At 32.1% G+C, this 72,089-nt stretch overlaps 2 protein-coding genes, 1 long non-coding RNA gene and 1 other non-coding gene across 4 annotated transcripts; 2 read left to right on the forward strand and 2 right to left on the reverse strand.

The window, feature by feature from the left end:
- Positions 1-13,499: 13,499 nt before the first annotated feature.
- LOC111983081 (probable protein S-acyltransferase 19) lies at positions 13,500-16,500 on the reverse strand (the record flags this gene model as incomplete). The annotated part of the gene is given in 6 exon segments (XM_065765525.1): positions 13,500-13,729; positions 13,838-13,966; positions 14,060-14,131; positions 14,248-14,316; positions 16,070-16,257; positions 16,260-16,500. Coding segments are annotated over 6 exon segments (840 nt in total), but the record flags the coding sequence as incomplete, so codon positions are not given.
- Positions 16,501-16,866: 366 nt separating this feature from the next.
- LOC112032509 (uncharacterized) lies at positions 16,867-19,653 on the forward strand. Its single transcript, XR_010625822.1, has 2 exons — positions 16,867-16,899; positions 19,366-19,653. It is a non-coding gene; the product is annotated as an uncharacterized LOC112032509 (transcript).
- A 443-nt stretch (positions 19,654-20,096) lies between these two features.
- Positions 20,097-29,446, forward strand: LOC136064148 (uncharacterized). Its single transcript, XR_010625817.1, has 3 exons — positions 20,097-21,074; positions 22,427-22,577; positions 29,076-29,446. It is a non-coding gene; the product is annotated as an uncharacterized LOC136064148 (long non-coding RNA).
- A 2,816-nt stretch (positions 29,447-32,262) lies between these two features.
- LOC112032519 (protein LIGHT-DEPENDENT SHORT HYPOCOTYLS 10) lies at positions 32,263-37,235 on the reverse strand. Its single transcript, XM_024065283.2, has 2 exons — positions 36,494-37,235; positions 32,263-32,559 (listed from the first exon to the last, which is right to left on the reverse strand). The coding sequence occupies exon 1, from the start codon at positions 37,067-37,069 to the stop codon at positions 36,521-36,523; it is 549 nt and encodes a 182-aa protein (XP_023921051.1). The 5' UTR covers positions 37,070-37,235; the 3' UTR covers positions 32,263-32,559; positions 36,494-36,520.
- Between the last annotated feature and the right edge of the window lie 34,854 nt (positions 37,236-72,089).

A 72,089-nucleotide genomic window follows, 5' to 3' on the forward strand; every position in this document is an offset into this window, starting at 1 on the left:
ACCCCACCCTCTTGGAAATTCATGAAGAAAAATCCTAAAATTCCCTATCTCTCCCATTTTCTCTTGGTTTCTCTCTAGATCTATTTTCTCTCCCTTCTTGCCTAGAATAACTCTCTAAGCCAGAAATTTCAGCTCATCTCATCCTCCATTTTCACCCTCCAAAACCCATAGGTAAGCCACAAAAAACCTTCATAAAGCAAGGGTAGTGTAACTTTTACCATAGCTTCACTCCCCTTTCTCTTTAATGTTGTAAATACCTTCTCCATTTATATGAATCTTTACTTTTCATTTTCTTTTACTTTTTTATGCACCTTTAATTTGTGTTCTTTACTTCATGCCATTTACATTTATGTCTTTTATTTTTAAGCTCTTTACTTTGTGTCATTTATTTTTCCTTGCACCTTTTATTTTATGTCATTTAAATTTATGTAATGTCTTTAAATTCCTTTTGCTTTAAATTCCAAATTAAGAGAAATTAATTTCTCAAGAAAAGTGCTACAGAAAATTTTACATTGCTGCACCTCCCTTTCGAGTGCGATATCATGACAACTGTAGCTCCAAATTGCATGAGATTAAAGCCTATGGAAACTAGACATCCAGAATTTTCAAAGAACACAAAGTTTGACATAAAGTAGCTCAAATACAAGGTTGAAAAAGAGGAAAAAAGGGAAAATCAAAAAATATGAAAAAGAATGGATAAGGATCGAACTGGGTGAAGTGGCAAGGACCCTAAAGGGTAGTTACACACCCCCCCCCCCACGGCGGCAACCCCCTATGATTCTCTCTCCTCTCCAAGTTTTTGTATATATACCCCCCTCCTCTTGGAAATTCATGAAGAAAAATCCTAAAATTCCCTATCTCTCCCATTTTCTCTGAGTTTCTCTCTCTTCCTCTCTAGAATAACTCTCTAAACTAGAAATTTCAGCCCCTCTCTTCTTCCATTTTCACCCTCCAAAACCTATAGGGAAGCCACAATAAACCTTCATAAAGCAAGTGTTGGTGCAAATACAATAATAATGGAAATAACACAAAGAAAAACTGAATAATAATTCTGAATATTATTTATTTGAGATTATAAAATAAACAACACCATTTGGACTAAAGCGTGACACTCGCTCACTTTAAAGAGATTCAAGCCCTTGGCTAAACTTTATAACTGGTGCAGACCTTCTCTAATTTGTCTCTTCCAAGATACAACAGCCCAATAAATGTCGTATAGCTAAAACAACTTCTGTACAAAGAGTTTAGGCCCAAAGCACCGCCAGAAAAAGCACCCTCATTTGCCAAGAGCCTCTCTTTTTTTTTTTTTTTTTACTATATAAGAATGCTTGTAATTGCTGGATTTTTTTTGGTGTGTAACGTTATTATATTGCAGTTACTTGGATGGGTCTGAATGAGTCTATTTATAGGCTCAATGGGTCTCACGAAATTATTACCTAAATTAATCTAATTAATTAGGTTCATTATTCTGATGTAAAGTATTAAAAGATTAATTGTTGGATATAAATCTAATGGGCTGGAGTTACCCAATTAAATGAATTAGATAAGAAGTTTCTAAAGAATAAATAGGCCCAACAGCTAATCCATTAAGTGGATGAATGGCTCTTCATTTTCTATAATAAAAAAGGGCCATACTCACCAATGAATATAGAAAATATTCTGAATATATCTAGCCCACAAATTGCTACAATACATATCGGTCTATTAATCACCACAATTAAAAGGAATAAAAGAGTCTCTCTTCTTTTCAATGTGGAATTAAACATTTTCATTAACATCTCATTTTCCATATTGACTCCCACATCTTTACAATTGTATTTTCATATTAATACTTTTTAATTAATTAATATTAAAATACTCCAACAATAAGGGTAGTGTAACTTCTACCATAACTTCACTCTCCTTTCTCTTTTATGTTGTAAATACCTTTTCCATTTATAAAAATCTTTACCTTTTATACACCTTTAATTTGTGTTCTTTACTTCATGCCATTTACATTTATGTCTTATATTTTTAAGCTCTTTACTTTATGTCATTTATTTTTCTTTGTGTAGACAACGTATTTTGTACCCCTTACGACTCCAACCCCCGTTCCCCAATGACGCTCGAACTCTAAGGCCCAAGGCCAATTTAGAGCCCAATTAGAATTAAATAACTTGAGGAGTGTTAAAATGGAAATTATAACATTTTAAATGAGCAAAAGTCTATTTTTGGAAATAAAATTACCAAAGTAGCCCTCAGCCTGCATACGCAAGCTAAAGCATGCGCCTGCAGGTATATTTCTGCATATGCAGCTGAGGTTTAGAATGAATCTCACATTGCCTGGGAGCTGTTCCAAACCTCATTTTATTTCCATTATATAAAGTTTTACATGGTACATTTTCAAAACATACAGAAATCCTAGGGGAAAAACCTAAAATTCACTAGAAAATAGTGAATCAAAAGGGAGTTTTTCACAAAACACCCTCAAATCATTTTTATTTGGTTGGGACCTTTTTTGGCCCCAATCCTTTGAGTTTAACATTGCTAACACTATTTTATTGAATTATGATAAATTTGACTAAAGGGAACGGTAAAAAATCAAGTCTAAGAACTTTTTGCTTTAAGGTATTCTTTCTAGCTTTTCTTTTTATTTTTTGTCTTTCTTTTCTTGTTTTAATCTCGTTTTTGGTAAGGTTTATGTTTGTACATGTTTGCTTAGATTAGCCTTTTAGTTCTCTTCATATTTTTGTATGTTAGCTTGCTAGTTTGTTATTTTAAAGTTCTGCTTTGTTTTTGTGTTTTTAGATTTTTTGGATAAAGATCTATGTACACATGATCTGGCCTGCGTACACAGGCTTGATTTTGTGTATGCAAACCTGTTCTAGCATGCCTGATGTTATTGCCCAAAAACCCTAATTTTTTGTTTGTTTTGTTTCTATATTCATATGTTTGTTCTGTGTAGCCTCTTTTTCATATGTTTTAAACCCCATAGTTGCTTGTTCACCTTTTGACATGTTTGTTTGTTATCACATGTTTAGATTAGGGTTTCTTTGTTTTAATATTATTCATTCACATGCTCATGCATTGATGCCATAGGTGTTGTACTGCTGAGAGGTAAGTAAAGGGTAAGCCATGCATTAGCAATGTCCATGCACTTGTGTTAGGGTTTCACTTTGATGATATGATGGAACATGCTTAGATGTACGATTAGGGTTTGTAATATGTTAATATACCTTGCTACCATGTTTAAATTGCTACCTTGTTTTAGATGTATGATAGAGTTTTCATATGTTAGATGAATGTTAGAATTTTTGTGTGTTTGGCTCTCTTGCTTTAGGATGATAAGTATGTTGTTTTGGGATAAAGATGCCATGTTATGTGCTTAGATGTATGTTAGTGTGTGTGTGAGTATAGATGCATGTGTTGAAAATGCTTTTAATAAGGTTAAGATGTAAGACAGAATGATGGGAGGTCAATCTTAGGATTGGGCGATCTTGGGTGCCTAACATCTTCCCAAGAGCGTACTTAAACTCCAAACCCATACTCTGGTTGTAAGATCAAAGGTCCTTTCTCGAAAGGATGCCATATTCATGATTCCTAGACCATATAACTAGGTGGCGACTTCGACACTTTCCCTTGTGTCCACACCTTGCACCTTTTATCTTACGTCATTTAAATTTATGTAATTTCTTTAAATTCCTTTATTTACATTTCCTTGTCCTTAAATTATGCCTTTACACTAAGCTTTTTTATTTTCCTTGTTACCTTATCATGGGTGCAAAGGTTCAAATGTGCTAGCTCTCCAACTAGCACCATGAACCCTAAATCACCAAACAATGAGAAGCTTGATTAAATGGGTCTTAAATATGATAAAAATGGCTCCAAAGGCCATCCCTTTTCTTAAAATGGGTCTTTCAAATAAATAAAAATGGCTGTTTCTTTTAAGTTTATCTTTAAACAAAAAAAGCCTTCTAATGGGGCATCTTTTGAACCATCAATCAATGTCATTTTCAAAATCCTTTTTAAAAGAAGTTAAGATTGGACTTTTTTTTTTTTTTTTTATAAAAAAACTTTAAAAGATGAAAAAAAAAAATCATGAATTTCAATTTCTAAATCATCTTTCAAGAAAACTATGGAAACCATTTTTCTTAAAACAAACTCTTTTTTCTTAAATTGATTAAATTTTAATCTTGGGTATGGTTTTCTAAAAGGTATGAGAACCCTTTTCCCAAAAAATAAGTTTTCAAAAATGGTTTTAAATCTTAAACTTTGTTTTCTTAAGATGATAAAAATCTATTTTTCTAATTGCTTTCTCAAAACCCTTCTTCCTATAAATTGATCTCTCTTTATGTTTTCTCATTAAAAATAAAAAAATAAAATAAAAAACCAAAAGAAGCTTTTTTAAAAGCTCATTTCCCAAAAAGTTTAACCTTTGTTTCAAAATAAGCATTTTTCCCAAAAATTCATGAGGTTTACTTAAAGGAAATACTCATTTTTTTCAAATGTAAATAAATTGTGTTCTTTTCTACTTTGTTTTCCACTTAATAGGATAATTTTAATGAGATTTGTTACAAGTCTATGATTCACTTCCATTGAATCAATAGATTACAATCAAGCTAATATATTCCTCCCTTCCCCTATACTAATTTTTTTGGTTTGTTGTGTTTGTGCATGAGAATGTGATGTCTCGGAAGCCTGAAGTGTTAGGATTAGTACCCTAAAATCCTATTGTATACTATGTATGACATTATGTATGACATTAGTTTCTATGTAATAAACTTGTTTTATTATTATCTAAAATAATGGTAGCATGAGTGTTTGGACATCATCATATAGTCTTTGAGATATATAATATGTGATCTATGTGATTTAGTCACAGAAGATATAAATTACAAGTTCTTTATAATTTCAAAATCTTAGTTTGTAGTCAGTGATGAAATTGGACATTTTATCTGCAAAGACTATAACATGTCAATTAGGATGATTTGTCTTGATCATGGGAGTTGAGACTTTTAGTTAATATGTTAATATGCTTTAAGTGTATAAAATATATTGAACTAGACCGCTGTGAAATTTTATTATTCTATTAACGAATGTCAAATGAATAATAAATCTCACAACTTTTATTTACTTAAACTCTCAATCCTTAGGTAATAGTGAACCTGATTATGAAATGTAGGTTGCTTTAATATATCACGAGTGAGATCTAAACAAATAGTCAAAACTTTAATATGTTGGGCAACCACACGTAATGTTGAAGAAACACATATTCTCAAGATGAAATTCATTATCTCTTTATAGAGATATAAAATATTTTCTTGAGATAAGTTTAATAAGTTTGGTTATTCAGAGTGTTAGACCTAACTACTCTAGTAAAGAATTACTAAAGTTTGTATTTTATGAAATTAAATTTCATAAAATATATATGAATAACTTAAAGGATTAAACCGGGTACTCAAAGATCAAGAAGTAGTAATATTTAAAGTGACAATTATATATTATGACTTTATATTACTACGAATATTTCATGAAGGGATTAAATGTTTAATAAAGTCTTAGGATATAATTTATTAATAAGGTCTAGAGTGCAATTATATTTATATAGTGGTAGTAAATATAATTAATACTACGAATATTTTCATGAAGGGATTAAATGTTTAATAAAGTCTTAGGATATAATTTATTAATAAGGTCTAGAGTGCAATTATATTTATATAGTGGTAGTAAATATAATTAATAGCAACCTTGGGCTTGTCAAGAGATGACAAATAAGTTCAAAACCCATTGGAGCTAGAGCTTTATTTTTCCCTTTTGGTCACACTCTAAGCCTCACACAAAGGTCCAATTGAGCTGGTCTAAAAAGCTAACCCAATTAGATAATTAGTTATTTATTTAATAAGAGTTATTAAATATAGGAACTACTAAGTGTAGAAATAGATGTATGATTAAAAGGAGAAAGATTTTGAGTTTATCTTAAGAGAGACACTTGGTTATTCTCTTAAATAAGTACATATAGAACTGATTGAGAGACCATACATCTTGGGCACATTGTGAAATTGGAGTGAAAATTGAAAGGTTTCCCAAGTTCAATCTTCATTTGTTTTGAATTTCGCTGCATCAAGGTACGTTTTTTCAGTCTTTGTTTCTAAAATTCAAATGTTCTATGTTATCTCACATGAATGAAGTAGATCCGTATATATTCTACTACATATTTTTGTATGAGATACAAAACTGTATTTTTCATGTGTTTTCCCAACATAAAGAAAGTACACACGATACTTTATTTGATGGAAATGAAACTAAATTGTTAGTTTTTGGTAGTAAACCTTGAATCTACGAGGGGTTCCTTAAATTTACAAGGTGATAGGTTTGAAATCCACTAGAGAAAACAATAGACAAAGTCTATAATTTATTAATTTGAAAACTCTCAAAGACGTTTACAAACTTAGAGGTCTATTTAAAGGCTCCGTAAAACTTGACAAATAAGAAAATATATTCTAAAAAAGATTCTAATTGATATGTAACCTAAACCTAAAATAAAGAAATTACATAAAAAATATCAAAATTAAATAATTACAAAAATTAAATAGTAGATTCCATCCTACATTAGACCCCTCCACTTGAAACAAACTTGTCCTTGAGTTGATGGTTGAGATTTGAAATCTTCTATGCCAAGAGAACAAATAATTTGAATACTTCATCTTCTTTCTCTTTTTGCCAAACTTGAAAGTCATCAATTGGACAACTTGAACTTCTTGTCCCTTCATCTTCATGCAATTGACAATATTCACCAAATAAGAGTCAATGATCAAATCAAATATTTCCACCCAATAAAATTAATGAACTTTGTTTCGGTGTCTCCCACCAAAATAATAGGAGCTTGAACATTGCAATGATCTAACTTGATTTCATCAAGATTGTTGACAACTTCCTCTATAATTTCTTCTTTAATTGTCTCTACCATCTTGACTTCAAGAATTTATGTATACTAGGATCTTCATTAATCTCCTCCACATTAATCTTGATTTCATGATATTCTTCTATAATAAGGCCTTATGAAATTCCTCAGAAATCTCTATAATTTCTTCTTTGACTTCTACGTATTCTTCAACATGCAATCTCTTAAAGTCAAATAAATCCTCTAGATCAAGTAACCAATCAAGAAAATCTTCTTTATAAAAATAACTAATAAAATATGCAATTCTTTTATAAGGTCTATATGAAATTTGTTTACTAATAGGTTGCCCGTAAGTTACATCTCCACTGCAGTTATCCTTACTGTTTCCATGCTTCAACAATGCCATCCTCGAAGATATTTGTAAGTGTTTGTTGTATGTCATGTAATACTTGCGAAGTTATTTGTTATTGTCATTGTGGTGGTTATCGTTTCTCTAGTTAGCCATTAAACTAGGGTAAGTTTAAGTTCTGATACCAACTGATGTAACGAAAGTCTGAATAAAGCACATATGATAATATGATAACCTCTTTAATGGAACAGAAACTAAACTGTTAGTTTCTGATAGTAAACCTTGAATCCATGAGGGGTTCTTTAAATCCACAAGGTGATAGGTTTGGAATCCACTAAAAAAAACCAATAGAAAAGTCTGTATTTTATTAATCCGAAAACTCTCAAAAAAATTTACAAACTTAGAGGCCTATTTAAAGCTTCTATAAAACTTGACAGACAAATTTTTTTTTTTTTTTTATATAAAAAAGATCCTAATTAATATCTTACCATAATAGGAACCAAATTTAATCTAAAAAGCACCTAAAAATAAGGAAATAAATAACCTAAACCTAAGATAATGAAAATTACATAAAAATATCAAAATTAAATAATTACAAAAATTAAATAGTAGATTTTGTTTTACGTCACAATGAAACTTTGGAGAATAAAATTGGCTTAAATGCTTAAGGCAACATCTTTCCTCTCTTTTTCTTTTTTTTTATTTGTTATTATTATTTCACATTGTAAAGTAATGTATTCACATGCTGAATACACAGTAGATATAATAATAAAATGCATCACACGCTATTTACATATATATACATTCGTGCAATATAATTTTCACATGATATGTATATATAATATCCATATGCTCTTTGTATACATTCATTGTAAATAATATTCATACGCTACTTTAATATGTAAATAGATATTCACATGTTAAGTATATGTATACTGTGTATACAAAACTTTTTCAAAACCGAAATGCCAAGTATTTAATTTGCTTTTCTAAAATGTGAACGTTGTGATTAAATTAAAATGATGTACTATCTTTTGGATAAGCGGGGCTGGATGCCGAACACCTTCCTCACCTGTAATCAAACTTTCGTGTCCAAAAATCTTTGGTTCGAGACTTTGGTTTACTTTAATTAATTTTTAAAGACCCTTGAATTGTTTTTTTTTTAGTTAATTAGGTAAGATGAATTAGAAAAATATGTGACTAATCGCACCTAAAATAAAACCAATGATTAGTGGCAACTCCTAAAAAAAGGGGGCTCGCGCACACACACACACACACACACACATCACCATAGTAACACATGCACACATAAACACGTCGCCAAGCATCCAATGTGGAAAAACTCTAGGGGAGAACACACACCACTTTCATGTGCCCTCTCTCTCCTCCCGAAGAGCATTGGTCTCTTAATAAGTTATTCATATGTTCTCTTTCTTTTGTTATCAAAAAAGTTTGTTGAAGAGGTTACAAAGATTTTTTTTTTTCTCCCCTTTTAATCATACATACTTCTAACTGCCTAGACCTTCTCAAAAAAAAAAAAAAAAAACTACCTGGACAATTATTTCATTTAATAACTCTTATTAAATAATCAATTGATTATCTAATTGAGCTTATCAGATTAACCCATTTGGGCTTTAGTATGTGGCTTGAAATGAGACCCAAGAGACAAACAAAGCTCTAGCTCCAATGGGTTTCAAACTTTCTATCAACTCTTGACTAAACCAAAATTATTATTAATTACATAACAAGTATTACTATGAAAATATAATTGTATTATAGGCTTTATTAATAAATCATATCCAAAGACTCTAATATAATATCATTTGACCCTTCCATAAAACTTATATAGTAAATAAAGTCATAATTAACTGCTACTTTCTAAATCACTATTTTATTCCTTGAGTCCTCAGTTTAATTTTTTTTGTTCTTTGCGTTCTTTGAATGTTTTTTGTCTTCTTCGAATGTCCTTTGAAGGTTCTTTGAATTTAAAGGCTTTTGGGTGAAAGTTCTTTGAGATTTTAGACGCTTGAATTCATAGAGTTTCGATTATTTGGGGGTTTTTAATGTTTTTAGAGGCTTTTGGAACTTAATTCTAGTGAAACTTCAAGTCTTGGAAGAAAGATTCGAATGAGTCCTCTTCAGATGTTCTTGAGGTGGAGTTTCGACACTTTAAAAAAGAAAAAGAAAAATATATTAAATGAGTTATGCGTGCTTTTAGTTAAAGTGGCCTCTTAGGACGAGTCCTACTTTAAATTGATGTCCTTCAAAATAAGTAGTGAATTATAATTGGCTCAAAATTAGAGAGCTTTACTAAGACTTGATGTTTGTTTATATTAACTTTTTATTTCTTTTAATAAAGATAATTATCAACTACTTTGATTAGAAAATTTTTCTTTGTGTTGTGGACCCAAGTGAAATGTGAAAATTTTTTATTTGTTAATATGTTATCAACTTGGATGACATATGGTATCATTAGAATTATTTTCTTTAATTAATTTAGTGACAAATAGTTTGGTGTTTATAACTATATTTTGTGTATCAAAAAAAAAAAAAAAAACTATATTTTGACGTGATAATTTGTAATTGGTTAAATGTAATAAATTTTCTCCTCTTACAATAATATTATTCTCATACCGGACATGTCCCACACACTTGTAGGATCTAAATCCATTTTGAGAGAAGCTGTGTATGCAATATCACATAAGATTATAGATCACAAACTCGCATGGATGGTGAGTACAAAATTGAAACTATAAAAAGCGACATGTATGAAAATGACCCAAACCGTTCGTGACTTTGTGGGTTTGGTTTTTATAACAAATCCTTAATTAATTTATTATGTTCTATATTTTTAAGTACAGAGGGAAGCAGACCAATTACAAATCATTAAATATATATATATATATACACACACACATTAGACAAATAAATTTTTATAGCAGATACATTAGACAAATTATTAACAAGTAAAAAACAATATTATCAAATGGATCGTCATGAATGACAAAATCCTCTCAGGGATGCATCAGCACATGTGTTTGACTTGGCACTGTTTGCTAATATTTGCTTGTGGTGCGGTACAGCCTTAAAAAGGCTTCCTCTTATACTAACTAACAAATATTTATAGATAGGAAGCCCTTAGCATGGGGTCCCCTATCTTTTTCCATGCAACTGGACACAGACGGCAAATTATATGGAATGTTCATACAGCGTACCAGTCTAAAAAGAAGAAAAAAAAAAGGACCACAACCATAGAGAAAATGAAATGACCAAACAAAATAAATTCATTAAATTGTGAAATGAATGAAAGAAAGAAAAAAAAGGGAGGAGGAAAAAGACCATGAAACAAGAAAAAGAAAAACAAGGAGGAGGAGACAAAGACCATGTTATTAAAAAGAAATTCCCTTGGTCTTTTTCTTTTGTATAAAAAAAAATAACTATTATTGATATATAAATAAATTGTTATTGGTCCCATAAAAAAAAAAAATTGTTATTGGTGGGTCATATCCTCAAAAACCGAAAAAAATAAAATAATAAAAGCAGTGGGGACCATTAGGAAAAAAAAAGGAAAACAATAATACAATACATACATGGCCAATGCTTTGCAGCAAAGGCATACCTTTTTTTTTTTTTTTTTTGGGTAAACTCAGAGAGACACATCTAACAAAATATATTACATCATAGTAGCAACCAATATGATCACAAACAACAATACAATAGCCTGTCAAAGCGCAAAGCAAATTCTGTACTAGTGTCAACGCTTTTACCGCTTTTTGTGTTTGTTGTGTTTGTCTTTTTATTTTGGTCACTGTGAGTTTGCTTTTGTCATATCTCACATTCATTCTCTTTCACCGTTTCAACTCAGCTTCTCTCTCTCTCTCTCTCTCTCTCTTTAGACTCATTGAAGTTTCTTTCTGAACTGGGTTTCTATTTTTATTTTTTATTTATTTTTTATCATCATTTATTTGTCTCTTATATAGTATTTATTTTCCACCATAAATTTTCTTTAAAAAAAAAAGAAGAAGAAAAAAAAAAAAAAAAAACCTTTTTTGAAGTGAGTATTGGGTAGGAACATCATTTATTTGTCTCTTATATAGTATTTATTTTCCACCATAAATTTTCTTTAAAAAAAAAAGAAGAAGAAAAAAAAAAAAAAAAAACCTTTTTTGAAGTGAGTATTGGGTAGGAGTGAGAGCTAGCAAAATAAACAAAAAATTTAAAAAAATTGTAACTTTCTTTTTGTTGGGTTCTTTTTAAAAGGAACTAATTTTGTTTACACATATAGTTTGGTTACAGAGAAGGAAACCTCTTTTTTGCTTTTTCTCTCTTCAAAACTTCATCTTTCTCTCTGGTTTGTGTTTCTGTCTCTAAGAGGGTGTGTGTGTGAGTATTAGGGCTTTGGATTCTTTGTAGGGTGTGGGGTTTTTGGGGTCTGAATTGAGGTAGTTATGGTGAGAAAACATGGATGGCAACTACCTGCTCACACCTTTCAGGTATGTGTACATATCAACTCTGTTTAACTCACTTCCTGTGCTCACTTTTTCATTTTTTTTTTCCCATTAGGGTTTTGTTAAAGCACTGATTTTTTCATGTGGGGTTTTCTCTGAAATGCTATATGTTTAGAATATGATCCATTTTTGGTATGCAAATTTTATTTTTTGTCTGTATTTTGATGCTCAATTCATGTGTATGGTGGTGCTTTCTTTTGCCAGCATTGTTCTGTGATTTTCTTTAGTATGCACTTGTTTCTGAGTAATTTTTTTTACTCATGTGAGGAGAAACTTTTAAGATCAATCAGGAGCTATATTAGTTTTGGGAGTCAAGGAAAAAAAGTATAATTTTGAGTTCCTGAGTGCATGTTTTATATTTTTAAAGTAATCTATCAAAAAAAAAAATGTTTTATATTTTTAAAGTAATTGGTTAGACCTGGGTAGACTTGGTCCTTTGTTATCTTTTACTATTTGTTTTTCATTTTTGGATTGTGTAGTGTGGCCTTACCCTCCAGTCCGTTTTTAAGAGGAGAGGAAGTGTCATTTTATTTTATTTTTTGATGAGTAAGAATGTTATATATACGAAAGGCTACTCTATGCATGAAGAACATAGAGCAAACCCAGAAAATACAAGAAGGAGAAAATAGAGAAAAAACAAAAAAGAAAACCAATCAACAGATTAATTACAAAGAGAAAGAGAGGAAGTGTCATTGTTCTAACATTATTTGTGTGTTCAGAATTTGTTATTTGTCAATTTCTATTTTCTGTTCTCTGAGTGGCAATTCACTTTTAGAAAAGTACTTCTATGGTTTACAGTTTAGTTGTTTCTTTATCACGCTAGTTCTTGTTCTTTTGATAAGATTGAAGTTAACTTGTTCTCTTTTTAGTTCTCGAGGAAAACAAATTAAAGAATAATTTTAAAAAGTTATTTATTTATATATTTTAATCAGTATTGTTAAATATGCTACAGCCTACAGTATCAGGTAAAGGAAGCAAAAAAGAAAAAAGAAAAAAAAGCATCAGAGTTGTTCTTGTTTACTAACTGGGCAGTGTTGAATTAGGACTGTAGACTTCATTTTTTTGGCGGGAAGGACTGTCGTATTGAGTCCTCAATCAACCTTGATAGTATTAAACTGCTCCTGTTTCAATAGTTTGTGGGTTTTCTGGTGTTAAATGGTTAAAACAAAGGTCTGTGTTTTGTGGGACATTTATTTGTATTAACAACAGAAGCTGGAAATGGTCAATATGCTGGTGGTTGGTATGTTTTATCATTTATTCTATTACCATTACTTATAAAAAGAATGTGCTGTTGCTATCAATGAATCATCAGTTTTATTATATCGCACGACTGGTTATAAAATTTTGTGGACTTTTTGGTTTATGGTTTACTGTTGAGTGTTGAATAATTGCTTAATGCTTTGCAGTTATGCATTAATAGCATCTATAAAGGTGGAATTTCTTATATCCATTTTTTGGACAGTAGATTTTCTTTTTATTCTTGTTTTGTTATAAATACCCATGTTTATAATTTCATGTATTCTAAAATATTTTCAAATTTCTTACTTGGATAGGTTGTTGCAATCACTGTATTCTGCTTGTTAGTGGTTGCATTCTATGCTTTCTTTGCTCCTTTCCTTGGAGGACGTACCTGGGAGTACATTCTGGTTGGCACTTACTCCCCAGTGGTATGTGAGTTCATTTGATTTCTATGCAATTATGTTCCCCCCCCCCCCACCCTTCTCTTTTCTCTGGGTTTAATTTCTAGTTTCTACACTTGGTTAATTGCCAAAATGGATTACACTGTACAACTAGCATTCCGAACCCAATTATAGTTATCTCCAAATATTAAGATCTCTCCCTCCAACTTCTCTATGACAAACCTAAACACCATAGAAGGCAAAATATACACAAAATTTCCCGGACACTGACCTTTCTAATTAGTATCATGTGGAAAAAGAATAGTTCACCCAAAGGTATACATGCCAGCATGGAAACTACCGTACATAGAGCCTACATAAAATCAGATCAAGCATTAGCACAAGATTCTTATTAATTAGTATATTTAAACAAATTAATTATATGTCAACATTGGGTAAAGCATTTTGGATAAGAGTGTACCACAACTGTTGCAAAGGGGGGACGAGTGAAACCATTTCCAAGCGTATCAAAAATTTCAGCTTCCATGCCTTTCTTATTAACAAAGCAACGCACTAGAACAGCAATTCCAACTCCAGCTTCAATAACAAGCTGAACCAAAGAAGTAAAAGGAGGGGAGAGGGGGGATATTAGCGCCCAAGAAAATATTTTCTTTAGAAATAGTTATCAGATGGCAATACATACCCAAACAAGACTTATGGCCATGAGAGAAATAAAAGTCACATAATTTTTGTGCCCTACACAATTGTTAAGCCACTGCAGCCATATAATATATAGAGGTTAGTCCCTAAAGAAAACCAAGTATTTTACAATTACACAATACTTCATGACGTGTTCGTAAGGAACACTTTTGGAGCAATATGAAGATATACCCGGCAGTGGTGATCAAAACCATCAACACATTTATCACAACTTCTACAGTGTTTGCTGAATTTGCGAACCTGCAAAATGAAAAGCATCCATGGTTACCATACAAAACCAAATTGTAGTAATGTTTTACTGCACAGATAATTTTTGGCCATGTGCTTTTCTTGCACCAGAGTGTGCCATGACATGAGTCTACCGTGGCCAGAAACCAAGAGAGATTAAATTTAAGATGACCCTATCATCCCAACTGAATTTTCCTAGATGTAGGGTCCTTGGTAGCTTAAAAGAAGTGAATAAAGATTGGCACATATCTAATATATTACTAAACAAACATGACTTCAGAATCCAGGAGAAGTTAAAGAGATATAAGCACCATTTTTTATATCAAGAAGCACGGTGACCTAAAATATGCAGAGAAATTAAATCACCCCATCAATCTAATAAGGAAAGCTCAAGTACTGGCAACATCAGCATTAGAATCATGGAGCATATTGTAAGTCCGTCCAAAAATAATTCAAAATCTAAACAGAGTACCTATTTTGAAAAAATAACAATTCTTCACCTAAGCAACGACTATTTTTCACAAGGCAAGATATTTGATAACCATCTCCATGAATAGGGTTTAAATGTCTGAGCTCTGAGGCCTAGGGAATTCTCCTTACTGGAAGTAAAATGACTTAATTAAAGGCGCAATAGAGACAGGTTCCTTATGTTATCAAAAAAATAAAAATAAATAAGGAGCAATAGATACAACATAACCATTAATGATTCTGATTTCTAGGTACCATACCTAAACTGTATCAAAGTTTTCTGAAGTAGACATACCCTACTCCAGTGCAACCAGCTATTCCCAAAACCTTTACTTTCCATAACATAATAATAGGATGGCAACCCATGACCACTAGCCTTTTCCAAGACCAATCTAAATTGCTAGGCAACTAAAAATAAAATTAAAAATAACCTCTGCTGAACCATCAGAATTCCACTGTTGATATGGTCTACTAACCAAGAGAGAGATTTTAAAAGGACCAAAAGATAGTGAAGAATAAAGGAAAAAAAAAAATTTGATTCCAACCAAAATTTTGCTCCTGGAGATTGAGAAATGGTCAGATCCATAATCCTAATTGGACATAAATATTCTTAACAAATGAATGCACCCTACTGAACTAAAAATTATAGATCCATTTAGGCTAACAAAACCTTTGACCATTGCAATCAAAGAATTGAGCATTACGTGAAAAAATTTCTGCTCTCAATCAGATTGAACAGAAATCTTCCGAAGCTAGCATAATCATCCTCGACACTATATCGGTATATTATTGGATTTCATGAGCTTTCCCTAAGTTTAAGGTCAATAACATACATGATTTGCCCACCTAACATGGTTGCTGAAGCTCCGAGTACTATCATCTCAACTCAATATATTGTTTCGGTCTCTCTCTTTATGTGTGTCTCTGTGTATGATAGTAATTATGCACTTAAAATAGTACAGTAAAAGTAGGAATATACATCGCATGAGTACAAGGGCAGTAGACTCAAGATGACGCCTGAAATTATAACCTACTACAAACTTTAAAATCAAATAGAGAAGAGTTTAAAAGTCAATTTCAACTTGGGTAGAGTCAAGATGCCATCAAAAGTTCTAGAATTTCTCTTCCCACACCACATGAGACATGAAGGAATTGCATTACACACGTTGCTAATCATTGTAAAACAAGACTGCAACAAATGTATGAGGAAATAAAATTGCTAGGTGTGACAAGTATTGACCGTAACAAAATACATCACTCTTATAAAAAAAACATCATACTTTTCATGATGTTATACCTCAGCATTACACAGTGTGCAGAACAAAGCCTCTTCACCAGTGCCCTGCTCCTCAGCTGCCCCTTCCTGTTTGCGGCAATCTTCATGCACAAACAATGCACAGAAGATTCCTCCCATGTTAGAACAGGATTTTGAGCTCGTTGGTTCCAAGGGAATATTTACTCCCCCAACTTCACCTACTGAGCCTTCCTACTAGAGTTAGCCCCTGCTATAGAACTTTTGGAAGCTGATGACGGAGAAGAATGCTCCCTGCTAGCAGTTTCATCAAATTTTCTAGGCAGGTCATTTGCTGATAACCCATGATTTGTATTGAGAATATTAGTTGTCCCACCATAAAATTTGGACATAATTCCAGGATCCGCTGGGTTAATTGCAGTACAGCGAACATAAAGAATGAAAACAAGGAGTGCCTGTGATGAAATGATAGGGGAATAAAATTAGACATAAGTTCTATAGTTGATAGAAGAAAATGAATCTAGGAAAATTCTAATGCCATGATATTATAATTAAGACAATGCATAATATGAGGTGAATGAGATATTTATGGTCATCTCCTTCTTCACTTAGCAAAAGGACACTAAAGTTATTTACTAACAGTTATCATCATCCACTCATCTCCTTCTTCACTTAGCAAAACATGTATCAAATATTAATTTTGTTTTGCTTCGAAGCTGAGATTACTCAAAATTCTCTGTAATTGTGTTCCAGTCAATTTATCCAGTTAGAAAGAGCATCCTAAAACAATGAGATAATGAAATTTTCAAAAACTCCCAAGAAGTGAAAGAGAGACAGCATCTTGAAGATTAAGCGTGCCAGGCGCCAATGTCAAAGTCAGTCACACTCTTTCTTTCTCTACTTCTTTTCAATTGTCTCTTCCATTTGTCAAATATTTGCTCTCTTTTCTCTTCATTGTTGAGTTGATGCCACTTTTCTCGATTGTTTCATAGCCATGCTTTTGTGCTTTGCTTTAACACTGCATAAGCTGCTGGATATTTGTAAAATGGTATCTACTTTAATCATACTTCAAATTTGTTATCTTGAAATGCAATTATCTTGCTATACCATCCTAGCATCAGTGCCAGTCACCTGAAAGAAAAAAGCTATGCTCTTGTAACTGTTCCCATGTTTGCCAATTTGGCCTCAATTATTTATTTATTTATTTATCAATAAAAAAGTAAGTATTTCATTAAAGAAAAAAAGAGGTCCAAGTACATAGGTAGAATACTACAAAACTCTCGAGCAGAACAAGGAAAAAGAAGAAAAAAAAACATGTTAACAAAGATACATGCCGTGTCATTTGTGCCCAACAATTTGTATTGGAAACCTTAATTTTACATCTTGTTGCCTTCAGAATCTTTGGGTAGAAAGCCGTAGTTGTTGTCACATACATACTGGACTGTTCAGGCAATAGAATACACTTTTTAAGGTTCATATGCCTAGAAGCAGTGGTAGGGAGACCGGCAAGGGGAAGACTACAGTGATAATAGATGGACCTTGATTAGTGATGAGTCTCATGACATGAGCACTGCAGTCACCATCTTTTGTGGCATGCTTTTTAAAATTTGTGTTCGTCAGAATGTTGACATGTTTGTCAATTGTCACTATATCCAATATCTATGTCATTAGATGTTATGAACTCATGTTTCTGATTTCATTAAGTTATCGATGTGTGCGAATATACTTTATTATATGCAAATGATGTTTTCATTGATAAGTTACTGATGGATAAAAGTATCACTTCATAGAATCACAAACGTTCTTTTCGCTATTCGGTTTACCCTGCAACATATGGTATTTCTTCTTCTGTTATTATAAACAAAATTGATGATTTACTCTGGTTGTGTCAATGCTAATGTTTGAGGTTTGGTCCTTCTTTTCATTCTTCTAATCATTTGTGATACAATGGGAGCCTTATCCGACCCCCCCCGCCCCCCCCCCCCCCCTCCCCCCCCCACAAAAAAAAAAAAACCTTCTATGGTTGATCAAAAGAAACTGATCGCAATTTGCCTCTCTCTCAGATTCCATTGCCACTATCTTTTCTTTCTTCCCATAGATTTTTTTTTAATGATTTAATACAAATGTTTCTTGCTATTTTTTCCTTTAAACTTTATTTCAAAATTGAAATGTAATGTTTGTGATTGAACTGTTTGTTTTTCTAGGAAATTGTCAGTGAACTCACAAAATTATTATTTTTTAAATTTTGGTGGGGCCTGGGAATATATATGCCCTGATCTGCAGGGTGGGACGGTGTCAGGAGAAAGTATTTTTAGGCAGGGGATGGGGCACCCATGATCCTGACCCACCCCATTACCATTACTATTATCAAATCTTTTTGTGCGTGTGTTGTCTCATATTTGTCCGGGTTCTAGAGAAGTAATATTGTCTGAGTTCGCAGCTGGGTGGTTGTCGGTGCAGTTGTGTTTTCTATACAGGTATGAACATCAATGTAAATACGGTTACAGTCTTTTGGGATCACTACATATCCGTTGGCAATGACATTAGAGACCTTGGTCTTACCAATCTGATTTTAACTATCAGTTTTCATTTTTGTTTTCTGGGTTTTCCCTGATTTTGGGCCCTGATGTTACTGATCAGAAAGGACTTTTCATCAACTTCCTATCAACTTTTTGTAGTGGAAATATCTACTGCAGAGATTTTGAAGAAGTTTGTCATTTGTGCTGTCTGCCTTGATTTAATAGAAACTTAAATTTGTTGAGACCATACTAATGAATGAGAATGAAGTAATAAAAGGTTTTATCGGTTTTGATATTCTGTGGTAAAGGTGGTTATAGATGAGGATTATCCTTTTCTAGACCAAAATTTTCCTTGAATTTGTTTGTGTTTTGGTTCCAATACAATGTGATATTTCTTGATTTATAAGTCCATATTATTGTTGAAGAACTTGATACACCATAGATTCTAATGTTTGTAGTTAAGCCAAGTGTAATTCATAATATTATTTTCTAATGTTACGTTAAGCAAGATGGATCCCAAGACTATAACCTAACATCACCCAAGACCAGGGGATGAAGTCTAAATGTTTCTTGTATGGTAGTTTAGATAAATGACCTAACTCATGATATATGATGATTTGAATTATTGGGTGTATGTGTAACTTACCAATCAATATGTCTTACCAATTGAAACATTGCCTTCATGGTTGATTTCTTTGAACTTGCAGGTCGTACCTGAAATGTTGTATGGATGCACTGTTATTCTAATTTTGATAAGTATAGGATACTAATTGATCCTTTATTTATTTACGTATTTACTTTTTCTTGTTTTCAATGAAACAGATGGTTACTCATAGCCCGCGATGTTGCAGAATGCCTTACAAGGTGTTGGCTGTTTCTGTTGGAGAGGATTAGGTTGATAATAGAATTAAATCTGCAGACGTACCATACCACCTTATAATGGGAAATGGATTGGCCTAAGGTGCTTGGAAGTGAAGGTCAGACAAAATTTTGTGAAGTAATTTTATATCTTTTTCACCTTTGGAGAACTACACAAAGTGTGAGCACACATAATATTGTAGACCGCTCAAGAAATTTTGATTACAATATTATCTTTGTCCCATCTCTCAAGTGCTCTTGTTACAATCTGACATATTGCCGATTTACACTATTCACGTCTCCTATTTTCCATTAGGGAGGCCCCTATTTCTACTCCGATTCAAAGTCCCCCTCCTCACTTATTTGTTGTAACAATTGAACCATTAAAAAAAACAAAAAAAAAAAAACCTCTCCTACCTCACATTTATTTGTGGGACATAAACTTGTGATATTTGGTCCCGTTTGGTAAGCGAGTTCAAACACATGTTTTCAGTTTTTAAATAATATTATACCTATTTTTATATTTTTTCACCCACCCGCATTTTTTAAAGAACTAAAAATTATTATTTAAACACATGTACCAATCAGACTCATTTTTATTATTCTTCAGGTCACTTTCCACTTATTGTATAGAATGATGTAGCATGAGAAAACTGTTAGATGATACACTGATCATCCGTCTAATTTCAGGGGGCTCCAGTGTCCACGCTTACTACAGTATAGAGATGCATGTGGGTTTTAATTTATCAAAAAGAGATGCATGTGGGTTGTCAATTTTCAATCGAAAAAATGTCGCTATCTTTCAATCCATTTAAGTAGACAAGGACGGCCTGTTTTATCATTCGGGACTCGACCTGATCTTTGGCCCACAATGTCTCCAATATTTGATTTTGACCTTACACATCTTGCAAAAGCAGCATATATGGAAGCTGTTTCGTTACCGATTACAGAAGCTAGTGGAATGACCAGAAATGACCCGTGTGGGGGACTAAGTAAAGAGAGCCACTAGTAGTTTTCTCTTAGGAGTATACAAAGGATTTGTCTCTTATAATCTTAGCTAACAATAATAGGCAATAATAATCTTCCTTTCGGTAACCAGCCACATACTCTAATCTTTAGCACTATCAATGGTATACATTAAAGTTTGTGTATGATTGGTTGGTGAATAAAGCTTTGCAAAATAACTTCAATTTTTCTCTACAAGATAAGTTGAGGCCATAACTTTGTGAACAAGCAAATCTTCCAGTTGTTCTGTGTTCCCCCACCATTGCAACTTTAATCCGAACCAGCTTTGGCATCCGTAGCAATGTCAAGTGGGTGCATGAATTAATTTCTGAAGATTCTAGGCTCTGAGATAAGAGGAAAAATCTTCTCTATGTTTTGATTGGTAAGCCACGGTGGCTATTTGCAAACTCAAGTGGTTGTTTCTCAGTGAAGTCAAGCTTAATGATCAGAAAACTTGATTTGAAGAAGATGAGGATCCTTTAGCAAAAGCTGTAGTGGAAAACGCTTTGGAAAGCTAAGTAGCAAAATGGCTCAACTTGCTCCTATGGAGATTGGAGAATTGTTATTCCAACAAGATCCACCATGAACTCTCATTTCCACGTAGAAGATGTCTCTTGCCCTCTCTCAACATTATTACCCGTCTCAAGGCATCTTCACAAATTTCATCGGTTCTTTCTCGATCCTTTTTTTTTTTTGTTTTGTTTTTTGTTTTTGTTTTTGTTTTTGTTTTGTTTTGTTTTTTATACTAATCTACGATTTAACAGCCTTGATACCCCTATTCCTTCGTTCTCATTTCCCAGATTCAGTTAAATTGGTTGTGTTTTGGGATGACAAATTCAGTCAATTTGTATGGAAATGACTTGAACAAACATATACCATCCTAACTCCTAGTCTAAACCATAAATGATGCTGTTTGATCATAGCCAGCCATCTGCATCGGAAATGTCATAGCCAGCCATTTTATACCGTTCTCATGCTTGTGTAAAATAAAATCTTTATAAAGTAGGCGGCCCAGAACAATAAATTGCCAACATAACATATACACTGTTATTTATTTTTTAAAATGCAATAGTATTGCAATCTATATTGTTTACTCAAGAGCGATTAACAAGAGACTTTTCAACTGAGTTAATTAGAACCTACATGTCATGTTAGACTTTTTTTTTTTGGTTGAGTGTGTCACGTTAGACTTAAGCTTTGTTTGGATAGCTTATTTTTTACCAGCTTATTTTACTATTTAGTTTATTTTTGTTACTATTTATGGGCTCCACTACACTTTTTGGTACTATTTATGGGTTTCACTGTACTATTTCAGCTAACTTTTACTTTTATTTACAGTACTTTCAGCAAAAAGTTTTCAGTTTTAGCAAAATAAGCGGTTCCCAAACAAACCCTTAATGTCTGTTTGGCATGATTAATTTTGCTAACTTATTTTACTATTCAGCTTATTTTTACTACTATTTATGAGACTTATTGCACTTTTTGATATTATTCATGAGTCTCATTGTACTATTTCAGCTAACTTTTATCTTTATCTACGATATTTTCAACAAAAAGTTTTCAGTTTCAACAAAATAAACGAATCTTAAACAGACAATTAAGGTATACTTATTGCCATCCCAAATTTAATTAAATGTCAAAAGTATTAATAAAATATTTACTCATCTATATTAGGAGATATGGACCAACCACTTAGTACAGCTTACGCCACAGGTTACACAAAGATTTTCAACGGATCTTGTAATAATGAGTGAATTTAGAATACCGGTGTTGTGTTAGCCATAGGACACTTCAAACTTTAAGTCATAGATAAAGTTTTCTTTGCCAAAAGACTTGAGTAATATTTCCCTTTTTTTTTTCTTTAATTTTATTTTAAATTTACAAAGGAGATTCTTAAGTTTACCTTATTTCATGGTTTTCTTCCTTTTTAAGGATGTTTCAAGCGGTTAGTAGTGAAGAAATATATCTTTAAATTCTGCTATTGTAGTAAATGAAAAGTAACAAAAATTGTAATTGTCAGGGCATGATTCATGGGGCAGGGTTAACTCATTGTCAGTTATCTTTGTCTTTGCTGGATTGTTGCTTGCGAAGTGGAAACTGTGAAATTATATCAGCAGAAAAGAGCTTCAACAGGGACAAGAAATAGGGAAACCAGGTTTCCCAAAGAATAGGTACGCCAATTATACCCCTCTTAATATTTATGTGCCATGTTTTGATGCAGAGCAAGTCGTAAAATTGACCTGTGCCCTAGGGAAAAGGTAGATGAAACGAGCCGTGCAGTGGCCAAGTACCCCATGAAAATATTAAGAGTAATTTAGTTATTTTTCTGAATGAACTACTAGAAATTTGTATTTAATGAAGTAAGATGTTTTTCAAGTGTGTGTGTATATATATATATATATGCATATTCCACGACATGTAATAATAAAAAAAACAAGCCATGAGATTGGCCAAACAAACTTTACATGACGAAGACTTTAGAGAAAGGGTAGGCTAAACTGTGAGAGTGGCCGAGAAATAAGTCGAACAAACTACTTAGTGGTCGAGAAAAGCTGTAAGAACTACAAAGACCCTAGATAGGGAAATTTAAGACTAAGCTGTAAGATTGGACGAGAAAGCTGAGAAAGACCTGAGTAAAGCATGAAAAAGAGGCAAACGAGCCATTGAGTCCAACTGAGTCATGAGACTGACCAAAGAAGAAGACCATGGGATTGGTCCCACTAGATCTAGATCATGAGGTTGGCCTAAGAAGAGGAGAACTACAAGCTTGGTTCAACAAGTTCATGAGGCTAACCTTAGACAAAAAAGATCGTAGCTGGTCTAATTAGGTCACGAGACTGATTAAAGAAAAATGAGACCATGAGATAGATCCAACCAAAGAGACTAACCTAATGAAGACCATAAAATTGGTTTGACCAAGTCATTAGAACGACCTAATCGAGCCATGAGCTTGGCTAAGGGAAACATAGGTCATAACTCATAAGACTAGATCGATAAAGTTGTCAAATTGGCTTAAATCCATAAAGAAAGGTAAATCATTATCTAAATATTGCAAGTAAAACTCCTGGAGGAAAGAAATAATGCAAAGTCATGAGATTGACCTAACTGGGCTATTATGAGATTAGCCTTACTTAAGTTGTTACCTTTCAGAAAGAAGAAACTCATCAAACTTTATGCATAGAGGACCATATCACAGTCCTTGAAGAGGAAAATGATTACAGGCCAAAAGGGTCCAACTTGAACAAAGCATATTAACACTTTGAAAACTAAACCAAAAGAATGCACTTGATCAACACAAGATAACAGCAATCCCATGGAAACAAAGGTAACCTATAATGAGTTAACTACACATACATGTGAATTATGCCTCAAAAGTTGCAAATCGTTTCTTGCCATCCACTACAGTAAAATTCGAGGAAACGTTTCTCTAAAGGAGAAAAATCAAGGAACAAGGTACACATAAGAAATCTCCTAAAAGAAGAAAATATTGCTATGGCCTTCTGGCAAAGAAAGTTTGATTTTTGACTTAAGATTCTGAGCGCCAATGGCTTACACAGTTACACCACATCGGTGTTAATTTCTAGAATCACACCTCCTTTTTGCAAAATCCAATGACGATTTATATGCGCAACCAACTGCATCTACAAGTACCAATATCTAATTCTCCTATATGTTTGTTCATTTCAAGTAACTATTAACAAACACATTGCTTTGTAGATATTAAGCCTAACCTGGATATATAACAATCACGGGCTCTAGCTAGAACTGCAAGGTTGAGTATCCAAGATCTTTTGGCAACTAATTCATATATGACTGGGTTCTTTATCTTGAATGCTCTTTTCTTCCGAGTTTGATTGTGAACTTATACAACGATTGCGGCAAAGCAATTAGCCAATTAGCAGTAACTGTAAGGATCACAGAAGAATATCAAAAACCACGTACAAATAAAGAAAAAAAAAAGTGATTTAGTACGCTAATATTGTGTGCATTAGATAAGGTTATTTTCTAAAAGTAGTACAAGTATAAAATAATATCTGATCTCTCTCTCTCTCTCTCTCTCTCTCGTACATTTTTTGTTTTCAAATAAATCTAAGAACTAGTGGAATCTGCTTAAGATGTGCAAAACATGGAGGGCAAGAAGTGGTGCAGAAAGGCATTATTAATTGCTCTAAAGAAATCTTGTTGAATCAAATCCTAATAATTACTCATTCAAGTCAATACGAGATGACTTCTCATTCAATCATTACAAGAGTACTGTGGAATTTATTTTGAGAGTTGCTGTCAATTATCTGTATCACATTGAGAGGAAAAGCACATAGCAATATAGCTACAAATGAGTACGTTTGGCAAGTTAAAAAAAAAAAAAAAATTATTTCTGATTTTTTATCTTATTTTGTAGGGTCCCATAAAAAAAAATCATGTTCTCCCCTTTTCATAATAATAATCAAAACGCATCCAAACATACTAAGTGAAAGTGATACTATGAATCTAAATAGAATATAAATTATAAGTATATTCAAAACTGTAATGGAAATTAAGCATTATAACTAGGAACTAGGGTTATGGTTTAGGATATTTCGGAATAAAGTTAATTTTAACAATGGATCTAATAGGGTTTTGGGTATGGGAATAGTGTGTTGGGATATCCTGATATTTTGGTTATGTGAGCAAACTACATACATTTGTTGCAATGGAGAGAGAGATATAGAGATAGGCCCTTACGCAATGCTTCAAAGTCATAATTTTCTATTACTTTAATTTTAACTTTTTGGCCAGACAAGCCATAAATTTAAATTCAAGGTTCACTTCCAACCTTCTTGGAGATTAAAAAGATCTGCTTATAACCTTTATGGATCAAATAAATTTCAAGTAACTGATTGAAGCACAACTGAGAGAACATAAAAAGAGCCAAAAAGCTCAAATTAGTTCACTAAATAATAGTAATTTACAGTATTGTAAACAGTAATTTGCAGTAGCATCAATTAAATTTGCTATAATGGCTTGATAGATGTAGCGAATTTAAAAACAATGAACTTGAACAATCCGTTATCATGTTACAGGCTCGATTAAGGAACTGCTGTTTTTCTTGGATCCAAAGCACCTTTATCCAGCTGTTTTTTAGTTTTGCTTTTGCTTTATAATCTGTCACAATTTTTTATTTTTAAACTTCTTAAACAGAAAGATCAATTTGAAATGATGCAAATACTTTTGAGATCAGTAGTCAACACTTTAATTAATTTTTTAATCAAAACACATTAATTATTAGCTACTACCCATCTTTAAGAAAAAACACATCATTGTTCTTTCTTCAAATATAACAGATAGGTATCCATGGTTTCCTCTCCAAAAGTGGTTGGAGATTATCAATTAGGAAGAAACCAGAAGCATGCTTAGCTGTTCATTTCTCTCCGTTATAACCATTAAAGGAAAACTTTTGGGCTATCATACAAAAAGGTAAAATTGGAACCCAAAATTCCCAAGAAATTAAATGTAAGTACTCAGAGAATTATGATTTTAAGTAAAGGTAGAGCCAGAAATGTCACCTTCAACTAGTAGATTGTATAAACTTTAAAGTAGAAACCAAAATGAGAGAGAGGTCGGAAGGCGACATGAGAACTACCAAAAAAATTCCTTGTAGATCTTTAATGTGAACATCTTAGAAAACTCATCAAAACGAAGCTTATCTAGTCACAAAGCTTTTTGGAAACCATTTTAGAATTCATTCAAACTAATGAATCGACAAAACAGGCTTTTTATCCTAGAGGACTGTTGGCATTGTAAACATAAGGGCAGGTTTAAGGAGTCTCCATCCTTTCTTTCCATCAGAAGAATGAACTTAATTTGCAGTGGCACTAAATTACTTGCATTAGGATTGATATCATTCTCACACACATACACACAAATGAATTAGGTCAACTAGGGCTTAAGAGATCGAGAGTCTCCAAAGAAAGGAAGGAATGGACCTTTGACTCTAAGAATTAGAGTAAATTGCACAGAAGTGCTGTGGAGGTTCAAGAACAAAGCAAGTTTTGGCGTCAAGTGTAGGAACTGTGCATGTAGATAAGGGTTGTCAATTAGTCAGTTTCAATTTGTTTCCATCTGTCTTTGATTAGGACTCAAATCCATCGTGTGTTAAACATTGCTGGGTTTTGTTAAACAGCTTTTGTTCAGTTTTTATGATGAAGAAGAAGAATTATATTTACAATTAACCTTTTTTTTAGAAGAATATTTACAATTAACCTATGTCCCATTAGTACATATAATAAAAAGTATGGAAATTTATTTCCACAGTCTAGAAAATCCAGATAAGAAATGAAATGTCATGTTTTAAGGAATGCAGTGCAAAGAAACTCCCTCTATACATATAACTCAATTTATTAAATCCTGACATCATAGTAGTGCCCGATTGCTTTAAAGATTTTATTTTATTTATTTTATTTTTTGAGATTCTTTAAAGAATTTTGAATATATATATATATACACACACATACTTTTATTATACTCTAAAATATTAAGTTATATAAATTGACAATTTAATGCATTGGTTTTAGAATCGAAGCTCAACTGATTTTGGATTAATTACCCATCAATGATTTCTTTAGAATTGAGCATGCACAACTATCCTGTAATCAACTAATAACAAATTTGGAAGAAATCAGTACACATACGAAATGAATAGATAAATTCTTTTTGATAAAAATTATCGTGCAAGATATGTGCCATAAATTGAAAGGTGATTATAGCTTCCTCACTTTTTAAAGGAAAATATTAGAGCTACTACCAATTTTACCACAAAAATCTTACAAATTAATATGAGAATAACTAGGATTGGTTTCATATCAACAACAAAATAAATCAATTTTGAAATTACTTGTTATTTTTGTGTTAAAAAAAGTTATAATGTCAGTTTATAAGACTTATGCAGTAAAATTTCTAATATCTTTAATATCTTTCTTTTCTTCCTAAAACCTCATTGATGATATCAAATCCAAAATCCCACATTTCTATCATAGTATCCTCACAAAGGTGTCTTGGTTCAATACTAAAAAGGAGGTAAACTTATAAAGTGTATAATATAATGCTCACCCTTATATGCAAGATGGATTTAACAGAAAGAAGAACGTGTAGGTGATGAACACAAGCTGATATTGTTGCCTATAGATGTTTATTTTGGATAGTTTAAAAAGTTCTCATGTGTTGGGCTATCATGTTATCTTTATTTAAAGCAAGACCTATATAATTTCTAACCCTATAATATAAGAGTCTTAGGGTTAAAAGAGCTTTAAATTGAGTTACCATGACTTGTATAGGAGCTTTATGTGCAGGGACAAATGTGAAATTTTATAAAACTCTTGTGCATATATATATATATATTTTTTTTTTCCTAATTTTGCTGATCTAAATCGTTCTTGAATCTCTACTAGTCTCTGGAGTTTTATTGGATTTTATTAAGAATTTTTTTATCAGTCAAATTAGGAATCCTAGTCGTAGAAGATGAAGTAAGAATCAATGAGTTTATACAAATATGCTTCATTTTATTCAAAGCGCATAATGGAATATTAATTTTTTTTTGAGTATTGAGATGTATTGGTTTTAGAATTTCTTTTGTCTTTCCTTCTTCTTCAACTCTTTAACGCACTATTTCTATTCATGTTACTATTTATAATCCCTAAAAAACAAAAATATTCTCTCTTTATTTCTCATTCAAAATTCTCAAAATAGCTTGTTTGGATTGAGCAAAAAGAATGAAGGGAAATAGAATTTTTAGGAGGGAATACTTTGCTCTTTTGTTAGAATGTTTAATAGGAAGAAATGAAATGATTAGATGTGAATACCTATTTCATTCCATTTCCTTCCCATACTAATTTTGATTCCCCCTAAAATCAAAGAGAGAGAGAGAGAGAGAGAGAGAGAGAGAGAGAGAGAGAAGGATTTTAATTTAATTTTCCTATAATTCCCTTAGAATACTGCAACTTTTAGCTTTTCATGCCTCTCATTTTTCTCAATCTAATATCTATTTTAAATTGCTTTATTTACTATCTTTTGGGATGTAAATATTATCTTATGCATTTTCCCTCTTATAGCATGTGGATTCCACATGATTGTGAGATCCACAAAATGTGAGAGGGAAGCACATATTTAATGAAAGAGTTTCTCCTCATGATGCTACCCCTCCCATGCCAATATATCTCTCACACTCTAAGCTCATCATCAAAGTTGTTTAGGTTTGTTTGTCTAAGAAACTATTTTTTCTCAAAATGCTATTATTAATGAAATGTAATATTAAATAATGCTATTAATTTAAGGAGGGACATAATAGTAATATTTTTATATATACAATCTTTTCCATACCTTCCTATAATACTCTCCAAAAAGATGTTTTGTAGTTTTAGTATTTTCCACCTTTTAAAGACCATAAAATTAATAGATTAATTTAAAACAAAATATAAAAAAGCCCAAAAAAAATACTAATAATAAAGCTAAAAAATTAAGCTCAATCAATTTATTTCACCCAAAACAAACAATTTGGCCATTTAAAAAGTTTTAAATAAGTTTCCTTAGTGGTAAAGTAGTAGAGTCAAAGTTTAGAGCCACCGCACACAACTAGTAGCAGAACCGCCTTCCTAACTCTAAGTCCTAACTCCATCATGTTGCTGCCTTTATTGTAGAAAAACTACACCTTACCATTTACCACAAGTCCAATTTCAAAAAGAGCCAAAGGAATGCATGATAAAGACAATGGAGACTACCAAGGGGCAAGGTGAGCATAACAATGATCATAAACAAGTCAAGACTATGGAAGACAATAAGGTTGATCTTGCTTTCAATGATTAACTCAAGAAAAATTTTGAATAGAAAATTGTTCCATTCATCTTTTCATTAATTCAATTTAATGATATGGTAGAAAAGAGATATTCTTGATTCTTATGCTTTTGAAGGTGAAAAAAGGACTGGCATGTAATTTTCTAGATTTAAGAATTTGGTACTTTGACACTTCAAAACTAGAGGGAGAGTATTTTTTTCCAACAAGAGGAAAATAAATCAGCCAGAAAAGAAAGAATAAGTGGCTGTCTTTAGAGTGATTTTCAGTTTTGGCAGCTTAGAAGCTTTTCATGTGTTAGGTCATCATAATGTAACACAACTTTTAATCAAGTAATTAGTTCATGAGGTATGGACATTTTCATGTCTAGGGACGTATTTAAAATTTTATTTTTCATAAAATTCTTGTTAGTAATAATTTTTTTGGGGGGGGGGGTCAATTACTTATATATGTTTGGAATAACTAATTTTAAGAGTTTATGGTACTAAGAGTATTTTATTAGGAATTTATTAATGGAATGTTTTGTAAAATTTGAAGATGGAGGCACCCTTAGTGATCTCTCTCTCTATTTGACATATTATTCATGTCCTTCTTCACAATCCCTTATTAGCAACCAAGTTTACTTTTTTTCTTCCATCTTTACAATCCGAAGGAATACTCCCTTCCCTCTCAAACCCAGCCACCAAATATCCTATCAAACCAATCTTTAAATCCTAAACAGAGCTGTTACTAATAAATTTATGCAACCTAGTTATTATTCTTTTTTCATCCTCTTTTCCTTGTAAGCCCTATCTTTTTGAGACTAATGCTTCTTAAAGCCGTCTCCTAGGCTATGTTTGGTTTGAAAGAAGATGGGAGAAAGGCTTGGGAGAAAAAGGATGGAAGAAAAAATTTTTTTTTTTTTTTTTTGGTTGGAAAGAAATTGAGGAATAAGAAAGAAAAATGTAGGAATACATTTCTATTGGACCTACCATTTTTTTCCCTTCCAAATTGGGAAGAAATGAGAAAGTAGAGAGGATTTTTATGGGGCTCACCTATTTCATTTTCTTTTTTCTTCCTTATAAAACACTATTTCCCTTCTATTTTACCGTATAAACCAAACACCATGAAAGAAAACTATTTCCTTTTTCCTTTTTTTTCCTCTCTCATTCTCTCTCTCTCTCTCTCTCCCCCCCCCCCCCCTCTTTTTGCCAAACATAGTGCTAACTCTAGTAAATAATTTTTCCTGTTCTAGAGCATACCACAAGCATATGTAGTCTCTCTTCTTCTTTGGTATACTGTTATTTTTCACGTTACTGTTCATCATCGTTGATCAGGAACAAAATTTTCTCTTTCCTTCGTTACAACACAAAATCATAATCTTTTCCTTATACACTTGAAACTTTAAAACATAACCACCAAATAGTCTTAAAATCTCAAGATAGCTATTGCTAATAAAATTTTACAACTTATCATTCTTTATTTTAACAATCTTTTTACCTTTTTAAACCCTACCTTCGTGATTGGGTAATGCTTTCTATAAACTGAAAAGCCCTTCTCTCAATCCTGAATCATACTTTTTCCTAATCTATAGTTTATCATAAGCATACGTAGACAAATTGTCCCTAATCTATCTTACTCAATATAGGCATGCAGTATTCTCCTCAAAAAAAAAAAAAAAAAAGAAGAAGGAAAAAACATATGCATGCAGTAGGTCCTTCTAAAACATTCTACTCAACATATATGCAAAAATTAAATTCTATGATTATTAAATTAGAGAAAATTAATAAATATAGCAATAAAACCTAAAACGTGAAATTAACTGAGACAATAGAAATACTCTATGGTTTCTCCTAATAGCAAGTGACTTTTTTCCAACCATATCATATATCCTATATATTATATTAAAGTGGAAGCTAGGTGAAAGTTCAATTAAAAATACTAATTAGATTCTAATTGTACTTTAATTTTATACTAAGTGATATTCTAATTATCCTATTATTTAATGTCAAATGTCTCTATATTTTAAAAACACTAATTTAATGCCAAGTATCTTTCAATTATACTTTAATTACGCATCAAATATGTTTACATGCATAATCATATATCAAAATTTAGAAGGTATATATATATATAAAAAGACTTAATTCCAATTTATTCATATGTGTACTACACCTCTACATATGCAAAAGTTTCATAAGCTAGTTATACTTTAATTGTGTGTCAATTATGTTTACTTGCAAAATCATGCATCTAAACTTAGAAATATAAAAAGATCAAATTCTAATTTATTATATTTCTATGTACTATAAAGAATGTGTATGTCCTATTACTTATTAAGTACACATATGTACTGCACCTCTGCATATGCAAAAGTTATAAGCTAGAAAAATAATATGAAAATGTACAAGAATATATGTCTCTAGAGGTATTCTTTCTTCTAAGAACCTATTGAACCTCTTCATACTATATGTTTTCATTTTCAAATGCCACGTCTAAACATAAAAGATATATATAAAAAAGACTTGATTCAAATTTATTTATGTGTGAGTGTACTATACCCCTGCATATGCAAAGGTTTATAAGCTAGTTATACTTTGATTGTGTATCAATTATGTTTACCTGCAAAATCATGCATCGAAACCTATAAATATAAGAAGACTAAATTCAAACTTATTATATTTCTATGTAATACAAAGAATGTGTACATCCTATTACTTATTAAGTAGAAATATATACTGCATTTTTGCATATGCAGGGATTATAAGTTAGTAAAATAATAAGAGAAAGTACAAGAACGTAATGCCTCTAAAGGTATTCTTTCTTTTGAGAGCCTAATGAACCTCTTCATACTATATATTTTCATTTTCAAATGCCACATCTAAACAATAAGTAAGAGTTGTAATCTGAAATTCGTTCAAGATGTGCGAAAGTTAAAAAATAAAATTTCTTGAAAAAGTGGATGCTACTTTTAACTGTAAATGTGTAATAGCCTAGTAGGGTTTAGGAGAAAGGGAAGCTATACAAATGGTGATAATGTATCATGTAAGACGTACTGAAGACAAAACAGAATACCATGGTGATATTATTACTACTATTTTGAATACAGCCAGTAGCAGACTTAGGCAAAACCAACAGTAACATAACGACTTTGAATTCTAATAGGTGCTATTACATTCCCAAATTGCAAATAAAATGGAGACTTTTAAGATCAGCATATATGCCATGAGAGTTATATAGATAAACCTCCCTAACTTGAAAGTTGGCAAATACGGTGGTCAAAGTAAAGATAGCAACTTCAATAGAGTTCTTTTTTAACAATCTCTTCCATTTCATTCATTTGCCAGAAGATCCTGCAAAAAGTTAATAAAATCAGTTTTAAAAGTCACAAAACCCCACCCATAACCAAAGGAAGAATTAAAAAGAAAAAAGAAAAAGAGAGAGAGAGAAGAAGAAAGAAGAAAAGAGAAAAGAGGTTAGGTGGAATTTGATGTCCCACGGAAAAAAAACTTCCATTTTTTGTATTTTCTTGGCATCCAATGCCTACAACATCTTTCTTTTGGTCAGTGCGTCGCAAACTGACACTAGAATCACTCATCAAGAACACTGAAGTCATCAGAAGAAATAATTGGAGTCACCAATTAAACTGTGCATAATGCATTTAATGTTTGAAAATGTAGTATTCATTCCATTAATTTATATAGATGAGATGCATGGAAAATGTATGAAATCAGGTTCAACTCATACACCGTGATATGAAAGCTTATGAAACGACCTTCTCTCTCTCTCTCTCTCTCTCTCCATGTCCAAACATACTGAGAACACGTTATTGAACTTGTCCATCTCCAATTTGAACTATCTTGTAAAGGGCTGTTCCACTACACGTAGCATAATTCATGTACTAGTTTGTCATTGGGTGGAGCATGTACACAGTTCACTGAAAATTATGAACTTCATTTAGCATGATAAATTTTTTCCTTTGTAGACAAAGTGCACGGGATGAATACCCACAAACTAACTTTCAATTAAACATGATTTGCTTAAGATTAGAATTAATTCATTTATCTGGGATTAGCTGATGTAATTACATATGGCTTTTGTCATGCTCAAAAACTCAATCAATTAAGCTTATCATTCTGGGTAATTATAGAAAGGGAAATGTTTTGTTGCATACTTATATACAACAATTGCTACATATAGAGGTATGTGGCAATAAAAAGAAAGGGATATGTGATTAAGGGTTACGTGCATACCAGGTGGATTTTAAATACTTGTCCATTTTTTTTTGCCGCCATATATGCTTATACGCAGCAAAACCTTTCCCTTATATATAGAAAACTCTTAGAATTGAAAATTGATAAGGATGTGATGCAAAACCTATTGCTTACACTATACAATTAGAGCTTGCCACATCAACAATTTACTTAAAAATCAATATATCTTACAACACACAATAACAACTCAAAAAACTCTATTTTACAAACATTTTTTTCAAATCACAGTCATTAGATCCATACTTCTTCCTACCACCACCAAATCTCCAACACATTAGAGACACCACGAAGATGTCGGCCAAATTTCTAGCTTTGCTTACCATCAATTAATGTTGCCATTATCTCTGGTGGTGGTTTGCTTCCACCACCCTAGCACTCTATCTCTCTCACTCATGGTTCAAACCACCCAGACCCTTAAGCTTTTACCACAGCCACCAAGTGCTGTTAGTTTCTATTGAGAGAGAGAGAGAGAGAGAGAGAGAGAGAGAGAGAGAGAGAGAGAGAGAGAGAGAGAGAGAGAGAGAGAGAGAGAGAGAGAGAGAGAGAGAGAGAGAGAGAGAGAGAGAGAGAGAGAGAGAGAGAGAGCTTAAGTTTAGGAGCTATTTCCGTCAGTGGTGGTGTCGGGTGGCTATGATGAAAGCTTAAGTGTTCGGCTATGGAGGTCTCACCTAATGAGAAAGATAGAGGGAGAGAGGATGTATTAGGAGGGAGTGATTGTGTAATATGTCTATTTAATTTATTAGTGAAATGCTGATGTGGCATGTTTCTATTGGAGGGTGTAAAATGGGAGAAGGTATCTCCTGCACCTGGCGTATGAAGCGCATGTTTCACTGACCCAAGGGTCCATATGAAAATTTCTTGTAAAATGGAGGGAGGGGGGGGGGGTTTACTCCAAGTCCTTATTGAATGTATTTTCTACTCTAGGATTACTATAAATGTGTACTGTATCCCCTCAAATAATAGTGAGTCTCACATTTTCCCATCATTCATTGTCATAATTCATTTTGGATTATATGCTTTTAATCCAATGGACTAGGATTTACTTGGGCTAGGTTCTCCCCTTGCCCCTCTCTTTCTCTAGAAATCATGAGGTGGAGACTAAAAAGGTAGTACACAATGTAACCAACATTCACTTTAGCGAAATCTGGGAGAGATAATTGACAGGCAACAAGTTTTTCAGTATGAAAAAATTTTAAAATATTTGTCAGAAATATCCTCGATCAACAATAACTTTTTTTGGTTTTTGGATCAACTAGACAACCCTAGCTAACAAATTCTTGTCTTAGTGAATATATGCTATTCTACTTCATGGATGTATCTATATCTTAAAGAGTTTCCTTATGCTACATTTTCTAAAGGCAACACTATCTGAGAAAGTCCCAAAGTTTTTAATACGCCCACCTAGATATCTGCTAACATAAATTAATACATGCTGCAAGTACATGATAATAGCTCCAATATACAAGTTTGAGTAGAACTAAACTTACATCATTCCAAGAACTTTCATCCAATCTATTAAACTAATGCATATATTACAAAAAAGGTATGACTTTTGTACTAAATGTGATGTTCCCCATGAAGGACCGACACTAACATGTGAGATTGAGCAACATATATAGTGGTAAAAGAACCAAGTTACTAACTGAGAGGTAACTGCGAAGCACAAAGCTCAAGCATTTGATTTCCCCAACAAGAATTCCCTTTTAATCAGACCCAATGCATTTTTAGAGTACAAGACTAAAGCATTCTGAGGAAAACAGAATAAACTTACTGTCCCACAAAATCTGGTATTGGACAAATGCAAATCTAGTGAAGGTACAAAGGAATACTACAAATTGAGGTACAAAATATCAAAACTGCCCTTGCATAGATCTTCTGCACTAAAGAAAAGCAACCGGTGGGGGCATTTGTCAAAGCGGGGGAGTAATTAACATTAAGAAACAATTAATATTCAATTAGCATTGGGTTTCTCCTACATCCAGGAGATTCGATTAAATGATGACTTTATTTATGTAAACTTATATATGAGAAAAGCCATACAAAAAGCATGCATGAACAACTAATATATTAATTTAGAGTTCAGTGAGAAACCTTAAACCTTAATTAATCATTTGTTTTCAATCATTTGTCTATTTAATTTATGTTAACATGGGAAACTGTATGATATCTCACTTGACCATTCATGGGGGCACAAAATCAGCAGAATCTCAAAAGAGCCAAGTTAGGGAAAAGTTAATGCAAATAATACATATTTAATCAATGCACAACAAACACAGTGTTTTTTTACATGATGCGAGTGTGTGAGTTTGCACGCGCGTGAGAGAGGGAAAGAGAATTCTTCTCAACGTAATCACAACCAATTTCAAAGTTTTCAAGGATAAACAATGCTAAATCATATTGCCACCTTTGCAATTAGTGTTTCTAAGAGTTAATGTTGTAGTGAGCGTGTGTATGCACACACACGCATGAGAGTGGAAAGAGAATTCTTCTCAATGTAATCACAACAAATTTCGAAGTTTTCAAGAGTAAATGATGCTAAATTACATTGTCATCTTTGCATTTAGTGTTTCTAAGAATTAAAAAGATGTTATAGTTACAAAAAGAAAAGAAAAAAAAAAAAAATCCATCTCAGGTACTAGTTCCTCATTTACAATCTTCTAGAGCTTATTAAAATTAGGGTTTAAGGGGTTTTAGTTTGAAGCGAAGATAATCTATGTTGGAAAATCGATGATGTAGCTTCACAAAGTACTAATGTCTAACTTAATTACAATTTATTAATTTAATAGTTATCATTCTCCCTTATAATTTCTTTTTCACAATCTTCCGAGTCCCACAAATCAAATTCAAGGCTGCAATATATATACATATACATGAATAAATAATAGAGATTATAGTTTATCAGATTAACTTAATTATTGCTTCTGTCGTGATTATTGGAAATTGAAGATTTTAGACTTGTAAGCAAACACTATTCATCCATATATAATTTGAAAGCAAGCGATATAGGGGTTACCATATTGAATCTAGCTAGACAAAGGAATCAAGCCAACTGCATGGTAGAACTTGATTCTTCATTTCCCTTGCTTTGATTAGTCTTCTTCTTTTTCTTCTTGTAGGGGATCCCCCTTGCCTTAGCTTGACACTCCCTCACTTCTCGAAGATAAACTCGGATTGCACCGCTAGCAAAGGGATTAGTCTCTGGTGAGCCTCCATTCTCTTCATAAGCAGCTCTGAGGCGCCCAATGAGAGCATCAAGGCTACCCCAAGCCTGTCTTAGCGGGCAGGTGCAAGGTGCAGGCGGCTCGGGTTGTCCATAAAACATACAACCTTGGAGGTGAACTTTGGTCTTGCCAAACTGATCAAGGTATCGAAGAAAGTCCAACACATGGTTGCAATTGCACTGAGAGAGTGGAACTGGGGGCCTCTGGTTCTTCAAGTACTGTCCAAAAGTGTTCCAGTCCCTTCTTTTCTGTGACTCATACCGGCTTGGCGTTGCTGGCTGTTGCTGGTGGAGGTGGTGGTGGTGGTGGTGATGATCGCTCGGAGAGCTTGATGATCCTTCTGCCAAATCTTTCCCACTACTAGACATCGTGGTGATAAGTGAAGATTGGTAAATTTAATTTTGCTAAATAAAGCCAGAAACAGGTGTGGGTGAAAGGAATAGGATTTGAGAGTGGAGGAAGATGAAGATCACATCATTAGGCTATTGAGTAGACATGCCATGGGGCCATATGGGTTGCTTTCTGTTCATCTTTTTCTTCATCTTTCGCTCTAATTAATCCTTTTTTTATTAGTGCTATCAGCATTAACTATACGTTTCCCCTCCAAGCGTACAATTATTGTATGCCTTTGTCAACATAAGCCTTATCATTTAATTAATTAAGCAAACATATTTACCATTATTGCCCCAGCTAATATGGTCAGTTAGTAATCACTAGTAAGTGCAATTGGACAAGCTTAGTTGTGATGTGCTTAGAATTTATCAATCCCATTAACTCTATTAATAATAAAAGTTATGTATGTACCAAAATATGTGGTAAGTTTAAATTTGCTTGGTTGTTGTTCCTACTATTACTATTGCTGCCTTATTCTTCTTATAGTGGGAGTAGTACAGTGTTAACTTTTTTTTTTAGAGCTCAAGTACAGTGTTAACTTTGGTGAAAACAAGTTGCAACAATTGGGAACTAGCTAGTATTGGTATTGCGCTATTTATATTTGACTCATTTAAGTAGAAGGGTAAATGTGAATGAGATCTTATGATAAGATTTGGTCTTGCTGTGGTTGTCTTTTTCAAGAGGAAAACTGGATTGTGCGCACAAACCCTAGAACATAAGAGATACTATACTCTACAACTCGAACTGAATTCAAATGATAGATAAAAGTACTACATGAATGCCATGATACATATTGTGCATGCTAATTAATTTTATAGGTAATTAAACATCGATCTTTACTTTCTTTCCTCCTTCAATTCTCTACCAACCTTCCTCTCTTTGATGCATGAATAACACCATATTAGGTCCATAAACATGTGAGTTAGGACTAAAGCATTTTAATCAAAAAGTTGTTTAAATCATTTGGATTAGTGAATATGCTTCACACTCTCACACACACACTTCTAGTGAAAATAAAATTTTAGGTAAGGCATGTGATCATATTTGGCATTAAGCCTAATGTGGTAGTCTTTTGCACAAACTGATTAAATTTTCACTTGCCATGATTTGAAAGTAGGGAAACCTGAGGTACACGTCAAATTTTATCAAGATGACAGCCGACCAATTTTTTGTGGTCCCACGTGTGTGTATCCTCCTGAATTCTGTCTATATCTGAAGACTGTAAACGTCCGATGTACTATTTTTTTTCCGCAAGAATCTAAAAAAGATTTATTGGATGGTCAAAAAAAATTATACAGCTTTTTTTATATATCACCATATCTTGTCGTTAAAAAAGAGATTTGGGTTTTAAATACTTATTATATACTATACGTCAATTGGTATTTTTGTTTAATAATAAAGAACATTGGATATGGAGCGGACTTCATATATTAAAATTTTATTGTATTTATATAATTTTAAAAAAATGAAATTCTCCAAAAAAAAAAAAAAATTAACTTAAATGGTAAAATAACTCTACCATTACAGAATACTCACCAACAATGATTAAAAGCATTGCCATGGAAGAAAGTTAAATTCTGGAAAATCATGGAATCCTCTCCAGTGGAATTGAGATATCCAGGTGTTGCATCAAAACCTATTAAGTATTCCACTAATCACTAAAGTCTTTGTTCAATTTAGATTTGGGTGGCCACAAGACAAGGCGCCGCAACATAACACTAATTGAGCTCAGGCACTGATTCTGTGCTTTGGGTCAGACGATTGGACATGAATTATTGTTAAAGACAGGACAAATTTTGTGAAATTATTTTGGTATTGCAACATTTATAAAGAGCAGGACTAAAACAAGGCGTGAAAAGTTTGTATTTAACCCTCAAATATTGACTAGATTCTCTTCTCTATATAAGTTCTTATGGTTATTCTAGAGTGAAGTTCTTAAAATCTTATGATCTTATCTATTCATTCTAAGGGATTTAATTTTGTTATATCATCATCATTTAAACAAATTTTTCTATAATAACACATAAATATATGAATAGAGAAATTGTTGTCCCAAGCAGGGCTATACCAGCCCAATTTACACCAAATCGAGTTGATTGGTTTTTTCGACAGCCACAACTCATGATTCCTTATGGTTGAATAGTGTTATTTAATTTCTTCATGTCAAACTACTCCACTCTTCACTCACACACACTTCTCCTCTTTGAGATAATACGAACAATTATCTTTATTTCTCATTATACATTCAACAAAAGAAAATTTTCCAATCATTATAAAATTACCCATTTTATTTTAATTTGCAGAGGGACCAGAATTATCCATGAATTTAGCATATTTTTTTGTGTGGATTCTTTGGTAAATGAAAGAATATTATTCAAAACAAAGATGAAAGATGGTAGGTCTACAACCATTTATATTTTTCTCTACTGGACCTCACAGCCTCCAAGGCCAAATCATGGGCGGAGAAAAATAGTACTAGTTCTTTGGAAACCATATTTTTTGTCATGCTGACTGTTGCTTTTATTTGTGTAGCGTCCTTGGGGCGTCCAAAATGTCCAAAAATGTACAGATTCCCATTTTTTCATGTTTCTTTTTTTCATTTGTCTTTGTTAATCATTCTTTTCCTTTTTCATACACATCCCCTCATGCCTTTGTTAATTTCTAATAATCATGACCCAAAAATGACGTGAACGTGCAGCATGTCAGAATTAGGCCAATAATGTCTTCATGAGTTCTTTTTTTTCTTTCTTTCTATGCGGTAGTTTTATTTGCATTCATCAGGTAAAGATTGTCATATCCACCTATAATTACCACCTATGACAACAATCATACATCGAATAACATTATTACAACTATTTTTCCTCCTAGCAAATGAAGGTGCATGTTCAATCGTGTAAGGAGAAATTATCTTAAGAAGACTTCAATTCAGTAGTTAATATAACATATAAATATATCATTTAACTTAAAATGTTTAAATTTATGAGTTTAAAACTATATTACATTAAGCACAATTTTTCTTAGTAATTATTATCCAAGGTACTAAACGTAGAACTTTAATTAAATATGCCCACTCAATAACATAATCTGCGTTTGAGCAGCATAATTTAACATTGAAACTCAAGTCAACATCTATCCCCAATATATATATATATATATATATTTTTTCCCTTGAAAGGTAACTAAGGGAATGTTATTAATTTCTAACCCAAGTGTCTGAGCTGTTTTATGGTTGACTTCTGATGATTAATGGACTTTGGACCACATGGCATTCATGATGAATTTTTCCTAACTTTTCGTTCTTATATTGTTTTTATTGGGGTGGGGAATCCCTACATATGCAATCTCTCACTCTCTCTTTAGATGGTATCCTTTCACCTCATATGTTGCTTTATCTTATATGTACAAATTTTGGTATATTCTGCTGATCTTTTCAATATATTTTTTTATTAACACGATATATTTATATATAAAAAATTTGTGTCCGCTCCTTTTTATTTATATATTTTTTCTCCTTATGCCACATGTCTAGTCATATTACAATTTTATTTCACACTAGTCAATAACTCATACAATGCACAAACAAGTTTAACATAAAATAGTTTTTATTTTTATTTATTTTTGTCTAAATATGAAATTTGATCATTATGATAGTTATTAATAGGCATTTATTATAATTGAGTTTGTTTATGAAACTGTATAATTTGCTATTAAGCATTTATTATGATTTTGTTTGTATATGAAATTATATATTCTACCAATTTATTTTAGAATCATATACTCTACAATATTTTTTAGATAGAATATATTCTACCATTTAAATGAAACAAGATGTGACAAAAGAGAGTGAGAGATACTAAGATTTTAAATATCTTATATATACACATTTGGCAAATTATTATGAGATTGACCAAAAATCATGGATCTTTATTTAATATATATTATAGATATAGACATTTAAGACTTTTTATTCCAGATAACAAAATACCCTTTTTTTAGGAGAAAATTACAAAAGAGCTTATTACACTTTTTTTATTTTTTATTTATTTTTTATATAAGCTTATTTCACTATAAATGTACTAAAATTTTTATGTTGGTTTCTACACTAAGTGGAACGTTATTGCCATAGTTCTAAAAATTTTAAGTTATTATTTAAATTAAAATTCTATTGAAAGTTTGAAAATTTTAAAATAACAATTTTTAATTAAAATTTTTTTTTCCATGTATCATAACTTTAACTTTTTATATAAAATTTGGTCTCACACGATAGACTTCTATCACAAAACTTAAGGTAATTTTTTCATTATTTAATTTTGATGATATTTGTGAAATATTTTGTTTACTTTACATATAGGTTTTAATAATGGACATACTAATAGTCTATATAATTTTCAGAATTTGATTTGGAGATAATAATAATAATAATAATAATTGTAGGGTCAGTTTTGGTAGCCCAAGCCCAAAAGATATGGGTTGAAGGCCCAGCGAACCCAGGACAATAAATTTGTAGAGAGTGGGCGAGAGAACTAGGTTGGTTATGAAGTACACAATGGCTAGCTAGGTTACTTACAGGGATGATAACATGAACTAATGCTTGAACGACTCCATGCATGAATGTTCGAAGAGATGCTTTATTAAGTGAACCCTGGTTACAACATTCAGAGTTACAGTAAAGCTTTTCTCTCTCTTTTTCTCTCTCCTCTCCGTCCCCCTTATTATCAGGGACCCTTCTTCTTTATATAGCATCCTCTCCTATCATCTCCATCGTCCACCTGTTCTTCATCTGCGTATCTACTCAAGTGCATGTCACGTCATGTGTCTGCTTTAATTCTTTGTGAGTGGCGGTAGCTGAGGTTACACTGTTCAGGGGTCTTCTCCACATAAATGCGATCAGAAAAGCTGTTGCAGTGCATTAAATGCGGTGGTAGCAGCTTTTTCTTTAGATATTTCTTAGTTCTGATCATCTCCGGATCCACCCCAGGACTTATCATTATCATTGGAATTGTTAGGAAGATTATTCGGACCTTCCACACGTTTGTTTGATCAAGGCCATTTGTGGCTGAGGAGTAAGACGTCTTCGGACCAGTGATGACCTCCTCGGACGGTACTCCCCCTTTGCTTCTGGGCTCCCTGCTTCAGATGGGCCACCCCAACTGCATATTGCTCCTTGGAAATATAATAGTCCTTAGCAGGGTGTCCTGGGCCCATTAAGTAGCTCTGGGTTTCCCCCCCACAATAATATTTACTTTTTTTTTTTTTTGAGAAAGAATAATAATTTTTACTTGATAACCAAAACTTTTCATTCCAGATTTCATTTAAAGTACGTGTACACATATGAAGTTAGTGAAATCCTTCATATATGGCCCAAAACTATTTACATGATTAGTAATAGTAAATTTTTAATAAGTTAGAATAACCCTATGTCAATGATACGATAAAATAGATGTCAATATTAATCAGATAAAATTCATAGGTAAGAATGAAATTCTTAAAATTTTATTTTGTAATCTTAATAAATAATACAGATTAAAATAACCTTGTAACAAAAAGAAAACCAAATATGTTATGAAGATGTCTGAATTTTTTGCTTTTGTTTTTATAACTCAAAATTATAATAAGAATACTTAAAATAATAAACAAAAGAGATGGTGATCAAAATACATAAACACTTATTATGAAATTTCTCTTAAAAAAAACACTTAATACGAAATATAAATTAATTAACAAAACCTTTATACTTTCGTACACTATGGTAATTTTTTTATTAAACCATGAATATAATTTCAACTAAATAAGATTTTTAATGATTAAAAAGAAATCATAAACATGGAGAGAGAGAGAGAGAGAGAGAGAGAGAGAGAGAGAACATTTATTCAAAGGAGGTGTGTTAGGTTTTAGATTGGCAAATTTCTTGAAAGTGTAATAACCTCTAAGTTTGTATTGTGTTACAATGTTCAAGATCAAAATGTGAAGATGCAGCTCAAAAAATACCTAGTGTCAAGATTTTTGACTGCCAATTGATTGAATCTCAATTGATCATAAGAAGGATCTCGACAGATATTTAATCGACTGTTTGATCGATCAAAATAAAAAATTCATAATTCTAAAGTCAATGCTTTTGTATAAAAAACCTATGGAAGTCCACTACATGAATGCTTATTTTACACAATTTCTTCCTGTCTTGTTGAGGTTTACATGTTATGGATTTGAAAGGTGCTGCTCAACCTCATTTTATGTTATCTCTTGATATGCTTTCAATTACCTCCATTTGCCTTGATAGGAATAATTATGCACAATGGGCTCAAGCAGTTGAAGTGTTTCTCCTTAGTAGAAAAAAAATTCAATTATGTGATTCAAGAACCTCCTATGTCTACGGACTCTAAATATGCTAATTGGAGAGTCGAAGATGCATAAATTAGGAGTTGCTTGTGGAATAACATGGAGTCTAAGATCAATTGTAGTTTGGTTTTCTTATCAATTGCTAAATTTGTTTAGGAACAAGCCAAAGAACTTATTTGGGGAGTAACAAAGTTGGTCATGGTGGTCGAGGTCGTGGGGGTTGAGGCTGTGGAGTTTGTGACCAAGGAGGTCATAGTAGTGAATAAGGGGGTTGCAGTAGAGGACGTGACCTTCGTAAGTGCACTTATTGGCATGGTTAGAATCATACAATAGGTTTCTATTAGGAGTTGTATGGTAAACCCTTGGCTCACCAAGCTAATTTTCAAGTTGAAGAACCGCCTTCACAGTCACTTCCACCAACATCCAGAGTAGTCTCTATTCTTGAGAACAAGTACAATCACCTTTTGTCTTTGCATTCTACTTATGTTGGGTCTAGTTCTATAGCTACTTTGGCTTAACAAGGTACTTTCACTTCTTGTTTAGCCACTCAGGACCTCCTACTCTAATACCATGTTATTGATAAAACATACATATAGTATTGTTTTAATTAACCTTACATAAAACATATTATTGATATATATATATATATATTTATATAGGTATACATGAGTTTATTGTTTTGCCCCTAGCTTTATACCCATAACAATACATAGAAAAATTAGAGGCCTACATCCTGTGTACATACCCATGAGTTCAAATTAGAAATATCCTTTAGGTGTGTATCTATACGTGTAATCGAAGAGCTTGAAACCATGACCTAGAGATTAAATCTTTGAAGAGGTGCATTGGAGTTAGTCAAAGGATCTAATCATTAACATGGATGGATCATTTTGAAAGGGTTCATGCAGAAGAAGTTAGGACGTTTTGAGGCTTTTGTAGGTCGCAACAATGAGTACATCTACTATGATTGTAGAGTTTATGTTACAAAGGTTTTGTACTAAATTGTAAACTCTTTTTTACAATGGATTGCCTTATTTTGGATGTCTCACCCTTGTAGTGGTTTTGTTAGGAGTAGTGCTCTAAAACCCAATTGTATAACTTTATCATTTTTAGTAATAAAATTGTTTTATTTTATGAGATTGTTTTTGAACAAATATTTGGATATATATATATATATCTATATGTATATGTGGTTGGGTTTAAGTTACACCTGGTGTAATTCTAAGTAATGTTACACCACTCAATATTTTTTAATTGGATGCGAATATATATATATATATATATTATTTATTATAGTCCATGGGATGCATTGTATGTGATTTAGGTATAAGAATGAGATTTGTATATTGAAGATCTAAATCACAAGTTCCTTGTTAACTCAAAAATTTTAGTTCATAGTCGGTGACAAAATTGAGCATTTCATTTTATCAGACAATAACATAACAACTATGATATTTTGTCTTGACTATGGAAGTGGAGACTTTTGATTGATATGTGGTGTGTTTGGAATACACTAAACTGACCTCTTTGATATTATTGTTCTACCAACTACTATCACTTGAACAAATAAATCTCACGCTTGCTATTTGCATAGACTATTAATCTTGAGAGGGTGGTGAACTCATACATGAATTTTCAATTGCTTTGATGTATACCAGAGTGAGATCTTGCATGGTCAATGCCTTAGTACATTGGACAATCACATGTAGTGTTGTGAGAACACACATTCAGAAGAGTCAAGACAAAATCTATAATCTCATTTTGAGATATGAAACATCCTCTTGATATAAATGAGAATTTGTTATTTAGAATGTTGGGCTTGGTGACTTTGTTAAAGAGTTACTAAAGTTTATATTTCATAAATATAAGAATGATCAAAAGATTAAATTAAGGAGTTAAGGAATTAAATGTAGTGCTTTACAAAGTGACAATAACTTTTGAGTTTGTTCCATTGTGGATGATTTCATGGAGGGCTCAAATTGTCACGCCCCGAATCCAACTACAAAGACAGGCATGCAACAACAGCAAGTAAGCATCGTACAAGTGTGCAAGACCTTCTTAGCAACTAAAATTTATCTTAAAAAATTACATAATAAATCCAAAATACCTCAACAATTTCTTTATGAATAGATCTCCAATAATTAAAAAAAAAAAACACAATTCAAACCTCATGTACATAATGCCAATTGACCAATAGATATAAGACTATTACAAAACCATCTAATTCTAAAATCACTAAGCTTCTTTCCTTGCTCACAACACAACAGCAAAACTCCCAAAACTTGCTATTCTTCACAATTTGAAACTGGAGGGGAAAAGGGGGGTAAGCTAACAACTCAATAAGTAACGCAAATCCTAATAAGTTCTATCAAACAAATAAATCTATAAAATAATTAGTACATAGATCGAATATTTTAATCTTACAAATATATCATAGATGGATTAGAAAAAAAATTATTTTTCCATATATCAAAGCTGTAATTTACAATAGATTCCAAAAACACATAAGCAATTTCAAGGACTTAAAATAGTTCAAATACTCAAACATAATTCATATTCTTAACAATCTTTTTGACTATGGTCATGCTATATCCCCATGATTGGGCATTGGATTCAGATGAAAATATTTTCTTGCTAATGTATATCCCCCATTAGCTGGGTTTAGAAACACGATAGATTGTGATGCCTCCGATAGAACTAGGTTTGGTACCAATGAATAACCTCCATTGGCTAGGTATTAGAGTTAAAACATAGTCAAATTGTCCAAAATCATATATATTAAATCATAGTTCAAACAAAAATATATCTCATTCAAATACATATATAAAATCATATATTCAGTTATCAAACATATTTATGATAATTCTTTATTTTTTTATTTTAAATCAGTAATACAATTGAAATAAAACTGTAGTATAAGCAAAATAAAACTAATTAGGATAAGGTTACTTATCTCCAAAAACCATACCAAAAGGACACCAAAATTAGGAGTTCAACCAATTACAATCCAATACACAAATTAATTCATATACTTAGACAAAACTACTTAATCCAATTTAAGCCTGTTTACCTAAACTTAATTTATTCCTCTCTAGAAACCTCAATTCAAGGAATACTCAAAATATATTCAATAGAGTAACTGATTTTATTAAGCAACCTAGATTCCAACTAGTCTAGATCCTCTTTCCTTCATTGTAGTAATTTTTATCCAATTTAGCCAAAACTTTTCCATTATCAAGTAATTCACTTGAACCATTCCCAACCCTAACTTGAACCCATAGGCTTCCCAATCCAACTAATTGATCTAAAAATAACACAATATATCAAACCCCATAAAAATTAACATGTTATACTCCAAATTTATCCCCTCAAATGCATAAATAAAATTTAGTGTGTATAGTATTAGTTAAGAAAGGCTTAGAATGGAAAAAGGCTAGGGTGATTACATAGACTTGGGCAAGCCAAGACTGTCGATGCAACCTTTCTCAATTCTGAATAAGAAGCTAGAGTAGAGGGTCATTAAGGGGGCAAGGCCTAGAGTTGAAACTCCAGGAAAAGCTAGTTTCTTGAGTTGTTGGAGACCCAATTTTGAGTTTGAGTTACCGAAGCAATCGGATGGCAAAGAATTGTTGTGCTGAGAATGTAGTTGTGGCGGCGTGGTCCAATTTCCTCTTTAGGGGTTCAAACTTCAGAGACGTAGCGTAAAAAGAGAGAGAGAGAGAGAGAGAGAGAGAGAGAGAGAGAGAGAGAGAGAGAGAGAGAGAGAGAGAGAGAGAGAGAGAGAGAGAGAGAGAGAGAGAGAGAGAGAGAGAGAGAGAGAGNGTTGTTGAGCTTTAATGACAGACACTTTCTTAACTTGAAACTTGGACAGACTTGCATGGCTTCAACACTTGATTTTGAAACAAAATTTCTTGAAGTATTAAACATATTCTAGATCTACCCAAATACAGGTAAAATGCATTTTGTCTAAGCATTAGCTAATTACATAAAATAGTAACATATGTTCCTAATAAGTGAATCACATATGTCCAAACAGAAAACACATTAGGAGAGAGAAAGAGAGAGAGAGAGGTTTCAATGTTTTCTTGAAGAGGATGAAAAATTGGATAAAAAACCCAAATTAATTATTTTTAACAAGTACAACATGAAGCCCGTGATTCAACCCTTCTACAAAATCTCAACGGTGGCCATCACTTCAAAATTTGGCATCCTTGAAAACACTAGCATCACCTATTTGACCTCTATCCCTCCCTTTCATCCCCTTTCTCCAAACTCACATCTTTTTGAAACCGTCAATGATATCAATGGCCTCTTCTAGTCTGTGTCCATAAATCCTTCTATATCCTCCCAAAACATTGACCATAACCTGAACCTACATTTAGATCTCTCCTTAACTATTTGGGTCCATTTCAACCCCCCTAAACTTCAAAATCAAGTAATGTCTACCCTTAAGTATTAAAAATTAGCAAATACTCCATGCTATTTAAAAATTTTATTTTAATGGAATTTAGTAATTACTAGAAGTAATTTGCCTATTTCCAAAAGTTCAGAGGGAAAATTGGTCAATTCTAAAGTTTTTGAGGGATTGCATTAGACTCAATAGTTAAGGGTGAGGGGGGGGGGGGGGCAGTGCATTTAACCCAAAGTATGTTATTGCCTAAACGACAATGCCAATTAATTTTTCTAAAACACTATAATTGGCATGCATTTTGGTCCATATCGTAACAGTATAATGTGAGTGATTTTTGAGATATTTTGGGAAATTTTTAGCTTAAGGCTAATGGTCATAGGCGAAATATATATCGATATAATTATTAGAGTAAAATACTATTTTGGTTCTCAAACTTTACTGAAAATTTTTTTTCATTCCTAAGATTTAAAAAATTCATTTTTCGTCCTTAGTGTACGTTTGGTATTAATTATTTTTGCCAGCTTATTTTATTATTCAGCTTATTTTTACTATTATTCATGACTCCTACCATACTTTTTGATACTATTCATGGGTCTTATTGTACTTTTAGTACTATTCATAAATCTTATTGTACTATTAAAAAGTTAATTTTTAGTCTCTAAACTATTAAAAATGTTTTACTTTCTATCCTTAAACTTTACAAAAAGTTTATTTTTATCTTTAAACTATTGAAATTTTTTATCTTTCTTCATTATTTTTGTCTCTAAATTATTAAAAAAAACTCTTTACAAAGTTTATAGATAAAATAAATAAAATTTTAAAGTTTAGGGACAAAAAAACCAAATTTTGATAAAGTTTAGGAACCAAAATAATATTTTATCCTAATTATATATATATATATATATAAAGTGGAAGCATATAGAAAATTCAACCCTAAGACTTTAAAATATCTTGTCTTCCGCATGGCTATGTTAATTTTACATAACTATTCTCAAGATTTATTAATTTTGGAAAAATAATAATTTTATTAATTTCATTAACTATATCAAATCAAATGCATATCAACTTTTGTTGAAACCTAAAATTTATTTTAATTATAGTGTTTTGATCTCAAGTCTTCATACACCTTGAAAGGACTGGTTTATACCTCAAATTGATTACGCAATGGATTTATCAATTTATAACATATTAACCAAATTACGATGATTTAAACCAGAAAATTAGCATGTCATCAAAGTTGTAAAGCAAAAGAAATCAATGGAGAACCTCTACAAAGGAAAAACTATTGGGAAAAATAATTTACATCTCATGCATATCAAATGAAGTTGTATCACATGTTCTCTTAAAATTGAATTAGGGTTTATAGTATAGTAAATTTCAAAACGAATTGAAATTAAACCACTGAATCTAAGTAGAATCTCATCTTCAACAACCTCAATTACAGCATAGATAACCATGAACGTAGTGTGGCCTGTCTCCTGTACAAGAAATCAGATCTCCCAAGTGTTAACTCATTTGGAGGATTCTTGATTCTAGTAGACTGAGGCATGAGTGACAAATCCCAGATTTTTTTTCCTATACATGATTAACATTTCTCCAATTTATATCCGTATTACAATAGAGAATAGAAATTGGGCACAGCCCAAATGGGCTTTAATTTACATGTCGCTATATGTATATCCATGCAGGATACATTAGCTCCATGGCGTTTTGAGCTTATCAATCTCATTAACAGACCCAATTACTTCAACCTAAATTAAAATTATGGTTGCATCTCCTTTCTTTCAAGTATTTGGGTAGATCTAGAATATGTTTAATACTTCAAGAAATTTTGTTTCAAAATCAAGTGTTGAAGCCATGCAAGTCTGTCCAAGTTTCAAGTTAAGAAAGTGTCTGTCATTAAAGCTCAACAACTAGCCATCTATCGAGGTTTTAATAGCTGTTCCAGTCTCGTGGCTCGACAGCTAGGCATCTATCGAGGTTTAAGAAAAACAAAATTCCAAATCTGTTTTGACTATAATCTGTGATTATGTGTCTGGGCTTTTTTTCCTCACAACCCTAGACATATAAAAATATTATTTTAAAGATCGCCAAAGAGGACACAGGCAGGGACGGAGCCAGGACTTGAAGTTAGGAGGGGCAACTTTGCTATTGGTTGCGTGTAGCGGCTTTAGCTTCCAACTTGGTTGCTTAACATCTAATGGTTTTGTTTTTTGTTTTTTGTTTTTTTTTTTTTTTTGTTGTTGTTATGTTTTTTATGTGTGGATTCAGGTATGGACAAAATTATTTTGTTTAAAAATTTTTAAAGGGTCATGTTGTTTGTTTTGGGTAAAATTGGTTGATTAAGTTTAGTTGTTTTTAGCTTTACTATTGGTGATTTTTGTCATTGAATAATTTTTTTTGGGCTTGTTTATTTTGCTTTAGATTTTAGATCTGGCTTTTAAAAGGAGGAAAATGCTAAAATTACAAATTTTTTTTACAAATTATTAAAGTGGTGAGTAGTTATTAGTAAGTAAAAATGTGATGTAAGTGATGGACCCAGATTCAAACTAATAAAATTTTACTACCTTAATAGTTTGTAAAAATGTTATAGAAAAGTTTGTGGCTAGAGTAGTACTCTTAAAAAAAAATCAATGATAATGTTAAGGGGGGTAAAGTGTGATTTTATAGAATAAAATTGCTAAAATTGGTGCTTATGTATATATTAATTTTGTTTTAAAAAAAATTAGGGAGGGCCATTGCCCCCCCCTAGTCCAAATCTCCCTCCGTCCCTGGACACAAGTTGCATAAGTGTTAAGTAAAATTTGTTCAAGCAAATTGTGACTGGAGATAGAATTTTGCCCTAGTTTATCATTCTTGTGAAGAAGTTGTTGTGTTTGTGCATCGTCGGGTTTTGTAACCAAGCATCTTCTTGATCTTCATCATCTTGATGAACTAAAAAACTTTGCAACCACCAACCTTCTTTATTTGGTGATTTGAAGTCGCGTATTGGGATCCACGCAATTGGTTAGTCACATACTAAGAGCCATGCATCAAAATAAGAAATTATCACTACAGAACAAGTCCAATTAGGTATTGGGGTAATGGGAACTACCAGCCAAATAGTTTCGAGGATCACCCACACGGAAGGTATCTTTAGCTAGGGCAGAAAAGAAAAGGTCTAGATATGTAAAAAATATAAAGTAACTACAACATGACAAAAATATTCAACCCCAAAAAGGATAGTACATGAAAAAAGTGGCAAAGCAACATCAATTTACTATTATACAAAAGGTTATCTTGTGAGGGCAGGAAAACACCAAGAACGAGACAAAAGATCAGTGACGAGCAAATATAAAAATATTTGAGGGATAAAATTCTTCAGAAATGAAGTGGACACATGGGTTTCCCGTGGCAGTGAATCTTTGCTCTAGGCACATTGCATCTGCCTAAGTGAGGTGCATGTGCAGCATGTTGGTCAAATTTCAAATTAGGAAATTCCTTTTTATATTCTTATTATACCTATTCAGTTTTACATTTCATTTTTTGTGTGTCTTGTGTCCATATATATTATATTAAAATTTAACTTTTTTCTTTCTTTCTCTCTCCTTTCACCACCGCCTACTCAGCCACCAAACCTCAAAAAGAAGGTGTTGAAATCGTCTCCAATTGACATCATAGAATAAGATNATGTGCAGCATGTGTCAAATTCAAATTAGGAAATTCCTTTTATATTCTTATTATACCTATTCAGTTTTACATTTCATTTTTTGTGTGTCTTGTGTCCATATATATTATATTAAAATTTAACTTTTTTCTTTCTTTCTCTCTCCTTTCACCACCCCTACTCAGCCACCAAACCTCAAAAAGAAGGTGTTGAAATCGTCTCCAATTGACATCATAGAATAAGATTATAGGGCTGCTTTGGCCACTTCTATCGCCCCCACCGCCATCCATGATTACTGTCATCTTAAGTCAAGACCCAATCATTCACGAAAACCCAACCCAAGTAGTTTAAGGTCACCACTCTTGAAATTCCACTATTATCACAACAAGCGGTTACAAGTAAAGGAATCTCAGTACTTTATACAAACTAAAAATTGAACCCCCCCCCCCCCCCCCCCCCCCCCCAAATTCTAAATCCTTTTCATTGAAAATGAAATCACCATATTCACATAAATCTGACTTTTATAGCTTTTTGAACCCATAAATCTAGCTCTAATCCAACTTGTGAAAATAAAAATTACGGATTAGAAGGACACAAATAGTAGGGATAAATGATAGGGCTCTCTTAAATTGAGCAACTGAGTCATTGAAATGGATGTGACCTTCTATTATATAGACCTTTCTTATTTTGTATAAGGAGATGTCTAAAATTTTAAAAAATATAATGAAAATTAATAAGATGACTAGACGTTAATGGTTTTGTGCCAAAAAGCTTAAAGTAATTTCTTATTTACACAATTTCCTTAATTTGGCGAAATCTCGTATTCCTATCACCGTCATTCTTGTCATTTCTATCACTTCTTTCCTAATTAAAATTAAAGTGCGATTTAACAGCGCAATTTTAGTTTTATTTTTTATTTTTTTGGATGACAAAAAGATATTGGAGATTTAAATTAATTTGTAGTATACTATGATACCCTTTGGTAAAGAATAATCTTTACGTCACCGACAATCAAAATAGTTCTTTTTTATGATGAACGCGCTAACCACATTTAAACTTGCGTGACATTCTCCACTATGATTACAGTGGGTATGTTGCCCCTCTAATAAGCAATGCATGTTAAAGATTCTAGACTTATGAGCGGTGCCAAAAGTGTCCATTTGGAGCACTATTTAAGATCTTTATTTGCTGTAAAGAAAGAAAATTAATAATAGAGGGCGGGATGGGGGGGATGAACCAATATTTGATTTCAGTGTAGCTCTTGCTAGGGTTAGAGTAAATCTTTCTTCTGTTTAGTGCCATACTAGTGCATTGAGTTCTATCAGTCACATTTCAAAAGAAGTTACTAAAAATTATTAAATGCTGATCAGACATGTGTTTGTTGTTAGGTGACATAAACGTGCACTGATACAATGATAACTTGTCTTTTGAGGCTCCTGTAGATCCATATGACTGACTTTCTATTGACTGCAACCAGTTTGGGATTGCATTTTACAATTTCCTCTTCTTCTTTTTTTCTTCTTTTTTTACTCTTCTCAGTTATTGTAATTAAAAGTTAGATTAGAAAGGAAACGAATGATAAAGTTGAATAGTTGAGGATTTCTCTCAAATAAAGAAATCAAGATTTCTTCAAAAGCCGATTTAAACTTCTCCGGTTCGTGGAAAATAAAAATAAAATAGCTACTTCAACTACCGTTAAAAAAATAATTTCTCCAAAAGATGGAGTTAATTTGACAAACTTAAATAGTTGATTGTTAGAGGGAACAAAATTAAGGTTGTTGCATATGTATAGTGACCTTCTCTAAGAAATTATTCTGTACATTCGTTATATTACATTTCACTATAACATAAAGGATTCTGTATATAAGATTCACATGCCAAATCCACCTTTATGTGAAACACCAAGTTCACTAAATATTTTCACCTAATTAACATGCATAAGACAAATAGTGGTGGCTTTACCTTTACCCTAATTGGCAAAAAATAATAATAATAAACCAAAAAAACAAAATTATATACAGTTATATACTAACTTGTTTTGTCTACCCTAAAAAAAATATTGAACACTTGATTTAAGAATTCTAAGAATTTGGATTCAACAAGAAGAGCAATGCTACTACATATATATACGCACACAAAAAAAAATTCACATTTTTCATAACAGTTGAGTTGACAAGCTTATACCGATTTTCATTTGGATCCACTATTAATATTATTATTTTTACTTACCACTAATAATATGCCATATCAACAGTTATAAAAAATTAAAAAATTTTTTTTTCTATCTATAGATTTTATCCAATAAAAATAATCTTGGCCCCCAAGCATAATACTTAACCAAAAAAAAAAAAAAAACCCAAATAACAACAATAAAAATTAGCCCAAATGATAGCAAAAATAGCCCAGGCAACCAAAAACTCACTTAAAAAACAAAACCCAAATCTTTCAAATTCGTAACTCTTTCAACTCATTACATAAAAATAATCTTTAATTTTATTTCAAATTTTTTGTGCCATAAGTTTTCTTTAGCGGCTCAGCTTGTAGTCACAACAATTATTATTTGTTACTCTCTCTCTTTCTCTCTCTATATGTATTTGCGTGTTTTCTTTGTAGTTAATACATTCAAGTTCAATTTTTATTAAATTTTGTATACTTTAAATTTCTTAATGGCTACTTGAACTAGAAAAAAATTTTATAGCCACCACACCATAAGACATAAGTCATAACAATGGTCTATAACTTATTATACCCAAAAAAAAAGTTTTATACATGTTAGTCAATAAATAAATAAAACAAAAACAAAAATACATTGGTTTGAGTCAATTGACAAGTCTCATCATGTCTCCAATAATTTTGATCATAAAATTATAAATAAAAAAACACTGTTATTTAAAAAACTCTTTTCCCATATATGGAATCGATCCATGTTCCTTTCATCATAACTCGACTAGGATATATTTGTCTTTTGATGATGACTTAATTAATTTTATGACTAGTAGCAAATTCTAACTCATCGTCCCCCCCTCCCCCCCCACCCCCCCCCCCCCCCAAAAAAAAAAACCAATAGAAAAAAAAGAAAAAAAAAAAGAAAAAAAAAAAAGAGAAATAAAATAGATCTGATTGAGTTACATCCATGGAAAGATTGAAGCCAAATTTGAAGACAAGAAGAATATTAACATCAATGAGTGCTTTCTATATTTGAAGAGTTTAACATGGCGAAATTATGACACCAACTTTCCCTCAACGTTTCCAATCAACACGAACTTCTCCTTTCGGAAGTCTCCTGTAGTTTTCATAATGATGATCAGAATCTCCTTTTTTTTTCCCCCTTTTCTTTTTCACTTTTGCCCATCCACTCGTGTTCCTTGAAATTTGGTATAAACACACTTCAACCTTCCTACTCCAATGGAGTTTTGATATTGATCAAGTCCAGCAGTATGGATATAATGCTTCTTTGTAGTGGAGTCAAGTTGCCGGAAATATTGGAAATGGTCGGCGTTGTTATAAGGCAACTTGGAGCTCAAAAACAAAGTTGAATAATAGCAGTATGATCATATACTCCTTTTCTCTTCTTCTATATATCCATCAATTCCATGACTCAGCATTTCCTTCTGCTTCTAGTCAATCTAGCATAATGAGCATGGTACAGATTAAGCAATGAGCAATGGATGGAATAAAAAATTTCCACTACTTTCTTTGATTATTAGTGCTGACTTATTAGTTATCTTCTAACGTACTTGATTCGTTTGGTGGACCTCTCTCTCATGGAGTTTGTGCATGGGTCCAATTATTCAACTCTTATGTGTAATATATATATGTGTGTGTGTGTTGTGTCTCCTTATAATTATTGTTAGGACAAACGTTGCAAAACTCTAGTAGGGTCATGGTTAATCAGGTCTCTTAACTTTATCATATGCCAGAGAAGATTATATGGGGAGGACAGCCAGAATTCTAGTATAGAAATTTGTTGTGTGGAAACTAGTTAATTATATTCTTCATTTTTTTTTCCTCCATTCTTTCTGGGTGCAGCCTTGTTAGTCAAAGTAGCCTTAATTTTGTCCTTTCGTAGTACATTTATGACATTACTTTCTTCTCTTTCTTATTTCTTCAAGTTACATGACTCAATTTGTCAGATTTTAAAGTTCTTATTTAATTGAAGCTAAATGGACAAACTGTCTAGGTCTAGCTAGGCTCATGTTCAAACTCTCTCTCGCTTTCAAAGTTAGGTTCATGAAGTAGCTAAACAAGCAGTAGTTTAACACTAAACAGTGTTCTCCTCCTTGGCAGATCCCTTCTTAATTATTCCATTACAATTTTCATGATCTACTAATAGAGAGTCATAGCACTGTGCCTGTAAAAAATGCTGATATCTTAATTGAGAATTTCATTCCCCAGTGCGATCTCTTATTTGGTATTGACTACTGCTTTCCAATGAAAATATTTCTTGGTGTTTTTCTGCTTAAGCCATTTCTCACACTCGAACCTTTTTCATTTTTGGGGGTTTTACACTAGCACCTTTTCTCACATGCTGATTACTTTAAATTTTGAAATATTAGACCTTTTCAAGGCCTTACAAGATACTTTATTTTAAGAGCCCTCGTAACGTTTTGGGCCTTTTGGCTAGTGCTCCCTTTACTCTAATTTCTTTCTCTAAATCAACATGCCATAGCAAAATTTACTTAAAAAAAAAAATAGAAAAAGACTTCTTAAAATAAGTTGTATTGTGTCAAGGAAGTAAGTAGATAGATAAAACATTTTTTTTTTAAAAAAAAATCCCAACAAAAAAACAAAACAAAGAAAAATAAGATGTCTCATTTACCTAAAATAAAAAAAATATCATGCATTTTAATTTCTAATTTACATCATTTCATATTTCGGTGTAGTCTTATAATCACTGACCATCATTATCATCATTATTATCATCACCAAATTTCTAGTTCAAGTTGTTTTTACATGATCCCGTGACTCATAATTAACAGGTTACCATCTTATCGCAAGAATTATTTTCCTACATGATATATAATCATACCTAATATGCGTGACTTTATCTAATCAACTATGATTAATGTTGTGATTCTCTTCTAATATAAGTCTTGAACAGGCTAAATGTATGGAAATACGCTAATGTCCATTCGTAGCCCTATTTAAGATCTTTGTTAAGAAGAGTAATAGAAAGAGAAAGATGGGGATAATAGAACCTATTTACCAAAAATGAAAAGCAAAAGAATGATAGGTAAATCTTAAGCAATATATAGGTCTGATGGCTGAAACGTCACTCTATTTCAATGAAGACACCCTCTTCATTGATCCCAGCTTTTCCATTTTACAAATACATAAACATAATTTTAGACTATAGAGTAATTCTCGCAAGCCCAAGATTCTTTATAAAAGCTAGAGTTAGAATGAATTTTCTTGTTAAATACCATTTTCTTGCATTGAATAGTCATTTTTCAGAATAGAAGTTATTAGAAATTTGTAAATTATGCAAGACATGTTGACTGTTATGATAGCTTCTCTATAAAGCCTTCTGGATCCATGACTGTCTTTCTAATTCTAAAATGATTAAAGAGGTTGGGGAAGCATATAGCTTTATTTTCTTTTCATTATCTTATTTAAAAGAAAAACACTTTAAGAGGAAAAAATCTACATAATTTAACGACTTCTCCAAAATAAAGAAATACAATTAAGGAGGATTTGAAATGGGATGGTTTTCAACATATAAAGGTTTTAGGATGTGTTATTACGATTTTTAAAAAAAATCGATAGTAAAATAGGAAAAATAAAGCTACTGGCTGCTTAAATAACAATTTTTTAAAAAAAATTTATGAATTACTTAAGACACAAATTTTCATGATAAGATTACAAGTAGTGATGGAACTAAGTTAGGGTTGAGGGGGCCATTCCCCCCCACCCCCCCCACCCCCCCAAATTTTTTTTTTTTTTTTTTAAATTTCTTAGTATATATATGCACAGGAAATTGAAAATTTTCCCAAAATATATATTATTGGCCCCCTTCCTCTATCGAAATTTACAAATTGACCAACCCTTTTACTTGTTGTCCCAAGAATAACAATAAAAACCTTTGGACCTAACCAAAAATACCCACAAAACATATCACATTTCCAATCTAAACAAACCCAATTGTCCCAAAAATAACAAGAATAGCCTTTAAACGAACCAAAATTATCAACAAATTAAGCAACAATCCAATCTAAACAAAAAAAACACACAAAACAACCACAAATCTAAAATCACAAAACACAAATCCCCAATTTTTACCCACTTACCACTCAGTGTTGGTCTTGACTCTAACTGCAACATTAGTTGCCCAACAGTGGTATGTTGGCTCTCTCTCTCTCTATTGTACTTTTTTTTTTCTTTGTATAAAACTTAGACTGTGAAACAGGTGAATAATTTGTACTTGGTGTTTAGCAAAAAATAATAACGATAATTTGTGCTTGGTGGTGGACTGGCATAAACCAAGTCAAAGTGTCAATACAAAGTGGCTATTGTGTGTGTGGCCATTAATTAATCTCAATGAGTTGGGGTGCAATGTGTGTGGCTATAATTTTTTTTTTTTTTAATTTGTAGTTGTAAGGAAATATAAATGTTTTTTTTTTAATACAAGATAGAATTTCTACTCTAACCTATCTAAGTATATACGTGTGTGAAACTCTCTCATGGAGATTTGAACTCCGACCTTTATCCCCCACAAATATTTATACTTATGGAATGACCACCACACCAAAAATACGCGGTAGTAGGAAATATAAACTTGCTATAGTAGTGGTGTTAACCAATTTTGAGTGATGTGTTAATAAAGTAGTATTAATTTATTTGGGCTTTTGGGACCTCCGGCCTTTGTGAAATTAAATATTTGTGTTAATAAATTAGCGCTAAGCAACTAAATTGAGTGAGTGAAATATGATTATTATTATTATTATTTATTATTGTGATATTAGGGAACTTAATGGACATAATCTAAGCAAAAGCTGTATTTAAGTTTTGTCTTTTATATATAGAAAGTGACACTATGAATACTATAAATTTTAGTAAATAAATGTTACAAATTAATGTGTTATCAATCACAAAATAATAATTAGAATATTTATTTGCTTTTTGTTGAAGTAAAACCAATCACATTTATTATTGCATTAGTATATGTTTTTTCGATGAACTGCTAAGATTTGTATAATTTATGAATACTATATACCTTTTCTTTTATCCTTTTTTTCCTATATATTCTATTTAATTTTTGACTAAATAAAATTATGAGATATGAAAATGATAAAATATCTGAAAATATTAAACAAATAATGGAATGCAACATCTTGAAACATTAGGTTTTCATAAGATAAAGTATCATGTCTTTATTCATTAAAAAAAGGTCTCACGTCCTTACAAATCAAAAACCTATTAGAATTGTAATCAAAACAACATAATAATTTAAATAGGATCAAATCTCATAATTAATTCATTTGGTGATTTTCATTGATTTTGTGATCAAAATTTAGTGCACAATAAATCCTAGGTGATTTTGTGATTTAAAGAACATCAAGTTCTATCTTTTTAGATGATGTAGTTTTAAAGTATTACAAAACAATAATTGTCTATGTTCTCTTTGGTTAATATTAAATATATGCTAGCTTAGATTTTCATGGGGAAAAAAAATTATACTTTGACCCTCCCTAGGTTTAAATTTTGGTTCCGTCCCTGATTACAGGTGATCTAAAGGCACTTTAATTAGATGCTGTTATTCTTAAAAATAAATAAACAAACAATTAGAGGCAATTGCACATGAAGATGAAATACAATACAAAAATTCCCTAAATTATCTGTTATAGAGATTTTTTTTTTTTTTGGAATATTCAGCATTTTGTTTTGTGGGTTTGGTAAGCATAACATGTCTGTATAATTTTTTTTTTTTTTGGATATTCAGCATTCTATAAATTTTTTTTTCTCACCCTAGTCCGTATGATTATTTATATACTTAATTTTTTTTAAAAACTTTCTCAGATAATCTATTTTTATGGTGTGTATAGATATATACACACACATACAAACAATCCATATTTTCTTACTTTCCCTGCTTTGTAGACGAGTGTCAATACTCAATAGTAGTGCTCATGATATACAAGCATTTTTTTTTCTTGGCTCTAGTGTTGTGTATGAACATCCCTACTAGCAACTAATAAAGAGACAAATTATCAAAAATATTTAAAAAAAAAAAAAAATCCCTACCGACTAAAAAAGAGACAACCCAAATAGTCGCTTTCCATTGTTAAGTGCTTCCTTTTGTTTTCACATAACAGGCTTGTCCTGTACCTTGAGAATATTTTCTATTGAACACCATGCTGGTATTTAAATCGAAGACACAAAACCCCACAAATCTTTTTCCCTTTTTGTTGACAGTGAATACGTCCCCTCCTCCCACACACAAACTTCTTTTCTTTTACATGATTGGACTAGAATTCAGAATGCCATTTCATGAAAGGTGAGCACCCAACCCCTCCCCTGTCCTTCTTCTCTTTCTTTGATTCCTGTCTATTAAAAGTTTAGATACGCTGACTCTCTAATAATTAATACTGACCTTTAATCTTGCATAGCACATATATAATAGACCATTACCTTCATATCTATATTTAATATTGCTGTTTTTTTCTAAAATAAATTGCCAACTCTTGAAAAAAAAATTCTTGATATAATTTGGTAGATGATGCATGCAAACTTCTCATTCTTGAATCTTGATTGCTCCAATTTCATTAAAAAAAGGGGGGGGGGGTGTAATTTGTTGACCTATTTATATACTTAGTTTTTAGTTCTTAACATAATTTTTAGCTAGGTTGTAACCTATGTTAATTTACACACGAGAATATTGAACAATAGTTATGATAAAATGGTCTTACCTAAATGGGTGAGGTGATCTTTACGGCTTTCGAACTAAATAATATGAATGGATTAGTTGGTACTAAGATTAAAAAGATTAAAATGGACACTTGACACAAAATTTGACTACAATTAGAAGCTAATTTGAATTTTGCTTGTGCTTTGACTTTAATATATTATATATGATGAACTTTGTTAATTACACAGTACATTTTTTAAATAAGTTATTCTATAAATTTAAAATCACTAATAATTATGAACTTTTTTTTTATGACATTTGGTTTTGTAGAATCTAGAATACTTTCTACATTCATATTCTAAATTTGATGTTTGGAAATCTTGATGTTTAGGAATGTAATTACATTCACATTTTGGTTTGATTAGGAAAATGAATCTTACAACTATAGGATCTGTGTGTTTTGATTTCTAAGAATCCTACTGATAGGGTGCTCATGAGTTGGATTAAGGCTCAAACTATCGATCCCTTAACCTGACCGCGTTGGGTGGGGGAGGAAGAAACATGTTGCTGATCTAGGAGAAACGACCATTAAACTATTCAGAAGTCCACGGGTAGCAATTGGATGAGATTGAAGCTAGATAGGCAACAACAACATTCATAAATCTAACTAGAATAAGAGAAGGCAATGAAAAGCAAGAAAGAAAAAAAGGAAAATTAGAGCTATAGGGGTGGCGGCAATCATGGGGTTATCAATGACGATGTCTAGCTAGGGTTCACAAAATATAGATTAAAGGTATATTTAGTTTGGTCATGGAAGAAGAAACCTGTTATCTGACCTAAACATATATATATATATATATGTATGTATATATATGCCAAGCGGACTCACAAGCCTAGGAAAGGACAAAAGGAAACAAGGCAAACCCAAAAGCCCATGCCCTCTTACATAGGGATAAACACAGGGAGAAGAGACATGCAGCAGAATAAAACAAAATTAATTTGCAACGGCAGAAATGACATGGCAATGAAAGAAAACAAAAATAGAGGATAGTAAAACAAGCACACAATGGTTGGAGCACCACCAACCTATACCTAGCCAATACAAGGGAGGTCGGCCCACGGTCAAGAGATTCAAAGGGTATGGTTTGTCAGAGGGGAGAAAAGAGCCTATTTTCAGTTTCCGGCTAGGGCCTCTTTTAGGGAAATGCTTTGCTGGGATGGTATTTTGCCTAAAAAAGGTGGTAGACAGCTGGGACTACTCGATGCATACCAAAGAGGTAGGTAGTGAGAAACCCCAAGGTCTTATCCATTCAAACAAAGGGGAAAGGCTCATAGCAAGATCGAACAAAAGGGAAATTTGTCATGTAACAAGCAGTGGAAGAAAGACAATACACTAGGCATGTCCAGTAGTGGTAGTGGGGGGGCAACCAATGGGTTGGTGGGCAACTCTGAAGGGGTGTCCACCGCAGACCAAAAATAGTTGGTGAAGCCCAAGGGGTAAAATAGCGAAATCTCATAAGATTAACCCAATATAAATAGGAACACTAGCCACAAAAGAGGGAAAAAAAGAAAAAAGAAAAGAAAAGAGAGGAATGAAAGAAGGAAAAACGGAGAGAACTAAAAGAAAAATAACAAAAGAGAAAAGAGCGAAGTGAAAAGAAAATAGAGTAAGCACGGTAGAAGGGCATGCATCAATAGGATATCTTTTCCCTCCCTCCTAGGCAAACCCACTATTTGAAATCTCAGAAGCAGCAACAAGTAGTCATCTAGGCTCATTCTCCAGAATGTACAACTTTAATGGTATAGTTCAACAATAAGGTTGTTCAAATTCGGGTTTGGGTTTGAGTTTGAGTTCTCTTTGGTTAACTTCCTGTAGAAAGATTCAGCATCTCACTTATAATACAAACTCTTGAACATAATAACTTTATCCACTGGAAATTCATTATATTTTCCGTATCAATTGTTCTATCGTAGAATCTTTATTATATTTTGTTAAATCAGCTATTTAGTCATTGTATCTTTATTATATTTATGATGTCAGTTGCTTTGCTGTAGCACATTTATTATATTTGTTGTATTAGTTGTTCCCATAGTTAAATGTTCCTGCTGTAAGTAGTTTGTTTGCTACAGCTAAAACTTCCTGTTGTAAGGCATTTACTCTTAAGTTCATAAAATGTGTGCTAATGTCTGCGAAGTAAAGTGCATATGTACAGGGGCGTAGCCAAGATTTTTTACATAGGGGGGCTGATTTTCGACAACGATGATTATCATCGTTGTATGGATAGTCTATATATTTAGGTTGATATGGACCTTCTTTGAGATAAGTTCATCGGATTTTATCTTGTTTGTTGATAGGAAATTCATATATTTGTTTACGTGATCCTGGATCACGATTTATTTCTTTAGATTGAATTCTTGAACATTTGGAAGGGTGTTCATCAGGCATTGAAGTATCAACATTTATTTCTACAGCCACAAGTGTCCTAAATTTTGAATTGCTAACATTTTTTTTCTTTAAGAATGCATCAATTGTTTTTCGTTTGCTTATAATTCTTTTAACTTTAAGAATGACTAAAAAATTAACCTAAAAAGAACTTAAAAAATAAAATCTTAATTAGAAATTTTTACTTAATTATATGGATGTTATTCATACCCAAGAAAAAAAAATAAAATTTCCACTATAGTTTAAACAATCAACCCATCATCATTCCTATTATTCAAATTTTCCTGTATTTTAATTTTTTTTTAAATTAAAAGTAACCCCTCAAACAAAAGCAAAAATTAAACACACAAATACACAATATAAACCAAACAATTTAACAACACACACTGTCACATGATATCTAACTAATCAAAAATAGTTAATAAATCAAAAAAAAATTTATCTTCACAAAGTGCAAACTTTATCTTCCCTTCAAGACTCATCACAAAAAACCTCCCCATGCCCATGCCTTCAACCATATATTTCTCTAAAAATCTATGAAAAATTAAAGAGCATGTAAATATTTAAGTGTAGATAGTTGAGGAAAAAAAAAAAAAAACACTAAAAAGAGATGAAGCGGAAACTGAAAACTTACCCGCTGGCTACGCCCCTGCTCTGAATGATTTATTTTAAGAAAGCAAGAAGAAAGAAAATAATGGTCAGTTTTTTTTTTTTTTTTGGGATCGTGAGGACTGAGTTTGAGAGGAGGGCTGAGCTGAGCAGTAAAAAGAGTCTAAAGAGATGAAGGTCTAGTGCTTAAATAAGAGAAGAAAACTCACCAGGCAGACACCAAATTCCAAATCCTGAAATTTGACAATAAAATATGCTAAGTGATTTGTTTTAGAAAGCAAGAAGAAAGAAAAAATTGGTTAGGATTTTTTTTTTTTTTTTCTGGATGGAGGACTGATGTTGAGTTTTGGGGCTGGTAGATGGTACCAGTGGGAAGTGAAAGTGTATCACCAAAAAAAAAAAAAAAAAAGAAGTAAAGAGAATTGGGATTCCGTGGGTGGGTTTTTGAGAGGGAGAAAGTGAAATTTTATTGTTTTTGTGTTTGGATTTTGAGTATTTAAATGTAAGTGGGCTAGCTTTTGTTTTATTTGGAGTATAAGAGGCTTAAAACTAAAGCTGGGATAGTAGAGGCCTAAAACTAAAGGCTTTTAGCTGGGAGAATAGAGGCCTAAAACTAAAGCTGTGAGCGTAGAGGCCTATAAAGACTTTTAACTGGGAGAATAGAGACCTAAAACTAAAGGAAGAATAGAGGAGATATGGGGGGGGGGGATGTCAAATATTGGGGAGCCCAATCAATTTTCTTACATAGTCTAATGGATATATATATATATATATATATTGCAGGGGCCACGGCCCCCCCAAGGGACAACGTGGCTCCGCCCCTGCATATGTATTCGTTTGTCTTTGTTGTCTCTGCTCTTGGATGCTAGGCTTGTGCACAGACTGGCCTATAGCACGGTCTTGCTAGAATATTGGGCTAGGCCCAACTTTCTGACCCATAGCAAAACAGGCCTCAGCTTGCACGTTAACAAAAACCCACCTACAATATATATATATATATATATATCTCTCTCTTGGATGCTAGGCTTGTGCACAAACTGGCCTATAGCACGGTCTTGCTAGAATATTGGGCTAGGCCCAACTTTCTGACCCATAGCAAAACAGGCCTAGGCATAGCAGAACAGGCCTCAGCCCGCACGTTAACAAAAAACCCACCTACAATATATATATATATATATATAACATGTTTCTTCCTCATAAAAATATAGATATAAATTTATATTCAATTTGGTTATCTAAAACACGTATTTATATTTGTTGATATCCCATAAAATGTGCCTATAATTTATTCGACTATATGCATCAATTTTGTTAATTACTTATTTATTTTTTTCCTTTACCTAATTTGTTATTTTTTATTTTTAAAACTCCAATATTTAGTTATTTATGTAGTTGATTTAACTTTATTTCATGTTTTTATATGACAAGTACACTTGAGGTTGATATTTGGGTCTATGACATCCATTTTTTTTTTTTTTTGAATTATTAGACTAGTGAATTTTGGATTGTAAATTTAAGAATTTATGTATTCTTAAAAATTTTCTTTTAGTATTTTCATTTCTTTGTTCTTTTATGTATTGATATGAAGACAAAGACAAAAAAATAAAAAATAAAAAATAAAAAATGTATAATTTCTTTTTTATATATAAAAAATGTGAATTATAAGGACACAAAAATCAAACAGCCCAAGCCCACTTAAAATAGTGAGGATTGGACAACTCAACTAGACCCAAATTAAAAGATATTTGTAAAAGAGTGGGTTCAACAAAAAGAAGGGCTTAGCCGGAGGACAAAAATAGGGGAAGAAAGACTATAAAACACAAATTATGTATTTATATGGCTTGTTACAAACTTGTCCGAGGAGGCAAGTGATACACAGAATGATACACTATTCATGCTCTTCTCTCAATGTTCTTGTTCTAACTCCTCTCTTTTCAATATCTGTTATGTTGGATCCCTTTCATCTGGAAGTTTTCTTCCCTTATATACTTCTTAGCACTTCAAATCTTGACCTCTCATCTCCACCTACCAAAATTCTCATCATGACACTTGCCCCCTTAAGCTTCTGATGAAGGTGGTAGAAGGAGCTGCTTAGCTGTGAAATTCACTGTTCAGATCACTTTCTCATCAATGCAACTGATAAACTGTTGACAACCATTTAATGTGGAAGCAGTAAGCTACTTTTGACTAGAAACTTCCCCTATGCCCCATGATTTTCTCTCCACACCCTGTCCTTCTCAATTGGAGCTCCTAAAAGTCTTTTATCTCTTCCCCTCCTCTCCTTGGGTGGATTCCCTGGCCTCTTCGGGCTTATGATGCCTCAATAATCATCCTAAAAGCTCAACAATCCCTTCCTCGGTCCTTGGGCCCCACATGAATCATATCTTCTTTTTTTCTTTTTTCTTTTTTTTTTTTCTTTTTTTTTTTTTTTTTTGAGAAAAAAATGTGAATCATATCAAGTTGCAAGGATGATAGGCTCTGGTTTTGTATGAATCATATCTTCTTTTTTTCTTTTTTCTTTTTTTTTTTTCTTTTTTTTTTTTTTTTTTGAGAAAAAAATGTGAATCATATCAAGTTGCAAGGATGATAGGCTCTGGTTTTGTAACTCATTTATTTAAATTTGATTTTATCCGTATCCGACTGAATCAAATCCAAACTCTTGACCTTACTTGTTTGCCATATATGATAATGCATAAATGGCATTACTAGAGACTAACATAACATTGCACAAGTAAGGGCCACTAATATGTGCAGGTCACGTATAAAAGTCATTTGGATATCACAATTTGATGCCATTTCTGCTTCCCATTAATGTCTTGTCGATTGGAGAATGTGTCACGTCATAAACAATGTCATGTAAATTGCAACAATCATTTGGAAGATTTGAACGAAACAAGTGAATAATATAAACTCCAAATGACAATTGAGGGAACGAAAATATTTATTAAATCTAATAATATATATTTTTATGGGGTCTACATTAAAGATACAGTAAAGCAAAGCAAAACGAAACAAAAATGACATGTTCAACCCAGTGAGATGTCCTCATTTAGAGCACGAACCAGCAAATTTGCTACAAAACAAAATGTCCATCTCTAATAATTAAAAAGTTTGCCATGCTCATTTTAATTATTAAAATACCATGGCAAATTCATATGATAATCCAATTGTATTTTGCCATCGGCCCAAGTTCTGCAAATGTCAAGATATGGAGGTCACGGCCTTACTCACTTAAACAAGTTCAAAGCCCACTATTTATCAAACCCAAAAGGAACCCAAACTCTGTGGCCAATTCAGCCTAATTAAAATTTTATCAAAACCGGTTGGGCCAGCTTAGGCTGCTTAGCAAGCAAACAATCAATTAACAAAATGTACTTGTATATCAAGCATCCTTGCAGAAGAGAACACGACCTAACATGGGCTTGCTTCAAAAGATGTGTGGGTCTCACTTTCATTTTGGCTTAAAGTTAACCAAATATCATTTCTCAAAACTCATGTTTTTCACAAAATCTATTGAAGGAATGAATGGTTTGAGTTAATGGATGCTTAATAGTCATTTTTAAAGCTAACTTACTAGCGAAAGAGAGAAAGAATTTAAGATGTTATTAGGGGTTCTAATTTTAAAAAGAATTTGAGATGTTATTAGGGGTTCTAATTTTAAGCCAAATGGAAGAGAATATAGCATAATCTCAAAAAATGTGGATAGTGCTTTCTAGATGGTTATGTATTGTTTGATACATCGAATTCTTACAATATTATGATACGATATGATATGCATCTATATATCATACCATATTTATATATCATACGATTCATGAGCATAACCAGTACACACCTATAATATGACACATTTTTTTTTTGTTTGTCTTGATACATATTACCTGTAGTCCAATACTAAGAACTATGCCTATTGATGGGTTCTCATTAGTTGACTAATATATAGTCAAGTCATACACAGGTTCAAGTCATCCCGACTTGACCCACAATCAGAACCCTCCATGAGGACAAGCCTTTGCGAACTACGTACCTTACATTAATTAAAAATTTGTAGGTTTAAATCCTTTCAACTTAGCTTGCAACCAAAAACTCCCTTAAGGAAAGGTTTTCATAGTCTAGCAATGTCCAAACCTCCTATAACAATTATCATAGTTGTTAGTCTCATACGTATGATATATATTGTATAGTGTGTAAAAGGTTTCATATCGTAAGAGCGCATTGTAAGTACTCATGAATCATATGATAAAATATGCATATTATATGAATCATATCGTATCGCATTGTACAATACTTAGACAAATGTTTTAAAATGAGTGTTTTTTTTTTTTTTTTTTTTGGGGTTCAAATTTGTACTTTTATTTGAATATGGCAAGTTGTTAAACTTGTTTTTAACACAAATTATGAGGTTACTTAATTTAGCTTAAGAAAATAACATGTCCATAAGGTTTTTTTTCCCCTATAAAATTTGGACCATACACTTACACTTCACTTTCATATTTACAAAAAATTTTCTATACTATGAATTAGGTATTAACTAAGGTGTGTTTAGATACCGCTTATTTTACTGAAAACTGAAAACTTATTGCTGAAAATACTGTAGCAAAATATTTTTAAAAGCCAAAACACATTGGTCACGCGTTTTTGGTATTGGCTGGTCCATGAACAGTGCCATGGGACCAGCGAAAAAAAAGGCAAATGCAAACTACCGCAATTCCCAAACGCACGCTGAGAATATAATTATTTTTTATTTTTTCATTATTTTTATAAGTATAAGAAACTAGAATGCCAAAAAGAATTATTTTTAAAAAAATTATTAAAATAAAAGAACAAAAGAGATACTAAATATAATTTCAATGAAGAAATAAGTTTGAAAAATGATGAACATGATGAAAGAGAATTGACTTAGATAGAGTTTATTAGACAATATAAACGCATGATGTGTACTTGTTTGATTTATGTAATTAGCTTGTTAAATATTATTCCAAAAATAATGAATAAATTAACCATTAGTTGAACATATTTAAAATTTATAATGAATATATCATTTATATATATATATTTATAATTTTTTATATATTTTATTAAATATTTATATATCTTAGAATATACAATATGATACAAAAAAAAAAATCAAAAATTAGTTCACGATACGATTACTTTGACGACTATCACTTTCAAGATATGTATACAGGTCTTTGAGGCGGAACCTACACCTTAAGGCGTTTGCAGGTGCACGCTCACAAGAGGCGACTTGCAATTTAAAACTCCTACAAATTTCAACGTTTGATTTTCCAACACTTTCTCTACAAGTCCAAGATTTTCATAACCCTGTCTGCCATCGCAGCTCCACCAAATCAACCTACTGCAATGTAACTCATGCTTTTTACTTACTAAATTCGTTGAAAATAAAATTTTTATAGGCTATATCCTAATTCTTTCTTTTAGGATATAATGCATATATGGCAAGCATTTTTCTTAGTTTGTGAAAGATATTTATGGATCTCTTTTTGGATCAAATATTTTTTTTATCCAAACTAATTTTATCGTAGGTTCTAGTTGAGCACTTAGTTTGTGAAAGATATTTATATGGATCTCTTTTTGGATCAAATATTTTTTTTTTATCCAAACTAATTTTATCGTAAGTTTTAGTTAGCTTAACTAGTAAAGTTTCTGATAGTTGAATAAAAGATCTAGGGTTCAATTCTTGCTTACACTAAAAACCGATTGGTGTCTTGATCTGATGATAAAGAGCTATTATTACGAGCAAACACTATAAGTTGAAATTCTCAAAAAAAAAAAAAAAAAAAAAACAAAAACAATTGTATCCTCAACAAGACTATAGTTTATAAACAAAAAGTAATGCTACTATGCATGTTCATTTTCTTTAATAATAATAATAAATAAATAAATAATAGGTGATCCGACCCTTGCCATGATTTGGTAACCGACCATCACACACGTCTCGTGAAAATTAATGAAGAAAACAAATATAAACAACAAATCTGATGACGTTTTGCTAGCTAGCAAGTGGTAATACAGCACGCTAGCTAGAACCAAAGTCAGACAATTTGTGTGATGATGTTGCAATAGTATTTGTAACCACTAATTATAAAAATGTATTATTAGCTCATTGTTTCGTTTGTTTAGACTTATTATGCAATTATACTTTATCGTGCACTCATAGTAATAGCTTTTGGGGAAATTCTTATGAGACGACAAATCTTTCTTTTGCTATAGTTCGTATCAGTGTCAACTCTCAATCATAGGCTAATATTCAAAGCAAATTTCTTCTTGCAAAATTCATTAGGGGGAACAGAAAAGAAATCACACAAATTGATTTTTTTTAAGTTTTTAGTCCACGGCCATGCTCACCATTATGTACTTGTCATACCCCACGCCTATCACGTAATCTGCGTTTACCCTTAAGAATTTCAAGTTTAAGCATAAATGCATACTTCAAGCTGCAAAGGATTTTCTATAATGCTTTCTGTTTTGAGATAACGTGATTAAAAACTAAAAAAAGAAGAAGCAAGAACATGCAGTTAATGCTAATTCATTTCAAAGGTAGATAATAAACATATAATATGCTTTGATTCCCTTACTGTTCCACCATAGCAAACCCTTATTCATTCGTCTCAAGATTCGATTGTGACCTTTTACCTTAATGGTTTGTATATTAAATTTTTTTGAGGAACTGACTCCGTCTTCTTGAAATAGAGGATGTGACATTCAACCCAAATAAGAGTTCTTTTGAAAAACGAAAACCCCAAAAAGGATAAAATTACAAATTTCATCCTTTTAAGTCTTTAAGTTAATTTGATCTACTCTTATTTTCGTCCCTATAAATTTAATTTCATCATTTTAATTGTTTAACTTTCAATTTAGTTCTTCTGTTTAGTATTGTTTATTAAGAGAGTTGATTTGCACAAACTCAGGTTATTTAGACCTTGATTTTTACGGCTAATGTTGGTTTTATGCTCATTGAACAAATTAAAGTCCAATTGTTTAAGTGATTATCTAATTAATATTAGCATGCATGGATAAACATAAAATCAATCACAACCACAAAAATCCAACACCACAACACACCAAAGTGTTGAAGAAAACAAAAACTCAAGTACTGACCAAAAAAACCTCTCCGTAGTATCTCACCAGCCAAACAATTCACTTATAAAGAAAATAGTTATAATACATTTTACATACAAAACCTTCCAAACTATGAAATAACAACGTACTTGAGCCTTCAAGCTCTTGCTCATAACGAGGGTAGGAGAAATTATATCATACGCAATACACTTTCAATGTGGCCAATGGGTTTGATTTAACAAACTATGAAGTAACAACATCCTTAAGCCCTCCAAGGTATACAATAGGGTGGAATATATTTTTCTTGAAAAAATTGATGAGATGAATGGGTTTCTATGACCAATTGTAAATAAATATATCATCACAATAACTTATTTTATATTGCAAAATGGAGAACCAAAGAGGTCTATATCCCATGAGGGGGTTGTGAATAGTAGGTAAAATTTGATCCCATCGATGCTGCATAAGCTGGTTATTTATAGGGAGAAAAATTACTCATATATATATATATATATACATACATACATATATTTGCAAATTATAACCTTTTTTTTTCAAGTATTCACGGGAGAGATTTTAGATATCCTTAAATAATGTGAGGAAGCTTCTGGACAGAAAATAGAGGAGAGAAAAACAACTGTATTTTTGAACATAAACTCTTCAAAGACAAGTAGGAAGAAATCAAGTAGTTCAAGAAATGTTCAGGCTTCCCTCCATAATTGGAAGATCAAAATACAAATTTCACATAAATAAATGAAAAGCGAAGGTGTGGAAAACCTACAACTACAAGGATGAAAACCTATTATCTAAGGAGAAAAACTAATCAAAGAAGCAATTTTAGGTTATTCCACTGTACTCCATTTGTTGCTTCAAGATACTTAACGAAATCTTCGTGTATATACCTTAGCTCAATGATAACAGAGTTTGGGGGGGATCAGATATATAGGGAGAGGAAGATCATCTGGTTGAGCTGATGAGATAGAATTAATGTGTGAGTCAAAGTTGATAAGAGGAATGAGATTTTGAGCTGGGTTAACATGGGAATTTTAGCAAAAGAAGGTTAGAGACCCATGATAACAGGAACTCTCTATTTTCAAATAGAAACTTTATGGAGGCAAGTTAGGGCACGTGAAGTTCTTTGCAAAGGAATGAGATGTATATTTGAATATGCAAAAGCCAAAATATGGGAAGACAAATGGATGCATAATTTAACAAAACATATATAGGTAATTTCTCCAAGAAACTGATTGGTAGATTAGGATACCAAACACTGGAACTGGATGTTAATACACGAAATCTTTATATAACCTAAAGCTGAAATGATCAAAGTAGTCCCATTAAGTAGGGGAATACCAATGAACCAACTAATGCGTATGTAGAGCCCAATCTACGCAGCCCAAATTACATATACCATGCTGAATGACAAAGTTTCCATGAAGGAATAGCTTTGCAGGAAGATTCGGCAAATGAACACTCCAAATATGAAATTTTTTGCATGGAGGGTATATGTGGAAACATCATCCCAAAAAAGACAATCTGTATAGAGGAAAAAAAGAGGCAGTATGTGAATTATGCCACAAAGACATGGTAAACAACCATTCATGCTTTGTGGACATGTGACT

Source organism: Quercus suber, unplaced genomic scaffold (genome assembly GCF_002906115.3).
Source record: "Quercus suber isolate HL8 unplaced genomic scaffold, Cork oak 2.0 scaffold_635, whole genome shotgun sequence".
In the NCBI taxonomy this organism is placed as follows: Eukaryota; Viridiplantae; Streptophyta; class Magnoliopsida; order Fagales; family Fagaceae; genus Quercus; species Quercus suber.

Coding starts and splice junctions, on each gene's coding strand:
- LOC112032519 (XM_024065283.2), bottom strand. CDS start 37,069: ATGTCTAGTAGTGGGAAAGATTTGGCAGAAGGATCATCAAGCTCTCCG.